Source organism: Humulus lupulus, chromosome X (assembly GCF_963169125.1).
Source record: "Humulus lupulus chromosome X, drHumLupu1.1, whole genome shotgun sequence".
NCBI lineage: Eukaryota > Viridiplantae > Streptophyta > Magnoliopsida > Rosales > Cannabaceae > Humulus > Humulus lupulus.
Genome location: NC_084802.1, coordinates 242,857,588 through 242,929,676, shown reverse-complemented (window position 1 = coordinate 242,929,676; position 72,089 = coordinate 242,857,588). Strand labels below are relative to the sequence as shown.

Below are 72,089 nucleotides of genomic sequence, written 5' to 3'. Positions count from 1 at the left end.
ATTGGAAGAAGTCTGGTTAGATAATGGGGAGCTGGGAAAAATCGTGCTAGTAAGTGCCTAATTGTCAGATGAACAAAAAAGGGTATTAGTAGAATTCCTTAGACAGAACAACTCAACTTTTTCTTGGTCACCACAAGACATGCATGGGATTGATCCAATGACTATGACTTGTCAACTAAACATTGACAAAGGATCCCCTACAGTAAAAGAAAAGAAAAGACAATTCTCTTATGAAATTAACAAAGTAATCAATAAAGAAGTCGATAGATTATTACATATCGAGGCAATAGAGGAATATTTGTATCCTTCGTGGACCTCTAACCCGATGGTAGTGCCAAAGAAAAATGGAAATAAAAGGTTATGTATCAATTTCACTATTTTGAACAAAGTTTTTCCAATGGACAGCTTCCTATTGCCTAGGATTAATCAAATGGTGGATGCAACGACGGGTTTTGAATGGATGAGCTTTCTAGATGCTTATTCATGTTACAATCAAATTCCCATGGCAAAAGAAGATAGGATTCATACATCATTCAAAACTAAGTGAGGCATTTATTGTTATAAGGTCATGTCATTCTGATTAAGGAATGCTTGAGCCACATACCAATGACTTGTTAATAAAAATTTTGCAGAGCAGCTAGGGTGAATAATAGAAGTATATATCGACGATATAGTGGTTAAGTCAAAATGTGAGAAAACTACCTTGATCATTTATGAGAATGCTTTGATGTGCTGAACAAATACGGTACGAACTTGAATCTGAAGAAATGCACATTTGGGGTTGTGTCTGGGCATTTCTAGGACATATTGTAATCAAATGAGGCATCGAGGCTAATCTGACTCAAGTGGCAATGTTGTCTGAAATAGCAGAGTTGCGCACTCTGAAACATCTGCAGAAAATAACAAGGAAGATCCCAGCTCTTGGCATGTTTATTTCACGCATGTCGGATAAGTGCAAGCCTTTCTTTCATTGTATTAAGAAAATTTCTCAGGCGTTATGGGGGGATGAGCAACATGTATGTAATGCCCTACTAATCCAAAACCAATACACAGTGTGTTTAAAATAGTGCTTAACTCGTTAAGGAAGTCATTTGGACTCAAAAGTGTAATTAAGTTGAAATATGGTTCGAGTACTAAAATTTTCGTCAATGGAATTTCAGCTTCTCATTTAAAATATTTGAATATACACAAGGGATCCCAAATATTTTAAACAAAAATACAGTTATATCAAAAGTTACATAAATAGCTAACCAAGCGACAAAGCTGAACTAACATCCTAAGTTCCTCAAAATATATCTCAACCATGGTAGCTGAGGAGGTTAAGTATGTACACACCGCCCCTAGAGCTATCTAACTCATGGCTGGTCTAGTTTCCCCTTGCCCTTACCTGCACCACAAAGTATCCGTGAGCCGAGGCCCAACAAGAAAACCCAACCAGATATAACAAGTATTCAAATAAGCATTAACATCAAATACATAATTCACCAATCATAAACAAATTCAAGTTTACTTTTCAACAAGTATAACGACCTATGCCACATATCTGATCAATCACAAACAGCTACACACAGTTATAATCAACAAATGCAACCAATGCAGTCATAGAGTAAAAAATTCAGTTCTAAATAGATTCAAGGCATGGTTATAACCGTGTTCAATAGTCAAGGGTCGGTGCCCTACTCTCGGTGCATGTGCCAGTTTTCTTACTTCGAGTCCTATGTAGATAACGGAATGACCCCAAGTGCGATCCCTTCTCCGAGCCTTGCGGAAACCCTAGTCACAAAATAAGTGGTACACTTATGAGGAACTAAATCTAATAATGGCTCAAAGACTAAGCCCTAGCTCTCAAAAGCTCTAATTCCACCACTCCAGGCAGTGGAATTGTAACGCCCTGGACACAAAGACCATTACATTGTGTATTTTAAATAGTGTTGGAATTGCTAATCAAGTTATTTGGATATAAACGTGTAACTAAGGGTAATTAACGGATTAGGGTTTAAAAAAATTTATCATAGGAATAGTTATTTTCATTTAAAAGTTTGAGTCTGTACATGAGATCCCAAAATAAATATTTACAAGGCATTTACAACTCCTAAAATTAATTACAATATAAGCCGGCCTAAACGGCAAAAATAAGGCTTGACTCTAGTTCCTCATGAATCCTCGGCTATGGCGGTTGAGCAGCTGCAAATGTACATGCCGCCTCTAAAGCTCTCCAACTCATGGCTGGTCTAGCTTCCCCTTTCCCTTACTTGCACCACATAGCACCCGTGAGCCAAGGCTCGGCAAGAAAACTTAAATCAACAAATTCAATAAACAACAGAATATAAACAACAAGCTTAGCAGCAATAATGTAACGACCCCAAATTCAGTATTAAGGCATAAGGGCCTGGAGTAGTGTGCCTGGAGGGCATGATGGGATTTGGTGTGTGTTTTATTGAGTTTTATGCATGATTATCATTTAAGGCATGTTATATGACTAATTGATTATTTGAGATGCATGACTATGTGAGTTAGTATGCATGTAGACCTGATTGTCTTAGAATGAGCATGATTGTAATCTGGCCATGTTAGGGCATAACTGTGATAATTGTACTATGTGAATTGTGCCATGTGAGGTGGTGTTTTATCAGGATGCACGCATCGAGACGGTCCTAGTGAGCCATTTAGTCTAAAAGTCACAACGGGATGTTGTACCCGGCTCGGGAGGAGCCTAGGGGCACTTCGGGAATCTTATAAGATGAGTTGAGAATGAGTGGTTAGTTACTGGTAATTGGGTAACCTGGGTAACCGTTTGTAACTGCTGTAGGTAACAAGTTTTAAGATAGAAAGTGGTAGAATTGAAATGAAAGTGTAAAGACTTAAGTGCCCTTGAAGGTTTAGCTAAGAAGGATTATTAGGAAGGGGTAAATTGGTCTTTTGGCAAGGCAAATAGGCAAGTTTCAGCTGGGTATATGGGGTATACGGTTTGGGCATTGGATCATTTAGTGTTTTGATAAAATTAGAAGAGAAGGAAAAGAAGAGGAGAGAAAGGCTAGGGCAAGCAAAAAGAAGAAGAAGAGAAGGAGAAGTGGGAGCCTAGGAGGAAATCAAGGAAGCTTTGTGTGGATTCTCCATTTTGAGGTAAGGGTTTTATACATATTTAAAGTTTGGGTTGTTTTGATTTGAGGAAATTAAATGCCTAAGCTAAGCATTGTTGAGTTTTGGGTTAGTTGCTAAAATTTAAGATCAAAGGTGTGGATCTTGGGTGTGTTGATGTTTTGATCTTGTTTCTAGTGTCTATAGGTTGTTAGATTGTTCATATGAGGGTTGGAATTGAGTTTTGGGGTTGAGATATGTGTTTGGGTTGGTTTGGAGGTATTTTGGATGAAGGAATTGAAGGTGAAAAACCCAGAAATTCTGGGTTCGCGATGGGGCGCCGCGGCCCTGTTCTAGGGCGCCGCGGCGCGAGGCTGTGTTCAGGCGAGGGTGGTTCTCTGACTCGCTGGGCGCCGCGGCGCTATAGGGCAGCGCCGCGGCGCTAGGCCATTTTCAGGACACCAAAATTTCCATTTTTGAGCTTTTGCTCTAGGGGTTCGGGGGATGTTTCCAATGACTTATTATAGGATTTTGGGAGTCCCGAGAGTGCGGGATTGGTCCCGGGAAGTGGTCTTGGGTTTGGTTAGTATTAAAAGTGTTTTATGTGTGTTGTGACTAGGATTTCGGAGGGGCTCGTGCTAGAGGACCGTGCTCGTGACCGTGGTGCATCGGATAGCACGGAATACAGGTAAGATAACCGTGACACCCGAGAATAGGGCATGGCCCCCACTGTGTGAATGCAGGGCATGGCCCGAGATTGTATTATGTGCAAATGTTTAATCTTAAATGAATCATGATGTGTGTGAATGATTATTTCGAATGTGCTATATGTGTGATTATAATGTAATGAACGGCATGGGCCGAGAGCGGCATAGGCCGGGTACGGCCGTGGGGCCGGAAGTAACACTCAAGCACATGGGATGCTTATAGTCAGGGTGGGACCCAAGGGATACATGAGTTATCCTCGCGGTGAGAACCGAAACCCCAGGCTTTGGTAAGGCCTCTGGGGCGGCATGGCCGTACTTGTTTAATATGATGGTTTTTCCTATTTATCAGTGATTCATGCCAGCTATATTATTTGCATATGTTATGTGTTATTTGGGTTTTCTTGCTGGGCTTCGGCTCACGGGTGCTCCGTGTGGCAGGTAAAAGCAAGGAGTCAGTCAACCGGCCATGAGTATGGAGAGCGTGGGGGCGGCGCGTACATGTTCGGCCTGCCCGACTGCTTTGGTTGGGGGCATTTTGTATATGGCTGTATTTAACCATTCTTTTGATAGCTGATCAAGTGTAAATCTATTTTTGAGTTGTAAATATTTTGTAAACCTTATTTTGGAATCCCAGATGTTTTATAATTAACGTTTTTAATGAAACTAAACATTTTCAAAGAGTACAGCCTTAAACTCTGGTTTATTCACACTTTTGGTTTTAGAAACCACTTAGAGTCAATTGGATGCACAATTTCTGTTTTAAACTCACTTAGTAACGGCTCTAAGGTAGTAGGGCGTTACAAATAACCCTGCTCAAACAAACACATAGCTCAACTTAAACAATCAACGAATTAGAGAAGTGCAGACAACACTTCTAATTATTTAGGTGGTGTTTGGGCTACCCAAGTGCATATTGCACTCCCAGGTTGCCCTAGCCAAATGGCATGTGTTCCGCACGCTTATTGTTGTCCCTGGCACCCTTAGGCCGAGCTTTCAAATTATATATAATCAAACATAGAGATTAGATAACACACAATCATATGCAGTATATACAAGTATGCCTAACCAGATAATCACAAGTACAGTCATAATCATATTCATTAACAGGGGCCGAGCCCCGATTACAACCAAGGTGCAATTTTCAAACCTTGAGTCTTGAGTAGGTAATGTACGGTGATCCCGAGCGTGATCCCTACTCTCGAGCCCTAGCGATATAACCTAGTCACAACGCAATAACAGTAATCATCAAGATCTAAACTAATTAAAAGCTTCAAAATTACTTACTAGCCTCTGAGACCTCGAAATCTATTAAATCGGGTAGTAGATACCTTCCCGAGCCTTTAGGTTTGAGTTCCTGAGCTTAAAAACCCTAATTGGCCAAAAACCCTCCATTTGTGCCACGGCGCCCCTCAAAAGCGTCATAGCCACTCTATAAGTCAGAGAGCCTCCCAAGTCAATTCCCTGGACACGCGTCACAGCACAGACCACCCAGCACCGCAGTGCTAAGGCGGTTCAAAGAACCACCCTTAGAACCTAAGTTCATGCGGGTCGCGAGCCTCCAAGAACAGCGCTGCGGCATGACCCCATGAACCCAGTAATTCTGGGTTTTTCTTGTGTTTTCCCTGAGCCAAACCCCTAAAATCAGCCCCCAAACATGAACCAAAGCCAAAATTGAATCCCAATACCTCAATACTACACCTAAGGCAACACAACCACACCAACAACTAAACCAAAACTCAAGCGCACACAAAGAAAACAAATCAGAACCTAATCAAAACAGAATTTAAATCATACCTCAACTGAGAATTCACTCGTTGAGTGAGCTTTTCTTTTTTTTTACTTCTGTTTTTCCTTCTATAGAATCCTAGTGGCTAAGTTCAAACCATGCCCTTGATAAAAGACCAAAATACCCTTATCTACCAAGCCTCACCTCAAAGCCCCCAAAGGCAAAATTGTCATTAGCCACATTTCTCGCTAATCCTCAAATAGCACTATAAATCCCTGAATGATCCCGGCATACCCAAAAGATCACCAAAAAACTACCCATCACCCGATAAATCCCGACTACGCACTAAATTTCTAAAATAACCCTAGGCTCACCCTGAGCCGGGTATTTGACCCAGTTGTGACTTTTCTACTAACTCGCTCACTAGGAACGCCTCGAGCCGAATATCAAAAATATAGCCACATAATAATGTGGTCTCAATCACATAACACATATAATTACATTTATACCCTCGACGGGTCAAAATTACAAATATGCTCTTATTAACAAAAATGGACCCATATGCATATTTAATACACATAAACATGCATAAGTATTCATATTACCATATAATTCATATATGTCACATAATCACACATATATTCAATTAATTGCATATAAGCCACCTATAAATCCAATTATGCCCTCCTAGCACACTAATCAAGGCACTAAGCTTTATTAGCAAATTTAGGACGTTACAGGAATCATCCCCCAAACCTCCTTAGCCTAACTCCCGAAACTCTAAAAAATACCCTTAAAAGACATTAGCGTCGCGGCACCCCCCCCCCCCCCCCCCCGCCTCTTAAGGGTCGCGACTCCAACAGCTCGAGCTTGAAACCCAAAATTTCCTCTGCGTTTTCTCAAGCTAAAATCACAAAATCACACCCCCAAACATAACCTAAAACCAGAATTGTGTCTAGAACCCTCTTCCACACAGCCTAAGCATCACAATAACCCCAGAAATTATTCCATACCCTCACCAAAACTCATAATCAGAACTAAAGTTTTGAACCTAGAAAAACACTTAAACCATGGCAAAAATCCATTGAAACCAGAGCAAGGAACCTTACCTAACTGTGAATCACGACCTTCAGCTGCCTCTAATCTGCTCCTAGCTTGATTCCCCAATTCACAACCCCAAATTTCCAATCTTCCTCCTCAAAATTCCAAAGTTTCCCAAAGCCTTAGAGAGAGAGAGAGAGATGAGGAATGGACTGAGTGTTTTTCCCCTTCTGTTTCCCTTAGTTCCTAGGGTCTTCCATCTAACTAAACCCAGCCAAAACTTAGAAAAGGACCAAAATGCCCCTAGTCTCATCCTTAGCCCTTTAATGCCTCCAAGGGCAAACCTGTCATTTGCCACATTCCCGCTAATTCCTCGAGTAGTCCTATAAATTCTCAATTAATCCTAGCATACCCAAATAATCGCTAAATAACTACCCGTTACCCGATCAACCTCGATTACACACTACGTTCCCAAAATACCCCTAGGCTCACCTCGAGCCGGGTATTTGACCCTGTTGTGACTAATCCGCTAATCCGCTCACTAGGACCGCCTCGAGCTCAATATCGCAAATATACCCACATAATAATGTGGTCTCAGTCATAACATACACATAATTACATTTATGCCCTTTACAGGCCAAAATTACAAATACGCCCTTATTAACAAGAACGGGCCCGCATGCATATTTATTCATATTATAATATAACTCAAGTAATCAACTAATGATACACATATATCATAATTAATTCACCTAATGATGCAATTAAATAATCTATTGCCCTCCTGGCACACTAATCAAGGCACTAAGCCTTATTAGCAAATTTGGGACATTACAACTATCCCCTCCTTATAGAAATTTCATCCTTGAAATTTACCTAAATAGTTTGGGATTTCGATCCCGCACATCTAACTCAAACTCCCAAGTTTCCTCCTCTACTTTGTTGTTTCTCCACAGCACTTTCACTAAGGCAATGGTCTTGTTTCGTATGACTTTGTCCTTTCTGTCTAGGTTCTGGTCTGGCTGCTCCTCATAAAACAAATCCTGATCCAAATCCAGGTTTTCATAACTCAACACATGTGCAGGAGTTGATACATATTTCCAGAGCATAGACATATGAAACACATTATGAACCCCTGATAAAGCTAGAGATATAGCTAATATGTACACCACCTCTCCAACTCGTTCCAGAATCTCAAAAGGGCCAACAAACCTAGGAATTAATTTTCCTTTCACTCCAAATCATCTCACTCCTCTCAAAGGAGAAATACTGAGAAACACGTAATCACCTACTTGAAACTATACACTTCTACGTTCCAAGTTTGAGTAACTCTTCCATCTACTCTGGGAGGCGAGCATTCAAGCTCTAATCTTCTCAATTGCCTCATTAGTCCTCTGAACTGCCTCAGAACCTAAATACTTTCCCTCGCCCATCTCATCCCAATGAATGGGCGATCTACATTTCCTCCCATACAACATTTCATATGGAGCCACTCTGATAGTTGTCTGATAACCGTTATTATAAGAAAACTCAATCAAAGGGAGATACTTACTTCAGGATCCCCCAAAATCCAACTCACATGCCCGCTACATATCTTCTAGTATTTGGATCGTCCTCTCAAACTGTCCATCCGTCTGAGGATGATAGGATGTACTGAATCTCAACTATGTGCCCACAACCTTATGCAGGCTTTCCCAAAACTTAGAGGTGAATGTGGGGTCCCTGTTTGACACTATCAATTTCGGAGCCCCATGGAAACACACAATCTCCATCACCTACAATTCAGCATATTGTTCCACCGTATAATTTGTTCTAACGGGCAGAAAGTGCACTGATTTGGTATACCTATCCACAATCACCAATACAGAATCATGTTGCCCCACTGTTCTCGGCAATCAAACCACGAAGTCCATGGTAATATATTCCCACTTCCACTCTGGAATCCCTAAAGGCTACAATAACCCTACTGGCCTTTGGTGTTCAACCTTCACCTACTGACAGGTTAAACACTTGGCCACATAATCCACCCGTCCTTATTCATTCTTGGCCACCAATACAGATCCTTTAGATCTTGGTACATCTTCGTCATAAATGGATGTAGAGAATAAGGAGTGGTATGAGACTCATCCAAAATCTCTTGCCTGATACCAGCATCCACCATAACCCAAATCTGATTTTTATATCTCAACAAATTTGCCTCTGAAAATGTAAAGTCTCTAGCCAATCCAGCTGAGACATTCGCCCTGTGTTTCTTCAATTGAGGATCCTCCTTCTGCACTTCTCTGATTCTCTCAAGAAGTGTGGATTGAAGGGTAATGTTGGCTAGCTAACCAACTACCAGTCCAATCCCCACTCTCGTCATTTCTTCAGCTAACTTCTCTTATATCTATCTTGAATTGAACAACTGCCCTGGAGCCCTCCGACTCAATGCGTCGGCCACCACATTGGCCTTTTTAAGATGGTACAAAATCTCACAATCGTAGTCCTTTACCAACTCCAGCCAACACCTTTGGCACATATTCAAATCCTTTTGAGTGAAGAAATACTTCAAACTTTTATAGTCAATGTATATTTCGCACTTTTCTCCATACAGGTAGTGCTTCCATACCTTCAGTGTGAATACCATAGCTGCCAATGCCAGATCATGAGTGGGATACCTCTTTTCATACTCCTTCAGCTGTCTAGATGCATAGGCAATCACATTTCCAGCTTGCATCAATACACAGCCCAAACCCTGCCTCGAATCATTGTAGTAGACCACAAACTTTTCCTTATCTGATGGAAGACTCAGTACCGATGAGCCATCAGTCGCCACTTCAACTCATTAAAACTGTTCTCACATCTATCTGTCCAGACATACTTTGTCTTCTCACATGTCAGCTCAGTCAATGGTGTTGCTATTCTAGAGAATCCCTCAACGAATCGCCTATAGTACCCTACTAACCCTAGGAAGCTTCTAACCTCTAGTACATTGCTCGATCTCGACCAATCTCTCACTACCTCTATCTTGGTTGGGTCAACCAGAACCATCTCCTTACTCACAATATGGCCCAGAAATGTTACTTGGGGTAGCCAGAATTCACATTTACTGATTTAGCGCATAGCCTGCTCCCTCAGCCATTGTAGTACCAAACGAAGATGTTGCTCATGTTCTGCTTTTGATTGGGAGTACACCAGTATATCATCAATGAATACAATTACAAACTTATCCAAATAATCCCCGAATACCTTACTCATCAAATCCATGAAGGTTGTTGGGGCATTGGTTAATCCAAAAGACATGACCAAGAATTCATTATGTCCATACCTCGTACGGAGCGCGGTCTTTGGTATATCATTTTCCTTAATCCTTAGTTGATGGTAGCCAGACCGAAGGTCAATCTTAGAAAATAACGTCCTCACTTGTAACTGATCGAACAAATCGTCAATCCTGGGCAATGCATAATTATTCTTAATAGTCAACTTATTTAGCTCTCAGTAATCGATGCACATTCTTAAGGACCCATCCTTCTTCACAAAAATCACTGGAGCACCCCACGGTGAAAAGCTGGGTCTAATGAATCCTAGATCCAGTCATTCCTACAACTGATTCTTTAGTTCCTTTAACTCTATTGGAGCCATTCTATAAGGTGCCCTCGATATTGGTTCTACTTCTGGTTCCATTTCTATGACAAATTCAATCTCTCGGCGTGGTGGCAATCCTAGCAGGTCTTCTGGAAACACATCAGGAAACTCACACACTAACCCGGTCTCACCGGGTCCAACTGAAACAACCTTAGAGGTATTTACTATGTTTGTTAGGAATCCTATGCAACCTTCTTGCAACAGGTCTCTAGTTCTCAATGCAGAGATCATAGGTACTCGTGGTCCACTCACCGTTCCCATAAACACAAAGGGTTCCTCTCCTTCCGACTCAAAAGTTACCATACTTTGCCAACCAATCCATCCCCAAGATCATATCAAAATCATCCATCATTGGTTCAATCAGATCCACAGACAACTCCCTACTGTCTATCTCCACTGGTAACGCTCTAACCCCCCTTCTAGAGACTACCAGTTCCCCAATTGGCAACAATGTTCTAAATCCCCTAGCATATAGATCACAAGGTCTACACAGATGGTCTATGACTCTAGCATATACAAATGAATGAATAGCTCATGAATCAGTCAATGCAGTAAACGAAGAGCCATCACTAGAAATCTGACATGTCACGACCGAGGGACTAGCCTCAGCTTCGGTCTGGGTCAAGGTAAACACTCTGGCTGGAGTGAGGTTGTCGCTCCTCTTTGCTTCCTCTTTCTTGACTTGTGGACAGTCTTTTCTCAAATGATTGACACCCACACAGACGAAATATGCTCTGACTCTGCACTCCCCCAGATGGCGTCGCCTACACAGTGCACACTATGGGAAGCTTCTCCAGTTCTCGCCCCCGCCCTGACGGCCACCAAAGGCACCCCGTGCCCTCCTATTTGGACCAGGAGGAACAAAAGAATCTGGGGGCTTTCTTTTTTGCTCACTGGGCCACTACCTTGGCCAGAACCAATGAAGGGAGGCACCACCCTCCGAGCATCATGCCTTGCGGCACCTTCCTTCCATATCTGGTCTTCAGCACCCTCAACAGTAAGGGCTTTTTCAACTACTTGAGCATAGGTAGTAGTCCTTGGATCCAATGTTATCTTGACATCCCAGGGTATCATTACATTCAACCCCCGTACAAAGCAATCTCTCCTTTCCATATTAGTAGGCACTAAATCTGGTGCGAACTTTGCTAACCGGTCAAACTTCAGAGCATACTCTTTTACAGTCATTTTGTTCTTATTTAAATTAGTTAATTCATCCGCCTTTGCAGCTTGAACTGCAATATTGTAGTACTTCTTATTAAAAGCGTCCATGAACTCATCCCAAGTCATAGTGGCCACATCTCTCCTCTGAGACACAACTTCCTACCAGATGCAAGCATCATCCCTTAACATATAGCTAGCACAAGCCACCCTCTCGTTCCTTCCACCCTCATAAAATCCAATATAAACGAAATCATGTTCATTTATTGCTCTACCCGCAGTGGGTCTGGTCCGCCCTCAAAGGTGGGGGGTTGCTGCTTTCTGAACCTCTAATACTGAGGCTCCCATCTATTCTCCATTACAGGCTGGGCTAGCACTAATGCCACAACCTGTGGAGCCTGTAATCCAACATCCCAAGGAAAGGCCTGCTGTCTCAACTCTCGGAGTTCATCTTCAGTTCTCTGAAGTCTGGCTTGCATTTCTGCAAATATTTGTTGCCAGTTTTGTGGGGCAGGTGGAGGGTCCTGACCCTGGTTGTTATCTTCGGCCATATTTTTGTGGAATCGGTTTGATTACACAGCCATAACTTCAATATGCATGCAATCAATGGCGTCGCACATTAGGCACGATAACAACATTCAAAGAAACCACCCCTAGTTCAACCAATCAAACATAAATAACAAACCAACATGATGCACACACAACCTAATAATATAACAATCAAAGGGGCCATGCCCTAGCATTATATATGCTCATCATGCTTTATAAATATCAACAGGCAGATAGGCAACTCAGATAAGCAATTAGACAAGTATTTCACTTAATACCAACCAACTCTGAGTCAAGCTTGTCTTTAGCAACGAGTGTACATGTTCGGTCGATCTCCAGGAACCATAAACCTTGGCACGCTCTGATACCAAGTTGTAACGCCCTACTGCCCTAGATTCTTTACCATGTGATTTAAAATGTGTATTTGACTCGCTAATCGTGGTATTAGACCCAAAAGTGTGATTAAATTAAAGTAAAGACTCATTTAACAAAATTTCCATAAAAGGGTTTAATCATTCATTAAAGTTATAGAAAAAGTTACATGGGATCCCAAAATGTTGTTATAAAACTACCCCAGCCGTGGAGGCCAGGTAGGCCTTTCCCTTGCCCTTACCTACACCATAGAGCACCTGTGAGCCAAGGCCCAGCAAGAAAACTTCACCAACATAGCATATAACAATTCATTTCAATAAGTGCAAAACTAAACAATCATAGTAGACAATTCACAAGCATTCATTACAATTCACAACAGCGGCCTAAGTCTATCAAGGTGCGTTACTAGGCATCAGGTTTACGGTCCTAACCGAGCGGGTAAGTGCAGCACTTAAGATGTCCATGCCATGGTGGCCTGCATTTAGCATGCTTATTGTCGATCTCAGCCCTTGCAGATCCTAGCCCTTCCGCTCAGTCACAACATATATATATAACACAATAGTTGCAGACATTTACACATAACACTAAGCACAATACAAGAACAGATAATCAGGCCATGCCCTGCTCTACGAGCGCAAACATTTTTCTTACCGTGAGTCCTAAGCTAACAGTATAAGACAATCCCGAGCACGATCCCTAATCTCAAGCCTTATCAGTAAAACCTAGTCACAACGTAATAATACATAACCATTAAAGCCTAAACCAATTAAAAGCTTCGGAATAATATGCTAGCCTCCGAGAACTCGAATTCTACTAAATCGGGTAATATAATCCCTCCAGAGCCCTTAAGTTTGAGTTCCTGAGCTTAAAAACTTGTTTTGGCTATTTTTGTTAATTAGAGTCACGGCTCACCCCATAGGGTCGCAGGGCGCTACAAGTCAGAGAGCTCAAGGCTCTCTATTGGGAGACACGAACCATGGCGCGCCCCAACCCGCGCCACAGCGCTTACACAATTTCAGAGAATCGCCAAGGCCTTTTCACGCTCACGGACCGCGACGCTTGAAGAACAATGTCGCAGCTCAAGCTCGAAACCCAGAATTTTCCTTGCATTTTCTCGAGCAAAAATCACCAAATCACACCCCAAACATAACCTAAAACCATAATTGAGTCTACAACCCTCTTCCACACAGCCTAAGCATCACAATATCGCCATAAATTATTCCATACCCTCACCAAAACTCAGAATCATAACTACAATTTTGAACCTAGAAAAACACTTAAACCATGGCAGAAATCAATTCAAACCAGAGCAAGGAACCATACCTCACTGTGAATCACGACCTTCAACTACCTCTAATCTGCTCCTAGCTTGATTCCCCAATTCACAACCCCAAATTTCCAATCTTCCTCCTCAAATTCCAATGATTCCCAAAGCCTTAGAGAGAGAGAGATAAACGAGAGAGAAAGTATGAGGAATGGACTGAGTGTTTTCCCCTTCTGTTTCCCTTAGTTCCTAGGGTCTTCCATCTAACTAAACCCAGCCAAAACTTAGAAAAGGACCAAAATGCCCCTAGTCTCATCCTTAGCCCTTTAATGCCTCCAAGGGCAAACCTGTCATTTGCCACATTCCCGCTAATTCCTCGAGTAGTCCTATAAATTCTCAATTAATCCTAGCATACCCAAATAATCGCTAAATAACTACCCGTTACCCGATCAACTTCGATTACACACTACGTTCCCAAAATACCCCTAGGCTCACCTCGTGCCAGGTATTTGACCCTGTTGTGACTAATCCGCTAATCCGCTCACTAGGACCGCCTCGAGCTCAATATCGCAAATATACCCACATAATAATGTGGTCTCAGTCATAACATACACATAATTACATTTATGCCATTTACATGCCAAAATTACAAATACGGCCTTATTAACAAGAACGGGCCCGCATGCATATTTATTCATATGATAATATAACTCAAGTAATCAACTAATGATACACATATATCATAATTAATTCACCTAATGATGCAATTAAATAATCTATTGCCCTCCTGGCACACTAATCAAGGCACTAAGCCTTATTAGCAAATTTGGGACGTTACACTACACCTTTCCTAGCCTCAAGCCTTCAACTTCCCAAATCAAACTCCTCAAAAATGCTTCAAACCCCAACTAAGCCTCAAGGGAGAGAAAGGAACGAGAGAGAGGGGAGAGAGAGACTGGGTGAGATTTTCTTTTTTTTCTTCTGTTTTTCCTTCTATAGAATCCTAGTGGCTAAGTTCAAACCATGCCCTTGATAAAAGACCAAAATACCCTTATCTACCAAGCCTAACCTCAAAGCCCCCAAAGGAAAAATTGTCATTAGCCAAATTTCTAGCTAATCCTCAAATAGCACTATAAATCCCTGAATGATCCCGGCATACCCAAAAGATCACCAAAAAACTACCCATCACCCGATAAATCTCGACTACGCACTAAATTTCTAAAATACCCCTAGGCTCACCCCGAGCCGGGTATTTGACCCAGTTGTGACTTTTCTACTAACTCGCTCACTAGAAACGCCTCGAGCCGAATATCAAAAATATATCCACATAATTATGTGGTCTCAATCACATAACACATATAATTACATTTATACCCTCAACGGGTCAAAATTACAAATATGCTCTTATTAACAAAAACGGACCCACATGCATATTTAATACACATAAATATTCATATTACCATATAATTCATATATGTCACATAATCACACATATATTCAATTAATTGCACATAAGCCACCTATAAATCCAATTATGCCCTCCTAGCACACTAATCAAGGCACTAAGCATTATTAGCAAATTTAGGACATTACAGGAATCGTCCCCCAAGCCTCCTTAGCCTAACTCCCGAAACTCTAAAAAATATCCTTAAAAGACATTAGTGTCGCGGCACCCCCCCCCCTCTTAAGGGTTGCGACTCCACTGAATTCTGCAAGGCCTCCCTCAAATATTTGGACATTAGCGTCGTGGCGCCACAGCAGTCCGAATGCAAACCCACTCTCGAAGAAATGCATACGCATCGCGGCACCACTGCAACAAACCCAGAATCTGCATTTTTCTCCTGCACTTTTAGTCCCAAAACTCGACCCAAAAAAAAGTTCCAACATAACTTATGACCAATACCAACCTCAAACAACTCGAATAAGCCAAAAACAAGAATATGACACCCCAAAAACACATCAAATTATCAAACTGAACCTTTGAGTCTTAAACTCAAACTTTTTACTCCTAATTCTGAAAATCCCAACTAAAATCTATAAAACCAACAGTTTGCAAACCTCCAAACAGGTTATAAATGATTCCCAATCATCAAAACATCCAACTAAACCTTCCAAAACCACCCAAACTCAAAATTCAAAGTCGAAACCTTGAAAACTCAAGAACACTCAAAAGAACATGAAAACTTAAGAAAATAAGAAATTAACTCACTAAATTTTGAAATTCCTAGGTTGATGATGGTGCCACTTGCTGCAATCTCCACTCTCCAAGCTTGGAATTCCACCAATTACCTTTAGAAAAAATGTGGACGACAAAGAGAACTTGGTTGTACTTGAGGTGAGGAAGCTATCACCAAAGAGGAGAATGCTTAGAACATACAAAAAGAGACGTGTGGATGCTCAATATTCCACGCCCTTAAAAGGCTCAAAGTGTATGGTCAGGTCCCATAAACATCCAAAAATATGGCTGAGTTGGGGTGACCCCGAGCCACTGTTGCCTCTCATGCGGCAGCCCAGATGGCCTCGCGCCCCTAAGCGCCTCGCGAGGCCCTTCCCCATCGTGTGTCAGCATCAGGCGAGGCCCAGCGCCTCGCGAGGCCACCTCTGCCTCGCGCGCCCAGCATCAGGCGAGACCACCTCCGCTTCGCACGCGCCCAGCATCAAGCGAGGCCACCTCCGCCTCGTGCATGCCAGCACCAGGCGAGGCCCAGCATCTCACGCGCGCCCAGCATCAGACGAGGCCACCTCCGCCTCGCGCATGCCAGCAACGGACAAGGCCCAGCGTCTCGCGCGCGCCCAGCATCAGGCGAGGCCACCTCCACCTCGCGCATGCCAGGACCGGGCGAGGCCCTCCGCCTCGCGCATGCCAGCACCAGGCGAGGCCCAGCGTCTCGCGCGCGCCTAGCATCAGGCGAGGCCACCTCCACCTCGCGCATGCTAGCATCAGGCGAGGCCCAGCGTCTCACGCGCGCCCAGCATCAGGCGAGGCCACCTCGGCCTCGCACATGCCAGCACCAGGCGAGGCCCAGCTTCTCGCGCGGGCCCAGCATCAAGCGAGGCCGCCTCCGCCTCGTGCATGTTAGCATCAGGCGAGGCCCCACGTCACGCGAGGCCACTTCCGCCTCGCGCGTCCCATGCACCTAAGCGCCTCTAGAGCTACGCCTCCAAGGGCCTCACGAGACATGGCCATGTCTCGCCTCACCACGGCCGTGCCATGGGGGCCTCGCGAGAGAGCATCCCACACCCTTCATCCCAAGATGGCATCTCCCATGGAGACCTATGGAAACCCCACCATCTAGAAGGGAAGGTCCAAGTATGATTCTGAAGGGTCATGATGGTACAATCTCGTACGGGGTATGGGTTGTAATGTCTCGTACGTCTGACCATGACACTCATGCTAATCAGGTAGTGGGAGCACCAGAAGAAAGGACGTGGCCTGCATACTCCCAATCAGATGTCAGAGTCGACACCACTACCACCTGCACCACTCCTCTGACATTGGTACAGACAAGTGGTGGAGACATCCTCCTGGTACCTGTCCCTGTACTGGTTGTAAGACCACAACCTCTGAAACCACTCACCAGACAGTGTACCTATGTACTGCTTGGTCCTCTAGACCACCTTGTATCAGGGGCCATTAGAGCCTGCTATAAAATACACCCCAATTCCACATGGAAAGGGGTTGGAAAATTTACTGTAGCAAGAGCACCATATTGAATACAAACTGATTTCTCCATTGTTCTTGTTCTTCTGCAATTGTTCTTAGAGTTTATACTTAAATTTCTAAGGCATTTTCTATTGATAATCTTGATCTTGTAATTCTTTCCAACGTAACTTAGTTGACGAGTTCTCACCGTCAACAGTTTGGCACCGTCTGTGGGAACTTAAGTTCCAAGCTACTGTTCTACCATTACTTCCAGTGAGAAGAAATGCCAAGACGTTTGAAGCGACTCAGGGAGCCACGAGAGGTGGAGGTCCACCTTAACGGAGTCCAGCTAAAGGCCTCCATGAAGGATCCCCCTCCACCCAGAGATGTGGAGCCTCCAAGGGACCCGGAGGTTCCCGAGGGTGATAAAGAGGCCTCATCACCGGCCGTCCCGCCCGGAGGGAGTCCTCCAAGGGCACCACCAGGGAATGCCAATGAATTCCCGCTCCCTAAACCGCCACAAGTACCGAACTCCGGCCGGCAAGACCCGGGCCCGTCGACGCGTAGACATGATAAGCATCCCTGGGTCCATTCCGTGAGCTCGAGCTCGAAATCTTGATTCTATGAAGAAGAGATATGTGAGCTCCACCGTAAGAACCAACGGTTGGAGACCACCCTGGAGAACATGCAAGAGGTACTGAATGGCCTATTGCAGGGTAAGTCGAGCGTGACTTTGCCCAAGAGGAAAGAGAAAGGTCAGGAGGGGTGGAGACCACTGTACCAGTCGATGATGGGAGGACCCGACACTCCATCAGCAACACCCCCTGAGCGAAGCAACACAAATATCCTGAACCACAGAAGCAGGCCCAGAAACCAGAGCCAAGGACTGACGCTGCCCCTCGCAACGAGGACGAAGTCACCTCTAAAAGAGCACCCACGGATTTATGGGAGGAGCTCAATAAAAAGAGGGTAGGTAAAGGGACCACGCCCCCTATGGCCCCTCGAGAGGGCAAGGGAAAGGCGGATCTTAACCCGTCCGCTTTGAGGGACTCTCTAAGCAAAAGGAGGTAGGACCTGGACACATAAATGAGGAGCCTGCGAAGCAAGATCGTCACCGCCTCTGGCGGTCAGGTTTTTGAGGAGGAGTTCGACCATGATTCATCCTACGTTAGGGAGATCCAAGCCATCAGGCTCCCTGCCAACTTTAAAGAGCCCTACATGACCCCCTACGAAGGAAGCACAGATACAAAATACCATCTAGATACATTTAACGACTTGATGAAGCTGAGGGGGATTGGCAGCAGGGCGAGATGTCATTGCTTCGTCGTCACCTTAAAAGGACCTGCGTACAAGTGGTTCAAAAGACTTAGACCGAGGTCCATCAGGTCCTGGCAGCAGCTTTCTGATGAGTTCCTCCAGCAGCACCACGTCGTGCGCGACTACACGATGCTAGGCACCAGCCTCGCAAATGTGAAGTAGGGAGAAAACGAGAGCCTGAAGAGCTATATTCATAGGTTCAATATGGAGGCAGCCAAAGTAGGGAGCCTGACTCGCCGAGAGCTGAAAATTGCCATCACAGCAGGAGTACGCCCAGGAAGCAAGTTATGGGATAACATGCTCAAGAGGGAGGTCACAGACTTGGATGATTTCTACGAGCGGGCACAAAAATACATTCGTGTGGAGGATGGTCACGAGAACCTCAAAGCCAGAGAAGGCCCATCGCCCCCGAAACCTTCAGCTCGAGAAGACCCGAGCGGTGCAAAGAAAAAGGGGGTTTATGAAGGAACAAGGAACGATCGCCCCCGGAAGCATCAACGCTCTGAGGAGCGCCTACCGGGCCCCTACACCTTTTACACTGACCTCACACATGCGAGGGAGAATATTTTCGTTGCGAACGAAAACCAGGTCCCTTTCAAAAGGCCCCCGCCAATGAAAAAAGACCGGTCCAAAAGAGACCCCAACAGGTATTGCCAGTATCACAAGGATGTCGGCCACACCACCGCGGAATGCAACCATTTGAAGGTGGAAATCGAGGAGCTCATTCGCAGGGGACATTTGGGTAGGTACGTGCGCAAGGAGAGCCAGAAGCCAGAAGAAGGAGCGTCCCCGCTACGGGCGCAGGAGGTGGCCCCAGAAATACAGGGAGAGGTCAGGACCATATTTGGAGGACCGGGATTCGGAGGCGATTCAAGGAAGGGGCGAGACAAGTACGCCAAGGAGGCCAAACAAAGTCCACCACCTTGCGTTTTGAGTCTGGAGCAACACCCCCTGAAGAGCTTCAAGGGCGAGAATGACTCGATAACTTTCACTGAAGAAGATGCGCAGGGGGTGCATTTCCCTCATAATGACCCCCTGGTGCTAACTGCCCAGCTTGCTAACATGAGGGTACATCGGGTCTTGGTGGATAACGGGAGCTTTGTGGATGTCTTGTATCGACCAGCACTGGAAAAGATGGGATTGAGCCTCCGTCACCTAAAGCCTTGCACTACGTCTTTGTATGGGTTTACGAGAGATTCGATGCAGCCCCTGGGGGCAATCGAATTAGCCCTCACCATGGGGGATCGACCCAGGCAAACCACCGTAATGGTTAACTTTGTCGGGGTGGATTGCGCCTCAGCCTTCAATGCGATATTAGGGAGACCCTCTCTGAGAGAATTAAAGGCGATAACTTATGTGTATCACCTGGCTATGAAATTCCCAACCCCCGAGGGAGTAGCGTGCATGAAAGGGGAGCAGAAGGAAGCAAGGGAATGCTATAACATGTCCCTCCGCACAGCCACCAAACCATCTGTACCGATGGCAATGGTTGTGTACGAAGGTGCGACCCATACAAATTAGACCCACACAAGTTGGACCCACGAGTTACGGATCATCTCGAGAAGTGTTACCAGCGAGGCTTCGGCACTCAGTGCAGAAAGAACCTGTGTTTAGTTTGTTCCTTGTTGTTTTAGCATAATTAAGTATGAATCAAAGAGGCTGCCTAGGTAACCACCTAGTTAGATGTAAGCCTTTTATTTACAAGATTGGTTGTAAACCGCATGCTATGAATGAAATTGTTTGCAACTTCATGTGTTACTTTTCTTCGCTACGCGGGCATCAGCCAAAGTGCCTGCCGAAATAAATTTCACCAAACACTTGGGGGACAGGATAGGAGGCAAAAACATGCAGCTAGCAAGGGGAACCTAAAAAGGGCTCCTAAAAAGGACCCTCTAACGAAGGATCCTAGAGAGGACCCCTTGCCCTCCTAAAAAGGAGGCTCCTAAAAAGGACCCTCTAACAGGGGATCTTAAAAAGGGCCCTCAATTAGGAAGACCCTAAAAACGACCCCCTATCAAGAGGATCCTAAAAAGGGCCCTCCATCAGGAGGAAGTGGCCCGTGAAGATAAAGCAAGCAACAAGCAGGAGAATCCAAAGAAGGACCCCTTGCACCAGGATCCTAAAAAGAATCCTATGCACCAGGAGGATCCTAAAAAGGGCCCTCCATCAGGAGGACCCAAAAGGGACCATGACCCTGAAAAGGACCCTTTAATGGGAGGTCCTAGAAGGACCCCTTATATCGGGGCCTTAGGCGAAGTCCTTAAATACAGAGAACAGAGAGAGGACCTTACAAGGCATCCCTTGGATTCACAAGGATTAGCTACCCTTGTGAACATCAAGGAGGCCAAAAGGTCTTACGAAAGAAAAATATATAGTGACAACACTAATAAGTCTAGAGCGGCCACCAAGCCGTCTAGCCAAAAAGGGTCCTAAAAGAGACCCTTGCAAAAATAGTACTATGAATAACGACGAGAGGGACGCTTCTCGTAAAAAATAATAAGCGCGCACAAGAATATATAAAAGGATAGCTAGGACCCAAGGGGTCAAAATATCCTTATAAGAATAATCAAGAGGCACCAAAAGAGGTCCCAGTGAACCCTTTCACATGGGCTCCCAAGGACCTCCAACCTGGTAAATAAAAGAGGGGAACCAACCAAACCCCATCATACAGGCTCCAAAGGGCCTCAAATGCAGTAGAATAAGAGATAAATAGCAACACATGTATATATACCTTGAAAAAGAAAGTTTTGAAGATAGTACAAGAGTTACAAAAGAAAAGAGAGCGTACACCCATGGTGGGCTGGCTGACAAAAGTTATGAAATAACTACTTCAGGGCCTCCTACCGTGGGCGCTCCACATGGCCGCTCGAGCGACGGTGTGCTCACCAAAAGAAGAGAAATCGAAATGGGGATCCTGCCTCCACACACTGTAAAGGGCACGGTCTATGGACATGTGCTCAATGGCAGTCTTCTCCGCCTCCAAGGAAGCATTTCTCTCCTGCAACATGGCAACATTGGCCCTAGCAGTCTGGAGTTCGGCCCCGATAGCCTCGACTTCAGCCTCCAACTAAGTAACTCTCTGCTGCGACGCGGCCGCGATGGCCTTGGCCCCCTGGAGTTCGCTCTCCAAGCTAGTAACTTGGCCCTGTAGCTCCTTGGCCTTGGCAACCACTTTCTTCCTCTTTAGTAATGAGTTGGCAAGTTTGGTCCGAACCCTCGAAAACTTAGCCTTGGTTTCATTAAGCTCTCTCTCAAGCTTCTGAGCCCGTGCTGCACGACGGTCCCTCTCGGTGCACGACAAAGAAAGATTGACAGCCGAGTCGGCAAACTGCAGAGCCACAGTATAGGCCTGCACAAGAAAGTTAACAACAACAACAATAAGTGACAAAAACAAAAAATATATGCATAAACACCTATACATAATAAGGCCGACGCGAGGTGCAGGAGCTCACCCAAGTCATGGTGCGCCTTAGGTTTTCCCCAAGGTCCGACTGAGTCACATTCCCAAGACCATTCCAATCAGATACGGGGTGGCTCGAGGCAAGTTGAATGTATCGCTACCCCTAAGACGTCGCCATCCGCGTCACCCAGGGCTCCCCATCCGCACTAGGGACACCTGGCTGGATGAGGACAGATAACCCGCTCACCGAAACGAGAGGGGGCGCGATGAAAGTAGAAAACTGAGGCTTTGGTAGATCAGAGGGAGGCTCCGGAAGGTCGGCGTAATAAGTCCCTGATGGTCCAGGGTCGAGAGGAGCCTGAGTGAAAGCGTCTGTAACACCCCAAGTTTCTAAGAAGGTTTAAGACCTTGTTTAAGCATGCCTGGAGGGCGAGAAGTAAATTGATATGATATTTCATGAATTTTATTGAATATGTGATTAGAATGCATGATTAGGTTGTATACAGATGCATGTGAGCCCCGTTTGTATGTTAGGGGTAAACTGGTAATTTTAGCCCGTTGAGGGCATAAATGTGATAATTGTATTATGTGATTTGTGCCGTGTGAGTGTGATGTTTTTATTGTGATGCACACGTCGAGACGGTCCTAGCGAGCTACTTAGTCTAAAAGTCACAACGGGATTTTGTACCCGGCTCGGGAGGGGCCTAGGGGTACTTTAGGAATTTTGTAAGTTGAATTGAAAGCTAATGGTTATAGTTTTGGTGATTGAGTAACCTGTGTAACCGTTTGTAACTGCTTTGAGTAACAAGTTTTAGATAGAAAGTGATAGAATTGAAATAGAAGTGTAAGGACAAGAGTGCCCTTGAAGGTTTAGTTAGGAAGGGTTATTAGGAAGGGGTAAAATGGTCTTTTGGCAAGGGATTTAGACAATTTTCAGCTGGGTTTTGGGGTACATGGTTTGGGCATTGGGTCATTTGATGTTTTGATAAAAAAATTGAAGAGAAGAAAAACTAGAGGAAAGAGAAAGCTAGGGCAAGAAGAAGAAGTGAAGAAGGGGGCTGAAGTGGGAGCTTAGGAGGAGATCAAGGAAGCTTATAGGTTGTATTCTCCACTTGAGGTAAGGATTTTATGCAAATTTAAGGTTTGTTTCTATTTTGGTTTAAGAAATTGAATCATGGTTTAAGTTTTGAGCTATGGGTTTAAATTTTCTAAAGTTGAAATCAAAGGTGTGGATTTTTGGGTGTGGATGTGTTTTATATCTGGATACTAGTATCTATAGGTTGTTAGATGGTTCATTTGAGGTTTCAATTTGGTTTTGGAGTTGAGATATGTGTTTGGGCTGGTTTAGAGGTGTTTTGGATGAGGGAATTGAAGGAGAAAAACCCAGAAAATCTGGGTTCGCGATGGAGCGCCGCGGCCCTGTTCTTGGGCGCCGCGGCGCGAGGATGTTTCCAGTCAGGGGAAGCTCTCTAACTTGCTGGGCGCCGCGACCCTCTTGGGTAGCGCCGCGGTGCTAGGCCATTTTCAGGACTTGAAATTTTGCAATTTTGAGCTTGTGCTCCGGGGGTTCCGGGAATGTTTCCAATGATTTGTTTTAGGAATTTGAGAGTCCCCAGAGTGTGGAATTGGTCCCGGGAAGTGGTTTTGGGTTTTGTTAGTATTAAAAGTGTTTTATGTGTGTTGTGACTAGGTTTTCGGAAAGGCTCGTGCTAGAGGACCGTGCTTGTGACCTTGGTGCATCAGGAAAGCTCGGGATACAGGTAAGAAAACCGTAACACCCGAGATCAGGGCATGGGCCCACAGTGTTATTGCAGGGCATGGCCCTAGATTGTATTACGTGCAAATGTATAACCTTAAATGAATTATTATGTGTTTGAGTGATTATTTCGAAATGTACTATATGTGTGATTATAATGAAATGAACGGCTAAGGCCGAGAGCGGCGAGGGCCGGGTACGGCCTTGGGGCCGGAAGTAACACTTAGCACATGGAGTGCTTATAGCCAGGGTGGGACCCATTGGATACATGAGTTATCCTTACGGCATGGACCGAGACCCCAGGCTTTGGTAAGGCCTCTGGGGCGGCATGGCCGTGTTTGTTCAGTCTGATGGTTTTCCTATTTATCAGTGGATTATATGTCATCTATATCTTATGCATATGTTATGTACTATTTGGGTTTTCTTGCTGGGCTTCGGCTCACGCGTGCTCTGTGTGGCAGGTAAAAGCAAGGAGTCAGTCAACTGGCCATGAGTATGGAGAGCGTGGGGGCGGCACGTACATGTTCGGCCTGCCCGACTGCTTTGGTTGGGGGCATTTTGTATATGGCTGTATTAACTCATTCTTTTGATAGTTAACCTGGTGTAAATCTATTTTTGAGTTGTAAATATTTTGTAAACCTTATTTTTGGGATCCCAGATGTTTGATACTTAACGTTTTCAATGAAACTAAACACTTGCAAAGAGTACTACCTTAAATTCTGGTTTAGTCACACATTTGGTTTTAGAAACCACGTAGAGTCAGTCAAAAGCACGATTTCTGTTTTAAACTCACTAAGTAACGGCTCTAAGGTAGTAGGGCGTTACAGCGTCGTAGCCCTCGGGGTCAGGGCAAACATAACACCCCAGAACGGCCTGCTGGTCTTGAGAATGAGGGGATATGTCCGGATCATAGGAGGCACATGGAGGGCATCCCCCAGGAGATGGAGGCAACTGGTGAGATCCCCTGCGATCAAGGGGGGCTTCCTCCGGCTCCTCCTCATCCTCATCCTCATCGGGGCAAGGCTCGACCAAGGTCCCCTTCGTCTTCGAGGACCCAGAGATGGTCCACAACAACTTGGGGTCCGAGACAGGGGACAATTTATGGCGGTTCAGATTCTTCACGGTGAATAGGCACACCGCCTTTTTCATAGCGGGGTCAGCGCTGAGGAACGTTCTCATGTCCCTCGCCTCCAACCCAACAACTGAGGGTACGGCAAATTGCTCTGCATAATACACGCCATGGTCGATATGAACGTAATTCATGAAACAATAAGTTGTAAGAAAGTAAAAGAGAGAAAGTGATGCTCAAGGTACTTACTGAGAGTGGCCCGGAAGTCCTCGCGGACCAAGAGGGGGCCTTCCACGAAGAAAAATTCCTGCATCCAGGACCCCGGATTGGATACCGAACCCTCTATCAAAGAGGCCTCGTTGTTGGCTTTTTGTAAATAATAAAAGCCCTTGGACTTGGGAAGGGGCATGAGGTTGTAGAGGAAATGCACCTCTGTCGCCGTAGGAGCGCCTTTAAACAGCTTCATAAATGCAATGAAAAGGTAGTTTAAAGTCAGCCAGCCATTGGGAGCTAGCTGAAGCGGGGCAAAGACGAAGTAGTTAAGGACCGCCACGAAGAACGGGTGTAACGGGATGGTGCCACCCGCCTTCAGGATGTGCTCGCTGAGGGCCGCGAAGCCGGGCCTAGGACTGTCGGCCCGGCATGTCTCCTGAGGAACATATAACGTGTACTCCAGAGGGACGTGATAGTTATCCACGATGTCCCTCAGTTTGTTTTGGGACACACACGACACCAGTTCGGTCGCCAGTAACGGAGCATCGTCCAGTTCATTGGAAGTCACCTGTCGTCGTGCCCTCGACATATCTGCAAAATCAAAAGAAAAATATGAGGAAGAGACAGAACACTTGACCCTCCATTTCTTCTTCCTAGCAAGAGTCTTCCATCGAGGGAGCGACTACGGAAGCGCTGATCTAGGAAAAACCGAGACTAGGGCTGAGGAGAAGCGGAGGTAGCCCCATGACAGTCATCAGGCGAGGATGGGTTGGAAGGCTCGGGCGGAAGGTGTCCCTCCATAAACTCTGACTCCCTCTGCAACTCTAAGAGGGTCACCCTAAGGCTCGCTATATGGTCACTAAGGTCTAGGGGAAAAGGTGCTCTGTCTCCTCTCAGCACCGAGTCAATTTCGCTCTCCACCACCCAAATTTTACGCCTAAGTTCATCCATGTACTCAAGATGGCGGATACGGGCCTGCCTTAAGGAGTCATAGTCCCGGTAGGGGTTTTCCTCAGGGGACTCTGAATCTGAGGACAGGTCAATAAATTCAACCCCTGGAGGTATGTCGGACGGGCCATCACTGGCCATGAAACCTCGTCCCAAAAGCAAAAAGGGATTCACGTATAAGCGAGGGGATGGCTACAAAACACAAAGGAATAGGCTTAATACCTCTAGATGCAAACGCCCTAAATGACCTACTACAGAGTATAAAAAAGAGGGGCATGCAACTGGGCAAACTCACTGCGAGCTCAGGCCATGGTACCCCATCCCAAGTAACGCTAATTTGGATCCAATGAAAACCAGGGAAAAAGAGAATATACCTCAAGATGTAGAAATTAGAGGCTGTCGAGACCAAAAAAGGAGGTCGAGGGCCAAAAGCACCAAATGGTCGAAAATACACGTCTGCAAAAATAGACAAAAATGATGTGTTAGCCTCCAAATAGACATGCCAAGAAATTGGCTCATATAAATAAAAAAAAAATGGGATGAAAAAATAAAATGAGGGAAACTATGGAAAAAGTGTGGGAATGGGGGATTGAACCCCTTACCTCTTGGAAGGGGGAGGATTCTTAAAACCACTAAGCCAAAGAAGTGAGGTGAAAATAATGAGCCATGCATGAAGGCCTAATTATAAGAATCAAGGAGAATAGTCTACAAGAGCACCTAAAGGTCCTCTCCTAGACTGGGGGGCAAGTGTGGATGCTCAATATTCCATGCCCTTAAAAGGCTCAAAGTGTATGCTTAGGTCCCATAAACATCCAAAAATATGGCTGAATTGGGGTGACCCCGAGCCACCGTTGCCTCTCATGCGGCAGCCCAGATGGCCTCGCGCCCCTAAGCGCCTCGCGAGGCCCTTCCCCATCGCGTGTCAGCATCAGGCGAGGCCCAGAGCCCGCGAGGCCACCTCCGCCTCGCGCGCCCTACATCAGGCGAGGCCACCTCCGCCTCGCGCACACCCAGCATCAGGTAAGGCCACCTCCGCCTCGCGCATGCCAGCACCAAGCGAGGCCCAGCGTCTCGCGCGCGCCCAACATCAGGCGAGGCCACCTCCGCCTCGCGCATGCCAGCACCGGGCGAGGCCCAGCGTCTCGTGCGCGCCCAGCATCAGGCGAGGCCACCTCCGCCTCGCGCATGCCAGCACTGGGCGAGGCCCTCCGCCTCGCGCATGCCAGCACCAGGCGAGGCCCAGCGTCTCGTGCGCGCCCAGAATTAGGCGAGGCCACCTCCGCCTCACGCATGCTAGCACCAAGCGAGGCCCAGCGTCTCGCGCGCGCCCAGCATCAGGCGAGGCCACCTCCGCCTCGCGCATGCCAACACCAGGCCAGGCCCAGCTTTTCGCGCGCGCCCAGCATCAAGCAAGGCCACCTCCGCCTCGCGCATGCCAGCATCTCGCGAGGCCACTTCCGCCTCGCGCGTCAAGCACTCGCCTCGCGTCTCATGCACCTAAGCGCCTCCGGAGCTACGCCTCCAAGGGCCTCACGAGACATGGCCATGTCTCGCCTTGCCACGGCCGTGCCATGGGGGCCTCACGAGAGAGCATCCCACACCCTTCATCCCGAGATGGCATCTCCTATGGAGACCTATGGAAACCCCACCGTCTAGAAGGGAAGGTCCAAGTATGATTCTGAAGGATCATGATGGTACAATCTCGTACGGGGTACGGGTTGTAAGGTCCCGTACGTCTGACCATGACACTCATGCTAATCAGGTAGTGGGAGCACCAGAAGAAAGGACGTGGCCTGCATACTCCCAATCAGATGTCAGAGTCGACACCACTACCACCTACACCACTCCTCTGACATTGGTACGGACAAGTGGTGGAGACATCCTCCGGGTACCTATCCCTGTACTGGTTGTAAGACCACAACCTCTGAAACCACTCACCAAACAGTGTACCTATGTACTGCTTGGTCCTCTGGACCACCTTGTATTAGGGGCCATTAGAGCCTGCTATAAAATACACCCCAATTCCACATGGAAAGGGGTTGGAAAATTTACTGTAGCAAGAGCACCATATTGAATACAAACTGATTTCTCCATTGTTCTTGTTCTTCTGCAATTGTTCTTAGAGTTTATACTTAAATTTCTAAGGCATTTTCTATTGATAATCTTGATCTTGTAATTCTTTCCAACGTAACTTAGTTGACGAGTTCTCACCGTCAACAAGAAGCCACTAGAATTTAGCCCGTTTTTCTCTAATTATAAGGTCAAATGACCAATTTGCCCTCATATCTACACTTGTCTCCAAATTAACTCCAAGGGCAGTTTGGTCCTTCAACTCAATACTCTAATTACACCTCAAATTTCATAATTAATCCACCATCCCCTCAAACACGAATATTTCACCAATTTATTTCGCCACCATTAAATCCCAAAACATTAAAATTACCAAAATACCCCTTGGCTCACCTGAGCCGGGTATAAATCCCTCTTGTGACTTTTTCGCTAAATTTCTCAAAAGGATCCACTCGTGTCGAATATCACAAATATATCCACATAATAATGTGGTATCAAGCACATAGCATATAAAATTACAATTATACCCTCAACGGGCCAAAATTATGAAAATGCCTCTTTTTAACAAAAGCGAGTCTTTAAGCACATTTAATACACATAGACATGCATAACCAATCATATAATAATATAACTCACATAATAACATATCTATTCAATTAAAATCACGTAACTCACAATAATTCTTCTCATGCCCTCCCAGCACACTAACCAAAGTATTAAACCTTATTAGGAGTTTTGAGACGTTACAAAGTAGCTATTGAAAAGATTAAGAGATATCTTAGATCGCCACCAATGCTTAGTGCTCTAACTGTCGGCGAAGAGCTCTATGTGTACTTGGTAGTTTCCAAGGTATTCGTGAGCTTGGTGCTGTTCAGGGAGGTTGAAGGAAAGCAAAAGCCAATCTTTTACACTAGTAAAATGTTGCTAGATGCATTAACATGATATATCATGATGGAAAATTTTCTCCTTGCTGTGACGATTGCAAAGAAAAGGCTGAGACAATATTTCAAAACCCATGTGGTCACGGTGTTAACTGAATATCCCCTCAAACACATTCTATCGAAGTCTGATTTATCAGGATGGATGTCAAAATGGGCAATAGAGTTGTCAATTTATGATGTGCATTTTGCATATATAAAATCTAAGAAAGGTCAAGTTCTAGTAGATTTTTTGGTTGAGATAAATTCCTTTGAAAAAGAGAAGGAAAACTAAACAGGGTTGTTAGAAGAAGATTGGGAATGGACATTGAGCTCAGATGGATCAGACAATGCCCACTGAGCAGGGATTTGAATTGTCCTTCAAGCTCTTTCAAGGTTGCACATAGAGGAAGCTCTTCAGGTAAGTGAGAAAGTCACTAACAATGAAGCAGAATATGACACTCTTATTTACGACCTCGAAATGGCCAAGAGGTAGGGGATACGAAGGTTACAAATCCGAGCAGATTCCATTCTAGGGAATGAGCAGGTTAATGGGAATTTCAACACAAAGAAGTCATGCATGAAAAGTTACTTAGACATCATCATAGCTTTGCACAAAGATTTTGCAGTGTTTGAGCTAAAACAAATTCTATGTGAAATGAATCAAATGGCTGATGAGCTAGCGAAGTAGGCTTCATATGGAAAATGCACACGAAAATCTTCTGTTGAAATGTAGAAACGAGCACTGAGTGTTGGTTGGATCCTATAATGAAATTCCTAAAAGATGGGCAACTGCCAGACAATAAAGATGAGGCGAGGAGCATAAGGACAAAGGCAGCATGGTATGCCATCATAAATGGACAACTCTACAGGTGTTCTTTCCATGGCCCCTAATTGAGATGTTTGAGGCCAAAGCAGGCAAAAAAAATTATTGAGGAGATTCATGATAGGATGTGTGGTAATCATTCAAGGGAGGAGGAGCCTGGCTCATAAAGCTTTGACAGTTGGTACTATTGTTCGTATATGATGAATGAGACTTGATGTTATGCTCGGTTATGTGATAAATTCCAAAGGTATGCACTCATAGTACACTAGCTGGCACAAACATTGTACTCAGTAATTACACCATGGTCATTTTCTAAGTGGGGAATGGATGTGGTTGGAAAACTGGCCAAGGCGCATGGTGGTAAACGATATGTGCTCCTCGCCACGGATTACTACACAAAGTGGGTTGTAGGGGAGGCATACAATACAGTTGGCATAGCAAACACAATCAATTTTCTGTGGAAGCACATCAAATGTCAGTTTGGGATTCCAAAGGAGAGAATTGTTGATAACAAGACCCCATTTAATAATACAAAAGTGAAAGAGCTCGGCCAGCAATTGAAAATTTATTTGGGATTATCATTCGTTAGTTATCCTCAGGGCAATGGACTTGATGAGGCAACCAACAAAGTCATATTTGCCAACATGAAGAAAGATTTGGAAGATAAAAAAGGAGCTTGGTTAAATGATCTGCCAAAAGTTTTGTGAGCATATAGAGCTACGCGTAGATTTCCACCGGAGAATCCCCATATGCGATGGTGTATGGTAATGAAGTTGTGATCCCGACTGAAATAAGGTTACCAACTCTTTGTACAGAGATATCTCTAGATGAATCCCTGAATAACATTTAGCTCACACACATTCTGGATCTTGTGGAAGAGATCGGGCAAATAGCGCATATCAGGAATGCTGAGTATAAAAGTTTAGCAGAGCAGCACTATCAAAAGAAAGTCAACACTTGTGAATTTAAAGAAGAAGAGTGGGTGCTCAGACGGATTTCAAGGAATCTGAATGTGGGAATTATAATCCATAGAAAACATATTTTTAACAACTTGACAGTTAAAGTTGTTATGTTTGACTTTATTTTCGGTTAGATTAGTTTATGTGCACCAAGGTTATTTTAGTCTTTTCTTTAGCTGTAATAATTCTATTTAAAGCCTTGTAATCTCTTATATTGAGTGACAGAAAATTCACAATGAATTTGAGAGTGAGAGAAGTGTTTAGAGAGAAGAAAAGAGTGTAAGAGAGTTGGGAAATCTGAATCCAAGATCAATGTTCTTGGAAGAAAACTCAAGCTGAGTTTTGAGGAGGTATTTCACCTAGGTTCTTGGTGGTGCACTAAACTAATCTTCAGCATTGTAATCTATTGATTAATAGAGAATACAACTTAGGGGAGTAACAGGAAGTAGGTCCTTGTTTGGCCGAACCTGTATAAAAATTATGTGTTCTTTATTTCTTCAGTTTTATCCTTTTAATTTCTGGTTTATTTCTTGAATTGGTTTGATAAAATTAACTTGTTTACTTTGTATATGTGTTGAGTTCTATGTTGTAAAGATATAAAACAGTGGTATCAAGAGCCAGGTTTTTTCAAAGAAAATAGCTCAGCTGTGAAGATTCAAGAATTGCATAAAGATGGCTTCATCATCAACAAGATTCGATCTGGAGAAATTTGATGGATCAGGGGACTTTAGTCTGTGGAAAGAAAAGATGATGGCCATATTGATCTACCAAAAACTCGATTCAGCATTGGAAGAGGTCACTGAGAAATCTGAGAAAGAAACTGATGCAATAAAGAAGAAGGAGACTGACACTGTGATGAAACAAGCTCGATCAGCAATCATCATGAATTTGGCAGACAATGTATTGAGGCAGGTCATAGGAGAGAAGACAGCTCTAGGAATCTGGAACAAACTCGATCAACTGTACATGGCCAAATCTACTGCAACCAAAATTTTCTTGAAAGGGAAGTTTTATGGTTTTAAAATGAATGCAATTGTTTCATTAGAACAGAACTTAGATGATTTAAATAGAATTGTTTTATCTCTTACTAACATGGGTGAAATCATAAAGGAAGAAGATCAAGTTGTGATTGTCTTGAATGGATTACCTGACCAATTTAAAGAAATGAGAACTATTATAATGTATAGCAGGGATACTTTGACTTTGGAAGATGTTATGAGCACACTCAGATCAAGAGATGCTGAGCTAAACTGGCAAAAGGCAGCAAAACAGGAGTCAAGATCAGATGAGGCTTTAATGGCTCGAGGAAGACATCTAAGAAGGAGCAACTCAAAGTACAGAGGGAACTCAAGGTCGAAATCAAGACCAAGAGAAACCAGGAAATGCCATCACTGTGGCAAAGTAGGCCACCTGATCAAGAATTGCTGGGAATTAAGAAACAAAAAGAAGAAGAACAAGGAAGAAGAAGACAAGAACAATGAATCGAATGCAGTTGTAGATGACACCTATAGTTCAGATGGAGATGTTTTTACAGTGATCAAAGCACATGAAAGAGAAGTAGACTCAAGCAATGGAGATGCATGCACAAGTTCAATTATGAGAGATCAAGAAGAGTGGATCCTTGATAGTGGTTGTACTTACCACATGAGTCCAAACAGAAATTGGTTCATGGAATACTCAGAAATGGATGGAGGAAATGTCATGATGGGGAATGATCACAAGTGTCAAGTTGTTGGCATGGGAACCATTGCCATCAGGAATTCTGATGGTACAGTAAAAACTTTAACGAAAGTTAGGCACATTCCAGATTTAAAAAGAAATCTAATTTCCTTGGGAACTTTAGATGATGAGGGATGTGAGTACAAGACTAGTAAAGGTACTATGAGGATTACTAGAGGATCTCTACTAATAATGAAAGGAGTTAAGAAGTATGGCTTGTATTTCTTGGATGGAAAGACCATACCTCCTGCACAGGCAACGACTGTTAGCAAATGTAATTCAGATTCTAAACTATGGCATGCTAGAATGGGCCATATAAGTGAACAAGGTTTAGTGGAATTATCTAAACAAGGTTTGTTGCTGAATTATAACCATGCTAATCTACCTTTTTGTGAGATTTGTATACAAGGCAAACAACATAGGATCAAGTTCTCTCACAGTGGCTATAGAGCAAAGCAGACTTTGGAATACATCCATGCTGATTTATGGGATGCAAGTATGATTAAAACTCCAGGAGGTAACCTGTATTTTCTGTCTATTGTCGATGATTTTAGTAGAAAAGTTTGGGTATTTCTGTTGAAACATAAAAGTGAATGCTTGGAGAAATTTAAAAATTGGAAAGTATATGTTGAAACTCAAACAGATTCTAAAATCAAAACACTTAGAACTGATAATGGACTTGAATTCATAAATGATGAATTTAATGAATTGTGTGTGAAAAATGGTATGCAAAGACATAGGACTGTGATTAAAACCCCTCAGCAAAATGGTATTGCAGAGAGAATGAATAGAACCCTTCTAAATAAAGTTAGATGTCTTTTGATTGAATCTGGCTTACCAAAGAAATACTGGGGAGAAGCCTTGTATACTGCATGTTATCTAATAAACAGGAGCCCGAGCAGAGCAATCAATCTCAAGACATCTGAGGAATTATGGAATGGAAAGCCTCCATCACTGGTACATCTCAGAACCTTCGGTTGTGCAGCATATGCACATAATGTTAAAGACAAACTAAGTAAGAGATCTGTTAAATGTATTTTAATGGGATATCAAGTTGGTGTCAAGGGTTATAGATTATTGTCTACTGAAACTAACAAAATTATAATTAGTAGAGATGTAATTTTTAATGAACTTGATTTTCCATTTAAAAGGAATGAGAAAGGTATTGTCTCTGATGTTTCAAGTAACATATTACCAAGAAAAACTGGAGTTCAAATTGAGGTGGAACTAGCACATACTGAGTTGGATGAACAAGACCACTTTGAACCTGAAATTGAAACTGAAGCACAAGAAGAAGACCTAAGTGACTACCAACTTGCTAGAGACAGGTCCAGAAGAGATATTAAAGCACCTGTGAGATTTAGTGAAGCTGATATCATTGCCTATGCATTGTCTATTGTTGAGGGATCAATAGAAAAATAGCCAAGAAACTACTTTGAAGCAGTTAACAGCAAAGATTCTCATAAATGCAAGCAAGCCATGATGGAGGAACTGAATTCACTAAAGGAGAATAATACCTGGGAGCTAGTACTTAAGCCTGAAAGACAGAAAATCATAGGCTGTAAGTGGATTTTTAGAATTAAAGATGGATTTACTGAGCAAGAGCCAAAGAAATTCAAAGCCAGACTTGTGGCAAAGGGGTCACGCAAGTTGAAGGAGTAGACTACTCTGAGATATTCTCACCAGTAGTGAAGATGAAAACTATCAGAATGATGCTAGCTTTAGCTACTCAATTAGACTGGGAAATTGAACAGATGGATGTAAAAACAACTTTTTTGAATGGTCAATTAGAGGAAACTATCTATATGACTCAACCTAAAGGATTCAAGGTGGAATCAAAGAGAGGTGAACTGGTGTGTCTTCTTAAAAGGTCGTTATATGGACTTAAGCAGTCCCCTAGACAATGGTACAAGAAATTCAACTAAGTGGTGACAAAAGTTGGCTATACAAGGTCAAAGTATGACACTTGTCTGTATTTTTCAAACCTGGATTCAAATTCAGCAACCTTTCTACTTATTTATGTGGATGACATGCTCATAATGAGCAGAGACATGCATCAAATAACTCGATTGAAGAATGTCCTAAAGGGTGAATTTGAAATGAAAGATCCTGGGGCTGCTAGGAAGATTTTGGGAATCGACATTATCAGAAACAGGAAAGAAAAGAGACTCATGCTTTCCCATCATGACTTTCCGCTAGCCTGCTCACTGGGATCGCCTCGAGTCACAAATCACAGATACATCCACATCACAATGTGGTCTCAACAATCATCACATATCAATACAGTTATGCCCAACATGGCCAAAATTACAATTATGCCCTTCTAACACGATCCGGGCCTACATGCATACTAATATACATAGTCATGCATCTCAGATAATCAAATAGTCATATAACATGCTTTAAATCATAACCATGCATTTAACTCATAAAATCACACATAAATCCCAACATGCCCTCCTGGCACACTAATCAAGGCCCTTAAGCCTTATTAGCGAATTTGGGTCGTTACAAATGATACAAACAGGTTAGGTTTAAAAGATTTTGGTTGTAAACGAAATAATTTTCATTAAAATAAGTGTTTGGTACATGGGATCCCAAATCAGGGTTTAAATAACGTAACTACAGAATTTCCAAACTTTATAAACAATCAATCCACTCTAATGGCAAAATACATGTTTTAGGTTCTCGTTCCTGTACAATCCTTCGACCGTGGAGGCCGAGCAACTGACAATGTACACCTCGCCCCCAAAGCTCTCCAACCCATGGCCAACTCGTCTTACCCTAGCCCTTACCTACACCACGTAGCACCCGTGAGCCAAGGCCCAGCAAGAAAACATAACATTTAAAATTCAATCAATTATTAATAACCAACTATTTCACAAGACATAACGAGGTACTCAACAATACACAAAATTCATCTATTCAATGATAACAGTTAATAAACTAACAATATGTCATTCAAATAACCGGCATAACATTTTCATCAGAATAATAACAATCAAATCACATGATAATTAGGGCCGAAAACTTAGGCCGCACCCCCTGTTTATCCCACTGACTCTGGCCCGCTTAAACCGAGCTCTGTGCATATTAAGCTACCGTCGGCTACAGTGGCCGAGCCGCGCCCTGTGCGCAAGTGTAAACTTTGGCGCTCTTAGGTCGCTCGTTTACTATTTACATGGCATGATACCATCCATTCACAATTCACATGGCATAATACCATCCTGTTAAAGAGCATACAAGACAGGGAACCCTTAGTCCCAATATAAATCCACAACCGGGTGCAGTTTTCTTACCTTTAATCTCCAAGCGCTTTAACTAGTAAAGACGACCCCTGAGCACGATCCTGCCCCAAGCTTAAGCATAAACCTAGTCACAACAATAATAAAGGTTCCATAAATAGTTGTAAAAGGCTTCCGGATAAGGTTCTAATCTCCGGAATATCGAATTCCACCAACACGGTAGTGGAATCGATCCCGAGCACCCTAGGTTAAATTCTCATGTTTAAAAAAAAACCAAAGGACACAAATTTCCTTAAGGGTCGCGGCTCAAGCCTCCTCATGCCGCGGCATGGCCTCAAACAGAGCCCAACCTTGCCCAGAAATAGACACGGGCCGCGGCCCTACATCCCCCATGCCGCGGCCCGCCCTCCTTCTCCAACACCATCAGCTTCGAAGGGTCGCGGCTCACCAAGAACTATGTCGTGGCCCAACCCCTTCGAACCCAAAAAAACCACCATTTTCAACTCTCAAACCTCACTCAAAACCTCTCATAATCATCCCAATAACATAATCCAATTACCCCAACATTCTAAGATGATTTCAACCACATAACCCAACAGAAACCTAGTCTAGAACTCATCAAAACCACATATCCATCTTTGAAACCCAACAACTCAAGAACTCCAAAACCAGTTAGAAAAACCCAGAATTCAAATACTATATCACAAATTAGAGCTTACTTCATTGAAGAATCCATCCTCCAAACACTCACTGAGCTATCTCCCAAGCTTTCTACCCAAATTCAACCTTTAATGCAAAAACCCATTAACACTTAAAACTCAGCTATATACACAGAATTTGACCACCAGAAACAAAACTCAAAACATACCTTAACTCTTGATTAGAACCTTTAGCTAGCCCTGAGCTAATCCCCATAGTCTCAGCTCAATTTCTTTGAATTTCCAGCCAATCTCCTCTTACTTCTGTGGTCCCTTTGAGAGAGAAAGAGAGAGAGAAGAAGAAGGTCGGTTCTAACCTTTGTTCCACCAAGTTCTACACTTTACTTAATCTATCATTAACTAGTTAAATCAATCCCAAGGCTCGGGGTACCGAAACGTCCCCGGGGGCAAAATGGTAAAACTCCCCAGTATTTCCACCTAAGCTTCCTAACCTCAAATATATCTCCAATTATTTATTTTCATAACCCGATAACCCAGATAACCACCTAATATCCCAAATACCCCTTGACTCACCTCGAGTCGAGTATCAGGTCCCGTTGTGACTTTCCCGCTACCTGCTCCCTAGGATCGCCTCGTGCCAAAAGTTGCACACACACATAAGCACACACACATATATATATCCACATAATAATGTGGTCTCAACAATTTATCACACACAATCACGTTTATGCCCTAACAGGCAAAAATTACAATTATGCCCTTACCATCCAAACAGGGCCCGCATGCTTATCCAGTACCCATAAACATGCTTTCTTACCATTAATTCTCATAACTTCCAATTATACCCTCCCGGCACACTAATCAAGGTCCTTAAACCTTATTAGTAATTTTGGGTCGTTACATACGTACCCGACAAGTAGTGGAGGTACGACACAGTATCAAGGCAGGAGTACTTTTGTAGACCCCTGACATATACTAAATTCGACCACCACTCCTCCAACACCACTACCACCTGCAGCCTGAATATGCAGCTCCATGTCTCTTCGGGACCACAATGTACCAAGAGCCATTAGAGCTCACCTATAAATAAGGCCTCACTTCATCATTGAAAGTGGTTGGAAAATTCATTGTATACTCAAGATATTAAGCAATATATGAATGTTTACTCCATTGCTGATCTGCACTTATTTTTCCTCAACTCTATTCGAAGTTCTTACTTATTTATCTTCTTACTAAGCTTTGAGTTTTCCATCCTAACATGGTTCATGAGTTCTCACTGTCAACAGTTTGTATTTCATATGGGCTAGTATAAATACCCATGTGTTATCCAAAAAGCAGGTGTGGATGACGTGGCAAACATTTTTAACACGTGGCTGACACCTGGCAGAGGTTCTGTTCGACCATCGACCAGGGAGATTCCCTTGACACAGCATTTGGGTTTTATATACAACCATCTTGGTCGTGTACTCCGTATATTTTGAGATAATCTTGTACAATTGTAATCATATTCGAGATTATCTCCCATGATACCTGATTATCCGATTAGTTAGGAAAAAATATCTGTAACTAATTCATGTAACCCACCCTCCTTGAGCCTATAAATAGAGAGAAATAGCTCAAGGGAGGGACTTTTTGGCTGATTTTGGTTTATGCTTTAGAAGATAATTTTGGCTATTATCTTTCGATTGTATTACTCACCCTATAAGGCTTGTGAAACTCGAAGAACCCTAGTTCTTTGATCACTCCTTTGAGAATCAAGATCAATAATAGCTTAAGTGGACTTAGGTCATTACCAATTCGTGGGGCTGAACCACTATAATTTGTTGTGTCGTTTATTTTTCTTTCCATTAGATTTATTTCAATACTTTCTATCACATCAAGCATTTGACTCCGTGTCAGTTGACCAAAACGAGGGTCAACATTCTGGTGCTTTCATTGAGAGCTTGAGACGAGGTGGTTGAAGTACTAATGGCAAAGACATCCAGGAAGACTGGGCAGGCTGCTGACGCTGCACCATCTCAACCTCCTCCTCCGAACATGGCTGAGGATGAGCCACACTTGGAGTTTGATGAGGAGGAACTGGACTCCAAAACGCTGAGAACTACTCTGGGAGTATTGCAAGAGGAATTGGCCAATCTGAGGGCCAGTCAAGAAAGTGTTGCGGACACCATGGCGCGACAGCAGCAAGAAATAGAGTGCCAACGCCAAGAGCTGAGTGAAAGACAGGCAGAGATGGACCGTCGTCAGAGGGATACCATGGCAGCCCTCAAAGCAGCCCTCCAATTGGCTAGGAATCAGGCTGCGCCTGTCTCCCAGCCTGACCAACCCCCAAATGGGCCACCTCAAAGAGGTCCCAATCCTAGCCCTCCACTCTAGCCAACAAGCCCTCAAAGGCCGGAGCAGCCACCAATGCCTCAGGATGATGTCCCACCTAGGGACCCTAAGACACAGCCTCCATCCCAGGCTGGTCGAGGCAATCCCCCACATCCAAGGCAGAATAAGGCTGGGCACCAGCACCGCAGCCCTAGACGCCCGGGGGGTGAAGAGCCGCACCCACCAAGCAGGGGGCAGCGTCCTTCTGGCAATAGAAGGAACTCAGAGACAGGCTCTGCGGTCAGGGGCCCCCCACAGCATGATAATGCACGGGGACCTACCGACCAACGCAGGCCTCCCCCTAATGCTCGGGAAGTTCCAGCCCAAGGAGGCAACCGAGGAAACAGTCGGTCCCACCATAGCCAATCGAGGTTCAGAGATGGCCACGGCTACAATGAGGCCGACTCAGGCAGAGGGAACGCTAGTCGGAGGAACGAGGAAAGAGGTGGAGGCAGAAGCCCCCCACCTAGAGAAAATCAACATGCAGGACATAATGCTGGGGGGCAGCCCAGACAAAACAACGTCTTTAGCCGGCTCGGAGCCAACGAGCAGCGGCGAAGAGATGACGATCTAAGGGATGTACTCAATGACCACTGAGAGCGGCACGACGAGTACATTCCCCCGGCACCCGAAGCCCCGGCAATTCCTGAGGCCGTTCAGGCCCAAATAGATGCCCTGAACCAAGCAATGCAACAGTTGGTCAGGGGAAGAACGTCTCATATCGAGTACGACAGGAGAAGGGGCACTCCTTTCATACAAAGGATCGCAATGGCTGAAACCCCCAGTAAGTTTAAAATGCTCACACTTCCGAACTTTGACGGGTATGGTGACCCGAATTCTCATGTCAACAAATTTGAGATACAAATGGACGTTCAGAAGGTATCCGAAGACGCTCGATGCAGGATCTTCCCTGCAACACTTTCTGATGCTGCACAGGAGTGGTTCTTTAAGTTCCCTCCTGCAAGTATTGTATCTTGGGAGATGTTCGTAAAGGAGTTTTACGGACAATTCTACGCGGGTCGTGTGCACCCAACTGAGGCAAACCAGTTGGTCGAGATACGCCAGCAAGAAGGAGAACCACTGAAAGATTATGTCCAGCGTTTCATGCGAGCAGCAGCTGGGGCCAAAACAGTGGGAGACGAAGGCAAAATGATGGCCCTAATTGCAGGAGTTAGGCGCCGTATGCCTCTTTGGAGTAGCCTCAGGAAGCATGGGGTTAAAACTACCCAAGAACTTTTGGATCGAGCTGATCGATACATCAAGCTCGAGGATGCAATTACCCACGAGGGAAAGACCCCAAATAAAGATAAGGGAACTGAAGACCCTGCCAAAGTCGTCAATGGGTCAAAGCCCAATGGCAAATGCAAAGGCAATGGGAATGGCAAAGGCAAGAATGGGGGGAAGAGGCCCCATAACGAACCCTCTACCTCCGAGAGTAAGCGCACTAAGGGCAATCGTTATGAACCAAGGTTCACCAACTACACCGCCCTTGTCAAGTCTCAAGCAGAGGTGTATCAGGCCACAAGTTCCAGTGTGCCCTACAAAAAACCCGCTCCCATTCGAAAGGATATTTCAAAAAGGGATACAACCAAGTTCTGTCATTTTCACAACGATTACGGACACGATACGAACGAGTGTAACCAGCTGAAGGATGAAATCGAGTTCCTTATTAGACAAGGACACTTGAGGAGTTATGTGCGGGCCGCGGGAACTTCCCAACGAGAGGCTCCATGTGGCAACGAGCAGGCCCCTACATGCCAATGCTCGCCACCTTTACAGCCTGATCCCGTGGCTGGCACCTTACTCACCATCTGCAGAGGCCCGCACCTTGTGGGAAACAAAGGAAAGGAAAGGGAACGATACGCTCGGACCCTACATCACGACCAGGACATCGAGATGATGACTGTGGAGGATCGGGCATCAAAGAAGGCTTAAACAGAGGACGGTGCAATAACTTTCTCTGATTATGATGCCCAGCATGTCTGGTTCCCACATTTCGATCCGCTGGTCATGGATGTTCAGATAGCCAACATGATGGTGAAAAGAGTACGGGCGATACAGGAAGTTCAGTTAACATCTTGTATAAATCTTCGCTGGAACGGATGAAGTTGTCCGTCAAGGACTTGGAGCCCTGCAACCAAACAATTTATGGTTTCTCTGGTGAGGGACTCGCTCCAACAGGGTCAATTAGGCTTCCAGTAACAGCAAGTACTGCACCCGCCACCAGGACACTACTCATTACTTTTATAGTAGTTGATTGTCCTTCGACCTACAATGCTGTAATTGGAAGGCCAATACTGGTCGACCTTCGGGCCATCACCTCTATATGGCACCTGGCCATGAAATTCCCAATAGATGTGGGGATAGGATGTGTATTGGGAAACCAGAGGAAAGCTAGGGAATGCTACAATGCCTTAATTACCAAGCCCAAGAAGTAGGTGCCAAGGAGTGTTCCTCCAAAAGAGCTGCAAATGGCTATTGATGTACAAGCCCAATCAGGTGATGAAGTCACCAAATAGGGTGCTGCCCAAAGTGAGGATAGAGATTTAGATCCTCGCTTTGGGGATGTTGAGGACGATATAGGACCTGTCGAGGACCTTGAAGAGGTCCAACTCGATGAAGAACATCCGACCAGAGATGTGAAGGTTGAAAAAACTTAGAAACAACAACCAAATATGCACTGGTGGAATTTTTTAGGAAGAACCAGGAAGTTTTTGCCTGGTCACATAAAGACATGGTTGGGATAGATCCTGCAGTCATCAGCCATGTCCTGAACGTTGACAAAAGCTTTCCACCCGTGCAACAGAAAAGGCGCCTGCTTGATAAAGACAGATCAAAAGCCTTAAAGGAAGAAGTTGAAAGATTGAAGGAGAATAGGTTCATCAGGGTGGCATTTTATCCATCATGGGTCTCTAATCCAGTACTGGTTCCCAAGCCGAATGGAAAATGGCGGACTTGTGTGGATTTCACAGACCTTAAAATAGCCTATCCTAAAGATTGCTTCCCACTCCCAAGGATCGACCAGCTAGTCGATGCAACTGCAGGCCATGAGATCCTCTCCTTCATGGATGCATACTCAGGGTACAATCAGATTAGCATGCATCCCCCTGACGAGGATCACACTAGCTTTCGGACCGATACAGGGCTATACTGTTACAAAGTAATGCCCTTCGGATTGAAAAACGATGGTGCGACTTACCAGCAACTAGTTAACCACATGTTTAAGGAGTTGATCGAGGTCAACATGGAGGTGTACATTGATGACATGCTGGTGAAGTCAAAAAAGGCAGAAGGACATGTGAAGGATTTACAAGAGTGTTTCAATGTTCTGAACAAATATCAAATGAAGCTAAATCCTCTCAAATGTTCCTTCGGAGTAGGATCAGGGAAGTTCTTGGGGTTCATTGTCAATTCAAGAGGAATCGAGGCTAATCCCGAAAAGATCAAGGCCCTGATCGATATGAAATCGCCAGTAAAGATCAAAGATGTGCAAAGTTTGACTGCAAGGATTGTCGCGCTCAGTAGATTTATTTCAAAATCGACAAATAAGTGCATCCCTTTCTTTAATCTACTTAGGGGCAACAAGAAGTTCGAGTGGACTGAAGACTACGAACAAGCTTTCCAAGCCTTAAAAGCCCACATGGCACAGCCTCCCGTCTTATCAAAGCCTGTAGATGGGGAAACTTTATTCATATAATTGACGATCACCAAATATGCTACTAGTGCGGTGTTAGTGAAAGAAGAAGAAGGCGTACAAAAGGCAGTGTATTATGTGAACAAGAGGTTAATCGGAGCTGAATTGAGATATCCTCCCATTGAAAGATTAGCCTATTGCCTAATTTTATCCTCAAGGAAGTTACGTCCTTACTTCCAAGCCCATCCAATCACAGTCTTGACTGACCAGCCCCTTCGGCAAGTTTTGCAAAAGCCAGAGGCTACTGGTCGTTTGTTGAAATGGGCAGTCGAACTCGGGCAGTTCGATATAACATACTCACCGCGAGCAGCAATAAAAGGACTAGTCTTGGCTGATTTCATTGCCAAATTCACTGAACTCCCAGACAGCAAGCAGGGTGAAAAGGCTAGTGCGCCTGAGCCTCAAGTTGAAGCTCCTTCATGGAAACTATTCACAGACGGATCATCCAACGAATCTCACGCAGGAGTAATATTGATAACGCCAGAAGGGCATCGATTTCACTGCGCAATTAGGTTTGATTTCACCGCTTTGAACAACGAAGCTGAGTATGAAGCCCTACTCGTTGGGTTAAGTTTAGCCAAAGACATGAATATAAAAGTGCTGGATATCTACAGTGATTCACAGCTGGTAGTGAATCAGGTCTTAGGGGAGTACCAAGCACGAGGCCTAAAAATGGTAGCTTATCTTAACAAAACAAAAGATCTGTTGGCACAATTTGAAAAATATACCCTCCAGCAAATACCTCGAGATCAGAATTCAAACGCAGATGCCTTAGCCAAACTCGCGAGTGCAAAAGATGCTGACACTTTAAATATAGTGCCAGTTGAGCGGCTACGCGCACTAAGCATACGAGCAGAAGAAACCAATATGGAGGTCCAGTTAGCATATACATGGATTGCACCATACTTGGGGTATCTCACGAGCGGTATCCTACCAGTAGATAGAAACAAAGCCAAGACCCATCAGAGACAAGCTGCTAGGTATATCCTGGTCGATGGTATTCTATACCGAAGAGGATACTCAATGCCATTGCTCAGGTGTGTTACACCAAAAAAGGCTAAAGAGCTGATGAAGGAAGTACATGAAGGCTTCTGTGGAGACCACGCTGGGGGGCAGAGCTTATCAAAGAAGATTCTAAGGCAAGGTTATTTCTGGCCGACAATGAACGAAGACTCGATGGATTTTGTGCGAAAATGTGATAAGTGTCAGAGGTTTTCCAAGATCCCATGGGCAGCTCCTAATGAATTAAAGCAAATGCAGAGTCCATGGCACTTCGCAGTATGGGGTATAGATTTAATCGGGTCCTTGCCGACAGGAAAAGGTGGGGTGAAATACGCAGTGGTGGCTGTCAACTACTTCACCAAATGGGTCGAGGCTGAGCCACTCGCAACCATAATGACAAAGAAAGTACTTGATTTTGTCATCAAAAACATTGTTTGTCAATATGGATTGCCAAGAAAGATTGTCTCGGACAATGGCACCCAGTTTGATAGTGACGTGTTCACAGGCTTCTACAAAAGACATGGCATCATCAAGAGCTTTTCTTCAGTTGCTCATCCGCAAGAAAATGGGCAAGTCGAAGCAGTAAATAAGACATTGAAAGATACCCTAAAGAAAAGGCTCGAGGAAGGTAAAGGAGCATGGCCAGAGCAGCTGCCTGAAGTCCTCTGGTCGTATAAAACTTCTCACCGAACAGCAAAAAGTCGCTCGATATTTTAACTCCAAAGTAAAAGAAAGAAAGTTCAACGTCGGAGACTTAGTACTTCGAAGAGTTTTCTTAAACACCCGCAACCAAGCTGCTGGAGTACTCGGACCAAACTGGGAAGGGCCTTACCAGATTGAAGAAGTCCTTCATCCAGGCACTTACAAACTTGCACGCTTAAATGGAGATCTTGTTCCACGTTATTGGAATGGAGAACACCTGCGCAAGTATTATCAGTGAACAGTCCTTCTTAAAGGACTGGCTTGTATTAATTTTACTTTTTACAAGTTTTGAAAAAGGGTTAGTCATGTTATATGGCTAATCGCTTATAAGTGTAAGATCTTTCAAAGATCACTCGTAAAGACATGTTTAGTCCATTTAAATACGAGAATTATAAGGGACTGTGCGCAGCCGGTCATTCTTGCCAAACTTTGTAATTTTTTACAAGTATTTGTTCATTACGTGTGTTGTTTTGCTGTATTATAAGTTTTACATTTTATATCGAGCAGTAATGTTCGTACAGGTTGTGGTCAAGGCAAGTGACCAAGGACCTAAAGCTCCTCGATCACTTGGGGGGCATATAAGGTACATAGAAAGCAAAGCATACCAAGAGGTATGTAAAACACATGAGCAAAATAAGTGAAAGCATGCTACGGTACTTAGAGTATTTTTCAAAATTTATATTTTGTTAAATCAAGCCAAAGTACTATGCTAAGTTCGGTCATGCGAACAGATGTTATAATAAAGCAAAAATATTATAATATCAAAGGAATCCTTTTACATCGCGAGCAGTACTGCTCGGATGTAAATGTTAAGTTAAAAGGAAAAGCTGCCCATGCAGCAATAAGAAAATAAATATTGTCTTAACATCATGACCTGTGGGTCATGTAAGGAAAAGAAAATAAAATAAGTAAAAAAAAAGCTAAGGAGCAGCGGGAGGATCTTGGGGAGCATTTTGGTTAACTGTGTCTTCTGCAGCTTCCCCTCCATCCATCCCCGTGGCCAGCGAAATCTCGGGGGAGGCAGGAACTCTGGCCCTTTCTTCGGCAGCCAGTCGAGCAGCACAGCACGCCAACTCAGCTTTCCTGGCATCCTCTGGAAGGTAGCCAAAATTGGCACTTTGATTATGCTTCTAGAAGTCGTAGAAACATCGAAGTGTCGCATTCTTGTACCTTTCCAGGTCCTTGGCGTTCGTGAGCTTGAGTTGCTCCACTTGGCTCTTGAGGATGACAATGCTCCTGTCCTTCACAAGATTTTCCTCCTGGAGCTTTTTGACTTCATGCCAGTGGATTCGACTGGCCTCTTGGTATTCCTCTCTCTGTTTTCTAGCACTTTCCAAAGAGGCTTGTTTCTCCACCAAATCCGCAACCAAAGAATCCTTCTGCTGAGTCACCACCTCCATCTCTCCCGCGTGCCTTGCCTCTGCAGCTCGAAGCTCCTCCATTAGCTTCGACTCCCTAGCACGGGACTGCTCGATGCTTGTACCCGCGCGGGCACGAGCAGCCATCATGGTTAGCATTGCCTGCAATCAAAGAATAAGAGTTAGACTGACTTCAAAAAGGAAAATCAGGACCATGAGCACAGAAGAGAAGGAAGATTACTTACACTGGCCACTTCATTGAGGGATCTATTGAGGATCTGGTCGACCCCCATTGATACTACTTCAGCCATGGCCTCTTTGCAGCGGTCATGCTTAAGAATGTGAGCAAGGCGATCCTTGGCCGACCTTAGGGAGCGGCCCGATAGTTTAGCCCCAGGAGGAACACCTTCAGCTTGTTGAGTCTGTTCGGTAGGGGCCGGAGGTGAAGGATTCGTGGCAGCAGGAGTAGGTGGAGGTAGAATTTCCTGCTCGTGAGGAGCAGGAGGCTGGACAGATGTTTGACCAGAGGGCCCATCCGTCGAAGGATCGGTGGCTCGGTTCCTCTTAGCCGAAGGCATCTGACTGGGCTCCCCGTCATGTTTCCTAGTCGATTTCTTCTTTCGAACCAAGGGAACTTCTTCTTCCTCCTGAGTGCTATAGATATCAAAAATGTTTGCAGAAGCCATTTCTGCAAAAGAGGTAATAATGCGGACGGTAAGCCAAAAATAGATGACAAGTTATGTTGCATCAGAAAAGAAATAAAGAAAATTACAAAGTCAAATACCCGAGTTATTACTATTGGTCGCTATAATATTGACTCTACTAGTCATACACTCACTCTCTGGCATGAAGAAGTCTGGCCCTAGGTTTGGAGCATATGTAAAATTGTCGTCCCCGTCGAACAAATGACAGGGAATTGGCAAGTTATCTAAGAGTGAAATAACTATACCATTTTTGTCAAAGGACTCGTCTAAGTCTATGACAGGCTCGGCTGCCTTTTGTTTTCCCTTTCCTTGGGGGGCAGAAGACCTTTCTGCTGGGGGATTGCCAACGGGTTCCCTGATTGTAACCTTAGTCGGTCTCCGTTGAGGAGGAGACGCTGGTGGTTGCTGCTCGGGATTTTCCTCGGCAGTGGCACTTCCTGCCGCAGGTTCCCTCACATCCTGGTGAGGGGCCAGGAGGTCAACTAGCCTCAAGTTGGCCTCGGTGACCAGAGATTTGACACTCTTCTCAACGTCCGTCATGCTGGCCAACCTGGCAGACCTCAACACCATGTCTGGTGTTGGGTCTGGTCGCAACCATGGGCCTGAAAAACACAAGAAGTTTCAGAAACATGCAAGGAAAATTGCTAAGTAAAAACAACGACCAGTGGAAAAATATTTTTACCTCCTCGAGTGAAGGCCAGGTTATTCGCGACCATGTCAGGCGTGAGGAAATACTCCTGACTGTATTTCCCCATGTTTGAAATGTGGGTTGTGTCACTCAGGAAGGTTCGGTTGGTCTCCTGGTGACAAAAGTGAAAGAACCCCGTACCAGATTGTTGGGGGTTGGACTTAAGGTCAAAAAGGTAATTGACCTCGTGGGGGGTAGGCTCTGGCCATTTCTTGTGGTTATAAAGGATATAGAGTGCAGCAAGCATTCTATATCCATTTAGTGTAATTTGAAAGGGGGCGACTCCAAAATAGTTTGCCACCCCCTGGAAGAATGGATGGAGAGGAAGGGTAGCCTCAGCCTCTATGTGATATCTCGACCAGGCGCTGTAAACGCCACCAGGAAAATTCGCCCGCTCATCCGTAGTAGGAATTTTGAGGGTTACCCCAGAAAGGCCGTACTTTTTGAAGTAGTTGGCTAGCATCCTAGGGGTTACATGGCTGAGTGGGGAAAGATACCACTCGACATCAGGAAGAACTGGATACCGAGGACGGGCCCTAACTTGGATGTGAGGGTCAAGAACAATATTTTCTCGACCACTGGTCGAAGGAACCCCAGCCTGCGAGTCAAGCTGGGCTGGAGGATTTGAAGGGTTTTCAGGATTTTTCTTCTTTTGGGCAGTGGACTTAACACAACCCATTCTAACTGGAGTTGGTTGAGGTCTGGGAGGAGAAATTCTGGAGAAACGAATCTCGTGGATGCACTGGGCTGGATGTTCTTCACCCTCGAGTAGCTGCGCAAGTAGGTCGTCGTCTATCGGCCTCTCACCTCCCCACAAATCTAGCATTAAAAGCTGTGAACAGAAAAAGGGGGAGGTGAGGATGAAGAGCCTAAAAAGTTGGTTAGAATAACGCTACTCATGTATAAAAGTCTAACTTTTATACAGCAGCATTCTAACGAAAACTAAATTTTTCATACGAACAGTTTGAAAAACAGATCAAAAAGTGAAAGTAAAAAGTTTTTTCTGAAAAAGCTTTTGCAACTTCAGTAAGGGCGAGAAAAACTCAGTTTTTCAACTAGCCTAAAAATCGAATTTTTACTTCGATTTTACATCATAAACTTATGATCTCGACTATCAAACTGATTCATAACCCCTAAAAGGCAAATATACACTACCATATCTAGCATCACTTGACAAATGCCCTATTTTCATGCATCTCTACCCAAGAACACGGAGCAGTATCAGAACCTAAAAAACTAGCTTAAATTGGCATGCACAGCAAAGTAAAGGGTGCAAAAGTTCTGAAGCTTACCTATACGATTTCGAGTTTAGGTGTGCGAATAGTAGATTCCTGGAACGACGAAGGATGGTCTTCAAAGAAATTCTGGGTTCTGACTTGGGGGTTCTTGGAAGAGTTCTTGACAGAAAAATAGCTTGTAAAAAGTGAAAAGGAAATTCTGGAAGCTATATATATTGTCTGAGATATGGAAAAAAAGAGGTAATCATAAGTTCCCCTTTTTCGAGGCATGGGGAAGAGTGATAGCCATCAAAGCGTTGCTTGGGAACCAAAAAGGTATGATTGGACGTGGGTAGGTCACCTTTTCCAAGGAGGCACGAACTACTCTGACAGATTTGGTGGGGTAATCGAAGGGTCATTTTCCTAAAAGTTTATTTATTGCTGGTCGTAATAAATAAACTTGGGGGCAAATGTTATCCAAAAAGCAGGTGTGGATGACGTGGCAAACATTTTTAACACGTGGCTGACATCTGGCGAAGGTTCTGTTCGACCATCGACCAGGGAGATTCCCCTGACACAGCATTTGGGTTTTATATACCACCAGCTTGGTCGTGTACTCCGTATATTTTGAGATAATCTTGTACAATTGTAATCATATCCAAGATTATCTCCCATGATACCTGATTATCCGATTAGTTAGGAAAAAATATCTGTAACTAATTCATGTAACCCTCCTTGAGCCTATAAATAGAGAGAAATCGCTTAAGGGAGGGACTTTTTGGCTGATTTTGGTTTAAGCTTTAGAAGAGAATTTTGGCTATTATCTTTCGGTTGTATTACTCATCCCTCTAAGGCTTGTGAAACTCGAAGAACCCTAGTTCTTTGATCACTCCTTTGAGAATCAAGATCAATAATAGCTTAAGTGGACGTAGGTCATTACCAATTCGTGGGGTCGAACCACTATAATTTGTTGTGTCATTTATTTTTCTTTCCATTAGATTTATTTCAATACTTTCTATCACATCAAGCATTTGACTCCGTGTCAATTGACCAAAACGAGGGTCAACACCATGTCTTTGAGCCTTAAAAGGCATCGAGAATGTAAAATAAATAAGACAATGGGTCTTATATATATATATAAAAAAAGTTTGTAGCCTTGTGATTGAGAGTTTTATATAATATTCTCTATTAAAATAGAGTCTTATGTCGTGTCTCCAATTTTGTGTGAATTTCTTCTTTGAGATATAAAATTTAGGATTATATATTCTAAATTTTCTCCAACAATTAGTATCAGAGCTACGGTGTAAGATTTGTTAAAACAAGCTTGTTCCATATAATCGAAGTCTAGTCGACATAATGGGTGATCTTCAAGTAGCTGGAGGAATAAAAAAAGCTTAACAATACAAACTACACCACGTGGGTAACATGTAAGGAATTTTACCTACAAGGTCAGGACCTTTGGGAGGTTGTCAGTGGTAGTGAAGTGACACAAGCAACCGCAGAAGATGTCAACGACGTCTTGTGAAAGTGGAAAATTAAAGCAGACAAAGCAATGTTTGCTTTAAAGACCATAATTGAAGAAGAAATGTTGGAGCACATACGCGATGCTAAAACACCAAAGGAAGCATGGGACACCTTTGTTACACTCTTTTCAAAGAAGAGTGATACTCAACTACAAATTCTCGAAAATGAGTTGATATTGATGGTGCAACGTGACATGACTATTGCCCAATATTTTCACAAGGTGAAATCGATATGCCATGAAATTTCTATTTTAGATCCAACTGCGTCTATCAGGGATGCCAGGATAAAGAGATTAATTATCCATGGTTTAAAACCCGAATACCGAGATTTGTTGCCGCTATACAGGGATGGCCGACACAACCATCACTTGTTGAGTTTGAAAATTTGCTTGCTGGTCAAGAAGCTATGGCCAAGCAAATGGGAGGAGTCTTGTTGAAAAGTGAAGAGGAAGCGCTCTACACCAACAAAATCAATGGTTAGCAGTACAATAATGGTGGATCTAAAAAGGATGGTGAAAAGAAGCATCACCAAGGAAAGGAAGATTCTCATCGATCGGGAACTTCAAAGAATCGCGGTAATATTAAAAAGTTTGATGGTAAGTGTTACAACTGTGGGAAAATTGGCCACATGGAAAAAGATTGTTGGTCGAAGAAAAATCATGTTGAAAGTAATAATGTTACTTCTACTTCTAAGGATAGCAAAGATGGTTGGGATGCGGAAGCACGTTTCGCTATGAAGGAAGAAGAGTTGACTCTCGTGGCAACAACATCAGAAAAGATCGATTACAAGACCGATTGGATTGTAGATTCAGGCTGCTCAAATCATATGACGAGAGATAAACAGATGTTGCAAAATTTATCTCAATATAAAGGAGGTCGTGTGGTGGTGACCGCTGATAACTCAAGATTGTCGATAGCCCATATCGGTAGGACTACAGTTACACCCCGATATAATTCTAACAAGGTACCACTTCAAGATGTTTAGTATGTCCCAGGAATGAAGAAAATTTGTTATCTGTAGCTCAATTAACATTGTTAGGCCATTATGTTATGTTTGGTCCCCGAGATGTGAAGGTGTATTGTGACATCAAAATCTCAGAAAAACCAACAATGGAAGGCCGACGAGTGGAGTCAGTCTACGTGTTGTCAGCAGAGTCTGCATACGTTGACAAGACGAGGAAAAATGAGACAACAGATCTATGGCACATGCGGTTAGGTCACGTTAGTTATTCCAAGATAAAAGTGATGCCAAATAAGTTGATGTTGAAAGGGCTACCACAACTTGACGTGCAAACAGACACAATATGTACAGGATGCCAGTATGGTAAAGCACACCAACTACCATACATTGAATCAAAATTTAAAGCAACAGAACCATTAGAATTAGTTCATTTTGATGTGTTTGGACTAGTTAAGCAACCGTCGATTGGTGGTATGTGATACATGGTGAATTTCATTGATGACTCTCAAGATATGTGTGGATTTTCTTTATGAAAGAAGAATCTAAAACATTCTCAAAGTTTAAAGAGTTCAAAGAGATAGTTGAAGGAGAAATTGGAAAGAAGATTTGTTGCTTGCACACAGATAATGGAGGAGAATATAGTTCAAATGAGTTCTCTTAATACTTGAAGGAATCCCACATACGTCATCAATACACTTGTGCAAATACACCACAACAAAATGGTGTAGCTGAAATGAAGAATAGACATCTTGCAGAAATTTTTCGTAGTGTGCTACATGCAAAGAATGTACCGGGAGCGTTTTGGGCTGAAACAATGAGGACTGCAGCCGTTGTGATCAAAAAACTTCCTCAACAGAGGTTAGAATTTGTTTCACCCTTTGAGAAACTGTGGAATATGAAACTTACAGTTAGTTACTTTTGAGTATTTTGTTGTGTTTGTTATGTATTTGTTCCTGATCATTTACGAAACAAGTTGACAAGAAAACTATTAGATGTATCTTTGTGGGATATGCTAACCAAAGGTTATGGTTGAAATGTTGTGATCCAACAAGTTATAGATGCTACACTTCATGAAATGTGGAGTTTGATGAAGCATCTTCTTGGTGGTCCTCAGAGAAGAAGGTGTTACCTAACTCAAGAGATTTTGAAGATAAGTTAGAGCAAAAGATGAGGGAGCATATTGCTCAACTTCAACCAGGTTCAGATGAATCAGAACATTCAAATGGAAGTGATGTCGAACAAACAGTGACTCAGAATCCTTGGCAAACTAGTGTATATCAACAACAAAGAGGAGAAGGCGAACTTAGTGAAATTGAAGAATCATCTCCGCAATCTCAACTTCGAAGGTCAACAAGAACGCGAAGGCCAAATCCCAAATATGCCAATGCAGCTATAGTAGAAGAAATAAGTATCACAGAACCTGAGACATTTGAGGAAGCTCACAAAGTTTTGAGTTCATGACAGCAATGAAAGAAGAGATTGGAGCACTTGAGCAAAATCAGACTTGGGATCTGACGCCAAAACCAAGAGATGTGAAACCCATATAAGCGTCATCCAAATGGCTCAATCGAAAGATATAAGGCACAGTTGGTAGCTCGTGGTTTTTCTCAACAATTTGGACTAGACTATGATGAAACATTTAGTCCAGTAGCAAAACTTACAACTATGCGAGTCTTACTTGCACTTGCAGCCAACAAAGACTGGAATCTATGGTAAATGGATGTGAAGAATGATTTTCTTCATGGAGAGCTTGACCATGAGATCTACATGATTCAACCAATGGGTTTTCAGAGTCAAGATCATCCTGGATATGTGTGTAAGTTGCGAAAATCACTCTATGGACTGAAACAAGCACCCAGAGCATGGTATGGTAAAATTGCTGAATTCCTAACACAAAGTGGTTATTCAGTAACACCTGCAGATTCTAGTTTCTTTGTGAAATTCGTTGGAGGAAAATTATCAATCGTGCTAGTGTATGTGGATGATTTAATCCTAACTGGTGATGATGAGGTAGAAATTTTCCAAACAAAGGAGAATTTATCAGTACGTTTCCAGATGAATGAACTTGGTCAACTCAAGCACTTTCTTGGCTTAGAGATTGATCGTTCGGGAGAAGGAATATTTCTCTGTCAACAAAAATATTCCAAAGATTTGCTGAAAAGGTTTGGAATGCTCGAATGCAAGCCAATTTCAACACAAATGGAGCCAAATTCCAAAATGTGTGCACTTGAAGGAAAAGATTTGGAAAATCCAAAAATGTACCGACAATCTACTTAACCTTGACTCGTCCAGATATTTCTTATGCAGTAGCCTTATTTGGAAGCAGTTCGATGAATACTGAGATATGTGAAGAGCACAATTGACTATGGTCTTTTGTACGAGAAAGGTAAAGACTGCAAGTTAGTTGGTAATTGTGATGTTGACTATGCAGGAGATCATGACACCAGGAGATCAACAACTGGATACGTGTTCAAGCTTGGTTGTGGAATGATTTCTTGGTGTAGCAAGAGACTGCCGACGGTGTCATTATCAACCACTGAGGCTGAATATCGAGCAGCAACAATAGCAGCTCAAGAAAGTACATGGTTGTTGCAACTATTGAATGATCTACATCAAGTAGTAGATTATGCAGTTCCATTGTACTGTGACAATCAATCGGCAATTTGTTAGGTAGAGAATCCAGTCTTTCATGCAAGAACTAAGCATGTTGAAGTGCATTACCACTTTATCAAAGAAAGGGTTTTGCAAGAGGAGATTGAAATGAGACAGATTAACACAAATGATCAAGTTGTTGATTCGTTCACGAAGAGTTTAACTACTAGGAAGATTGAAAAGTTTCGTAATCAACTTGCCATTACTAAGAAGATGAGAGCTAACATTGAGGGGAGTGTTAAGAATCAATGATAGCTCTTAAAAGTAAATTTAATTTAAGTATATCTAAGATAAGCATATAAAATGTGTGGATATTATTAATTAGCCTAATTAAAATAAGTGGTTTATATTTCATATGGGCTAGTATAAGTACTCATGTCTTTGACCCTTAAAGGCATCGAGAATGTAAAATAAATAAGACAAAAGGTGTTATATATATATATATAAAGTTTGTATCCTTGTGATTGAGAGATTTATATAATATTCTTTATTAAAATAGATTCTTGTGTCATGTCTCCAATTTTGTGTGAATTTCTTCTTTGAGATATAAAATTTAGGATTATATATTCTAAATTTTCTCCAACAGACTTTTCTAGTATTTGGCATACTCGTAAACGCCAATCTCTGCATTTTGAGTCTCACAAAACGCTTCTTGAAAACTGAGTTTACTCTTTTTACTCTCGTCATCACGGCTAATGAGGATTCCCATATATAAAGCAATGCCAACTTCATTCATCCTGGAAAGTGCTTTTTTCGCTTTGTGGCGATCATTGATGCACGCTTTGGTCAATTCAAAGAGTAAATCATCAATTTTCTACAACAAAGATAATGTTATAATTTGTGGGGGCACCAGCGTGAAAGAAGGGAATCACACAACACAGTGTTAACAATATCTAGATCTTGTGATCTTGTTCACCTGTTTCAAAACAGCGTTCTCTCCATCAACAATTGATAGACTAGTCTTCATTTCCCCAAGAGTGGACTCCAATTTATAAATCAAAGAAACTTGTTCATTTCATGTTGCCTCAAGATCAAATTTTGAAGCAGCCAGCGCTTGTTGGATATTATCTAGCTCAGCTTCTTTCTCTTTTAATCGTTGCTCAAAAGACGATATGACATTATTTTTCTCCTCTAAAGTTTTATCAACTGCAGTTTTCTCATCCTCAAGCTTCAAAATTATTTCATTCTTTGCATCAAGGCTTTGATCCAATTCTTTTACCTGATTTTTTGCTAAATTTAGATATCCATGAAGATCAACCATGGCTTTTCGTCGATTCTCGTCACCTGCATTGTGAATTTTCTCAATCTCACTGAGCTCCTTTTTTGCTATTTCCAATGATTGTTGGAAGCTGAAAAACCTCTCCATCAATGTCTTCTGTATGGATTGGCAAAGACTCTCCATTTGCTGGTATGTAGTAGTGAAACGCGTTGCTAAATTTCAATTGAGGAAATTAAGATGTGTGTATAAAAAGAAAGAATAGTTTAATTTGTGATCACACGATGTTCAGAGCATAGCTTATTCGCTAAAGGAATATTACACACGTTATCAAAAAGAATAGACTTACTAGTCATCTGATCTTCCATGAATTTATGCACAAACTCTTCACTTAGAAAATTAGCACTACGCGACATTTCAGTTGGGAATTGCGCACAAGCATAATTCAACACTACTAAAAGATCAAACGACACACCTATTCGAGGGTCAGTGATGGGATAACCTCCAATTGGAATAGGCAGTGTTAGGATTGATGCCCTAAAAGCATGATATTTTATTGGTTTTAAATAAAAGTACAATTTTATTATATTTTAATGTTATAATTATTGTTTGAATTAATTATATAATAATATCAAGAAAATTCTCTGTTCATTTATAAGAATATGATCTTGTATTTCTACGAGAGAATTAAGATCATATATAATGAATAAAATAATCAATTACATATTAAAGTATGGAATATTTAATGAATGGTTACTAGTACAGTTTGCTAAGCATACGAGATGCGAGTAATCTAGATTCGGATTACTGATGTGGATAGACATCTTAGTAAAGGTGCTCTATATAATTGAGATTATATATGACAGGACACGTGAGAATGAATTATCTTTATAAACTTGTCGTTTGACATAAAGATTTAATTCTTATCATAATAGATGATCATTTGTTGATCAGTCTAAATCCTGAGTATTCATGAACTCCTGTTTATGTTTATTGGATCTTTTGATTCACTCGTTAAGGTCGCTTAGAATAATGAGGCTAATGAGTTTTGTTTTGGAGATTCAATATCATGAATGACTGGGAACATGAATTACAATAATGGAATCCATACTTTCCTAATGGGTCAAATATTGGTTCTTTTAAGGGTTAATTCTGGAACTAAATAGTTATTAATCTCAAATCTATAATTAGAATATAGATTGATTAATCGCTAGTGAATTAATGGCACTTAAGGATCAAGAGGTAATTAGAAGGGTAAAACGGAAATTTTGACCAGCTTTAATTAACGAACCAATAATGGAGGACAAAACTACATATATTGATTATATCAATAGACTACAAGAGAAAACTCTGTAAATATAATTCTATAAATACTTAGAGTGCAATTCCACATTTATAGTGGAGTAATCATGGAATTAATAAATAAGATTACTATTGTTGACGCGGTTCTTCGCCAACAGGTAATTAAGAAATGAAGAGAAAGGGATTAGTGCTAAGTGTGAACCGAAACAGATATAAGATCTTAGAAAAGGAAAGAGGTGACACAAGACACATTTTTGAGTGGTTCAAAGGTTAAAATCCTTCTACTCCACTAGTCATTATTATTGCTCTATACTGGATATTTGATTACAGGGCCTTTCTTTTACAATAGAGAATCCAACCCTTATTAAGTCCCAGGGTCTCCATATTTATAGGAGAAGGCACCTGGGAGTTGGTAAGAAGGTCATCCCGTGACCCTCTTATCTATCACATCAACTCTGTGACATTCATGATTAATTCCTAAACCTGACACATTAGTATGGTCAAATTGATAGGTAAGGAGATAATGGGCCGCACGACCCAACCCAGTCGTGGGTGTCTGAATACGCACGTTCCTGCTGCGTGTCCGAGAAGTCAGGGGCATATCAGACACGTGATGTCTGATATATGCACGTTTACCTTGCGTGTGTTGACTTTACAAAGGGTCACAGCCTTCATACCCAGCTCGTACCGCGAGCTGGATACTTAACTCGACCATAGGCCTTCAGAATCCGGGGTCAAGTCTTGTGCAATCTTGGCGAACCCTTGAGTTTCCTCGAGCTAAGTAGGTACGACCTAATGACAGAAGCTCCGGTCTGCGGTGACGTCCACGAGATAACTATGATTAGGCCGCAGCTCGGCCCGCTAATCAGCCCGTGGGAAAAACAGGGCGTACAACTATATTAAAGAGTTTAATTAATAATCTAGTTTATTGGAGCTTCGTATTATAGGTCCATGGCCCCCAGATCACCTCTGTCCTACACTGTCAAGGATAAGGATGTCAAAATAAAGATTTGTAAAGAGAAAGGACTAAATGGCAAAGGAATTAATTTTCTGGGGCAAGGAAATAATTATGTGATAATTATGGGTAATTGATTGATTGTGAATTAATTCATTATTTAACTATATAGTTTTTATTTTGAAAAACTATAGGTTAAAATTAATATTAATCTTGTTTGGAATAATATGAAGAGAGAGAATAATAAATATCTTATTTACAATATGATATTTATTTATTTAATTTAAAATTGATATTTTAAGATAAAGTTAATTTTGAATTAACTGATATTTATGTTGGGATAAATATATTGTCCTTAAGATTGATTAAACAAACAAATGAGAAAGCCAGGGTTAACCCTGATTAGGTTGGGCGACACACACTGTGCAACACAATGTGTGGCGTCTAACTCAGGGATTTTTATCCCTGGGATTTGAATTTTGAATTTCAAATAATTTTGTTTAATTATTTATTTAATTATTCTTTTTAAATATGATTTAAATAAATAATTGTTTACCCAAAAATGGCTCCTGATGACGTGGCAAGAATTTATTGCACGTGGCACCGTTAAAGTGAAGGGATGTCGTTCGCCTATCGAGCAGATGTTTATTGCTTCATCAGATCTCGTGTTTAGATCTGACTAGTCTGGTCGCATGCTTCAATTTATTTCCTTTAAGATACGCAATCTTGTAATAACTACATTTATTATATTTTCTCTTTATTGCCTTGATACGCTGATATTAAGGATAATTAAGGCACATTGGCCCATGTAACCTCCTTGAGCCGATAAATATGAATGAGAGGGCTCAAGGAAGGGACTTTTGAACCTTGAACTTGAATACTCATAGAAGAGAGCATAGTGTGATTATCCACCAAAAGTTGTAATTCTCCTAAGGCTTGTGAAACTCAAGAACCCTAGTTCTTTGATCACGGTATTGGGATTCAACATCAATAAGAACACTAAGTGGACGTAGGTTATTACCACACAGTTGGGGACGAACCACTATAAACTACATGTGTCACTTTCTTCACATTTGATTCCCTTCTTAATTTCCTTTTTATTCTTTGTTGTTATTTTGACTCCGTGTCATTGGTCAAATCAAGGGTCAATAATAATTAAATGTAAATATATGATCAGTTTTAATTTGAATTATATTTTTAATAAAATAAAGATTATTTAATTATACTAAATATCTTTAAATAAGTCTGATAGTACGTTACTTTTAGAATATGCTTTATTATTATTTTTTAGAATAAAAATATAGACTATCTCTCTAAAGCGGTAGTTTTCTCAAAACCTGAAAACTATTCTAAACATTCTCTCTGTCAAACCTCTCTAGATCTCATGTGTTGAGTAAATCTAGAGAGTCACATAAATCAACATTTTGAATCCTGCGTGCCCACACACGTCCTTGTGTGTTTAAGGATTGGTCTGGAAGATCAAGGTGTGAGCTTTCAGATTGCTGGATTGGAAGATCGTTGATTTTATACAAAAAGATTCGAGGACACTTGATAGGCCGCAAGAGGTAATCCCTGATCTGTTTTGTATGTGATTTAATATTTATATATGTATATGATCCTGGCTGGTATTAATATTTATTAAATGGGTCTATATCTTCCACTGCGTACCTTTGATTTGATCATTTAATACCAACACACAGTTGGGGTGGCAACACTCCTCCTAACACCTTCACTACCAATATTTTCAACTGATGAATGTAATTCATCTGATGCAAGTGGGGGCAGCAAGTGAAGGTTTGAGTTACTGGGAGAAGTGAGTTGTGCATCACAGTTTTTCTCAATGTTGGGAACAATCACACTTGAAGTTGTTACAGGAGCTAAAGGCTGAATAGTTGGAGTCTCATAGGAGCTCGTTGTAGCAACTTCTATTTTACAATGTTTGGTGAGGTAGCAGATGTTGAGGTTTTGGATTTTTGGGAATCAGGGAAATCTTACGGCTAGTGCAAGTCGTAGATATTCTTAAAAAGAGGATCGGAAGGACTGGCGCTAGAGCCTGCTGGAAGAAACATTGGTGTATCCATCTAAGCAACAGTGAGGTGTTGCTCTAACACGATGGGAGAAGATTTTTGAGACAGGGCCACGGTGATGGGAAAATCTGAGCTCACACGAGTAGTCTCTTTTGTAGAGGTAGCGGCTCCTGTTGTTGGGAGATTCATTATGGTGGAATTCATAGTAGGGGCAAAATCCAAGACAAAACAAGAAATAAATGGCAAGGTAGGAGCAGCTGAACAAGTTTTTGTAGAATCCTTCGAGCGTGATTCGGTGACACTCTTGATACAAGCTAAGAGCCCGGGAAAAGTAGCAACTCTTATTTTCATCTCTTTTGATTGAACTGTAGAACTTGGTAATGAAGATTTGGCTGGGGCAAGTGATACGGAAAGAATGGTGATGTTAGAAGAAGATGGAAGATAAGTTGGGAGCAGAGCAAGCTCTTTAATTCACCCGTTTTTGACAGCAGAATGAGCTCTACAATGACATCTATGTTAACTATCGAAACAAGCTATGCAGCTACATCCAATTTAGTTATTAGCTCGAGCTCTGCAACAATGCCAGTTTCGGTAAGTGGAATGAGCTCAACATTAGCACCCAACTTAATTTGTTTGGTTGGTCAAGCAAAGTCTCTCGCAGCAGCACTCTTTGCAACTTTAGAAACTATAGTAGAATATTTCCAGACTTCTTTCTTTTTCATGCTAAGTTCAGAGAGGAATCCAAAACGAACTTTGTGGGACCTTGGTCACTGTAGGCAGGAGATTAAACCTCAACAATGGGGGCAAGGGCAGTAGACGTGGCTTCAGATGAAAATGGAATAAAATTCGAATTAGCCACATCAGTATTCTCAGTAGAGTGACAGGAGTTGAAGAAGAGCCTTCTTCAACTTCACTTGAATATTTGGGACTTTGTTTTGAAGAATAAGAAGAAGAACGTGGAAGGGCTTTCCTTTCCATAACTATTGAGATATTCCTTGACCCACTAATGAGCAATTGAAAAATATCTGCAGCGAGTGGCGTATGATGTGTGGCAGTAAATTAAAAAGTACTCATGCTCTTTATTTGCATCCTCATAAACTAAATAACTTGTTGCAAACCTATCAATTGAATGAGGAAAGCAAAGAATAGTCGTATAGTCCAACATGTTGACACTGTAAATCTTGTTGATATTGATGGCACTATCTTGAGACTTGTGAATGATGTCGTAAGAAAGGAATTTTTCCTCACGCTTGCGGTCCCACGAGCAAGAGGTGGGCCATTCCATTTCTGCTCAAAATTAGTTGAAGAATATTTAGCCAAGCATGAAAAAAATATATGCTCATTAAATGAAAAAGATGCATGAAAAATAGGACAATGCAGGGAAAAAAAGGAAAACCTTTAGCGAAAATCCTTTGCAAAGGGTACCAATTGCCCCTGATAATGAAAGGGAATTCTTCACAGCCATTGTTAGTAGAAGGAAAACCAGAAAAGAAGTAACGATTCTTTTTAGGTGAAAGATAAAAAAGAGGGAAGGGGCGTTCCAGATTGGCTGGCAGAGTAGTCTTTGTATAGCAGCAGAATATCTCATGCATAGTTACGTGCAATTGGTGAAGCATGGCATGCATTGCAGTAGCTCATATTGATTGAACATCATTTAGGACCAGTTGAATTAAATGGAATTTGGTGAGATGCAGAAAGTGAATGAGTAGTGGTGCAAAGGGGAATCAAAGCAGCTTCAGATGTTTAGCTCTGATGACTATTTCCCCAGGCTTAAGAATGTCTTCCGTACGCCATCGGTCTAGTTCGTCAAAACTGAAAGGGAAAATCAAAACATCTGAAGGAATATGATGTTTACTTTGAATCTCTTCAAAGGAATTCATGTATCTAGTTTCGAAAGGTGTTGGTGTTTTGGCCTTTGCCTGTTTAGCATATCACTTCACACCCATGATGGGTTTTTTGGAAGAAGAGAAAAAGGAGAAGGTTAGGGTTTCCGAAGATTGAATGAATTGGGGAAATGATTTTTCAAAATCACCGAATCTTTTTAAAGTTGAAGAAATCGATGAAGATTCATTTGAATAAAAGGATTGATTTCTCGCTTGATCAATTTGGTCAAGATTGAAATGACGGTTAATAAATGTAGAATGCTCAGTAGAATAAAAATCGAGGCATGGATTAGTGTGAGCATAAATAATAAAAACTTTTCACCTTCAGACAAAATGCTCTGAGCAAAATGTCTAAAGATGAAGGGAAATTGTAGGGGAAAATATTTTCCTAATGATGTGGCAAGTAGAAGAAGTGAAACGCATCGTTTCAATACAAGTAAAAAACAAGGCTCACATATTTCAATGAATGAGTGAATAGCTCATAGCTCTCAATGAACGAATGAAGAGCTCATAGCTCTCAATGAACGAATGAATAAAGAGCTCAGAACTCTGATCGAATAAAGAGCTCAGCACTCATGATTAATGAAGAGTTTAAAGCTCTGCGCGAATAAATGAGCTTTAAGTTATGTGCAGCGATAGAGAACAGAAAAGGGTGCGGAGGCAGAGCAACTGCTCTACACTCGTACTTTGAAGATTGATTCAAAATAAGGAAAAGAACTGGGAAAAAAGGAATTGGAAAGATTGACACGTACACCAATCAAAGTGAATCTTTCCAATTCCCTTGACTCATTAATTTTCCTATAAATAGTAGACAAGGAACTCGTTTTGGGGACCTTGGATTAATTGTTATTTGCTTGATCGTGGATTGAAGAGAAAGAATCATAGACTGAATTAATCATCGGAGTATATTTTTGCAGGTACTCCCCATTTGGTTCATTCTTTCAATTCAGTATAAGAACACATTTTTACTATTGGTTTAGCCAATAGAATATGTAAAGGTCCATGGTACTACATCAAATGATAGCATAAAGACAAAGATTTTTCCAATTTGGGAAAGCTATTGTTTTGGGAAGATTTTGACCCGAACATTCACGTTCAAAGAATAATTAATAAACAACAATATATGCTAGATCAATAAGTAAAGACTTATTAAACATTTTGTACTTTTTTTACTTATATCATTAGAAATTTAATAGAATAATGGGAAATTACCAATCCTATGTTTAACAACCCTACTAAATTTATTTTAAATAAACAAAAATGATCTTATTGACTCGATTTTCAGCCAACTAATTAATTAGAGTATTGAGAATTTTTGTGCATAAAACCTAGAAAGAATGTGTAAGAAATAAATTCATAAAGTAAAAAAGACAGAGATTATAGTGGTTTGGCCGCTAACGACCTACGTCCACTTAGCCAATTTATTAATTGGTGTATCTATTACAAAGAGTAAATGCTCCTAGGTATAATTGCAAGTCCAACAATTAATGGCTTCGAATTGCAGTATTTATAGAGGCAAAATGGTGGTTGAGCTCGATAGGACAACTCTCTACTCATCATAGCTTAATTCCTATGGGAGTCTATCACTAACATTGGCAGTGACCAAATCCGGCAATGTCCATTGCACACGCATCCCATATGTGAGATGGAATTGCTGATGGAGTGAAGTCCTTGAACATTGGCGACCTTGAGGTCGCGTAATAGTCACCTCGCTGAAGATGCTATTGGCAAGGTCTTTGTTGGCGACCTATGGAGAATCAGGTTGTTCGGACCCTCTTGATTATCTTAGTTGGTGCACCCGATTTACATCGGTTGACATGTTATCCTATCCAAAATTAGGTATAAAGAGGACAAACATCTTTTTATAGGCAAATGGAAGTCGCTTCTAGTCGTTGAATTAGGTGACGCTTCCAATGTAGTCTCTATCATTGATCAAACTGTAGGGTGGAGACTACTCGTAGAGATTTGTAACCCTTTATCGATATGATGAAGGGAGGCACTACACTTCAGCAAAGTGACAAGATTGGATTGCGTGTGACATATTTTCTCAGGGATCGTGCATGAAAGACACCTCTCAAACAGGTCATTGGCACACCCCTAGTTCCTTTGCTCAATTATCTATTTTAGCTATGACACCTAGCGCTTAAAGGGATAGAAGGTTTCATCCTGAAGTTGGGGCTTGCCATGGATTCCTCGGGTTGTACAAGGATACAAGCTTGAGGACCCTGAACAATCTTTGGAAGGGAACTCTTTCCTACTTAGGGAGTGTCGGTAGAGATGGGCCCAGACCTAGACCAACATCGTGCAACCCTCTTTATTGGTTTGGATTGGATCAAGCCCAAGCCTAACATCCCAAGCCTAATTATTGGGCTTGGGGAAATATCCCCAAGATATACAAAAGGAGAAACTATTTACAAAAATACCATCGTGAAATTAAGTATTACGTAACTAACAGTTGGAAAATATAATTACTAACCTTTACAAAAACACAATTTTTCAATTAATATTTACAAGACTCAATTAAAAATATATAGATTTTGAAACTAATAGAAACACAAACTAATAAGTGAATCAACGAGACTTTAATGATGATTCTAGTAACATATGAACTCTATCAATTGCTGGATTGCAATCTCCTCAACATCATAAACTACTGTGTTTGATTTCTTCTGGAGAAATCCATATCATCAGCAGGGACAAGAAAAAACTCAGTTAAAGACGATGAGCTTCATGCACAACAAAGACATCAATTAGTGTCTTAAGACATTATGGTTGAATGCAAAGATGAGTTCACAATAGTGGCTAGCATGTCGATGGAGATAGTTTGACAGTGGGTATGTCATTCACGACCGAGACAGAGAGAAACTAATAGGGAAAAAGAGATATTTGGAAGAGAAAGAAAGAGAGTAGGATTATATCCTTCAATTCTCTCTTTACTTTAAAAAAAAAATAAAAATGGTATTACTTAAATATAACATCGTATATGTCAAAGTAACAATATAAAACAAATTTTGTTGAGATTTTAGATTTATGACGCGCTTACTAAACTATAATCGTAATCAAAATAAATTAATGGGAGGAATGAATGAGAATAAAATATTGAAGAATCAGAATTATTATTTTATTATGTTTTTTAATAAAGTTATAAATATTGAGCAATAACCTAGATGTACAAAATACTCAAAAATATTCAAACCCAAGTTTGCTCTTGAACCCAGTCGGTTATTGCTGAACATCGGTGAGGTTCTTCTACAGTGGTGCTGATGGACTCAAAACGAGTATGTTTTAAAAATTTATAACTCGCTAGCGCACGAATCGTATATGAAATATAGTGTTCATATAAGCACGAGATCGAACCCAAAGGAGTTATCTAAAATAAAAACGAAAACTATTTTAAACCAAAATTAATAAATTCTAACCTAGCCCCGAAGATTAATGAAATTTTTGTATAATGAAAATAAAATAAAAGATGTTGACCCTGATTTTGGGCAACTGACAAGGAGTCAAAATACGCTTGACGTGGATTGAATGCGTTGAAAAGAACGTGATGACGAAAATAATAAGAACACGATATTTTATAGTGGTTCGGCCCTAGAATCTGGTAATAACCTACGTCCACTTAGATTGTTATTGATGTGAGAGTCAAAGGAATGATCAAAGAACTAGGGTTCAATGAGTTTCACTACCCTCTGAAGAACAATACAATATCTCAGATAGAATTACTCTAGTCTCAAATAATTCGAAAGCCAAAAAGTCCCTTCCTTGAGCTATTTTTCTCTATTTATAGGCTCAAGGGGGATTACATGAATTTGTTACAGATATTCTCTCCTAAATAATTGGATACTCAGGAGATTGTGGGAGTCAATTTCGGGATTTACAAAGATCTTTATGGAAACATCATGTTGCATGCGGAACCATCGACCAGACTGGTCGTAGGTAAGACTAGGCTGCCTACTGCTTATAATGTGCCTTATGGTCGATATCCTAGCAGAGTTCCTCCAAGTGTCAGCCACGTGTCCAGGAATCACTTGCCACATCATCTATGCCAGTTTTTTGGATAACATTTGCCCCCCAAGTTTATTTATTACGAGCAGTAAATAAACTTTTGAGGAAACGACCCTTCGATGACCCCGCCATACGTGTCAGAACCCTTCGTGTGTTCTTGGAAAAAGCAACCTACTCTTGTCTAATCATGACTTTTCGCTTCCCCAGTAATAATTCGACGGCTATCCCGCTTCCCCATACTTCGAAAAAGGGGAAACTGATGATTAATCCCTTTTAATGCCACAGACAAACTTATATATAACATCTCCGAAGTTCCCTTTTTCTTTTTACACACGCCATTACTCTTTCAAGAAACCCTAAAACCAGAGCTTCCATTTTCTTCTGGAGACCGTCCCTTTGCATTGTCAAAACTCAGTCCGAGAGTTCCCTGATCTCCGAAAACTCTTTCCAATCTTCTCGACCTTCTTTCTGGTAAGTCTTTGAATCTTTATGTTTCGTATTCTTGTAATGCATGTTTCTGTATGTTTGACTGTTGAGTTTATCTACTTTTGGGTTGAGATGCTTTGTCAGTAGAATGTCTTGTGGGTGAAAAAAGTTACGAGTTAGTTTGATAGTTGAGATCATACTTTTTAGGACGTAAAACCGAAGTAAAGATTCGATTTTTAGGCCAGCCGGAGAAATAGGTTTTTCCTGCCCTAAGGGGAGTTGAAAAAGCTTTTATGAAAAACTTTTTGCTTTCACCCTTTGATCTGTTTCTCAAACTGTTCGTGTGGAAAATTTTAGATTTTTGTTAGAATGCTGCTGTATAAAAGCTTAACTTTTATACTCGACCAGCGTTATTCTAAAAAGCCTTAAAAATTCTCTATCCTCACCTCCCCATTCTTCTGTTTGCAGACTTTAATGCCAGATTTGTGGGGAGGTGAACGGCCCATCGACGACGACCTTCTTGCCCACCTGCTCGAAGGCGAAGAACAACCGACCGACAGAATTCACGAGATCCCTTTCTCACGATCTTCTCCTAGACCTCGCCCATCTCCTCCTCAAATGGCCCATTCTAAATCCTTAGGCAAGAAAAGACCTGACTCCGAAGATAGCCCAAACTCTCCTGCCCAGCCTGATTCACAGGCTAGGGTTCCTTCGACCAGTGGTCGAGAAAATCCCGCTCCTGACCCTAATATCCAAACTAGAGCCCGTCCTCGTCATCAGAATCCGCCTGATGTCGAGTGGTATCTCTCCCCGACCAGCCAAGTCACTCCTCGGATTCTTGCCAACTACCTTAGGAAGTATCCTCTCACAGGGGTCAATCTCAAGATTCCTGCTGCAGACCAAAGGGCTAACCTTCCCGGAGGCGTATACAGTGCTTGGTCTATGTATCATATAGAGGCGGGGGCTACCCTCCCTCTACATCCTTTTTATCAGGGGGTGGCCGACTATTTTGGTGTCGCCCCCTTCCAAATTACTCTGAATGGATATAGAATGCTGGCCGCACTCTATATCCTGTATAAACTTAAAAAATGGCCAGAACCTACCCCCCATGAGGTCAATTATCTCTTCGACCTCAAGTCCAACCCTTAACAGTATGGGACGGGCTTCTTCCACCTTTGTCACCAGGAGACAAACAGGACGTTCCTGAGTGACACCACGCACATATCCAACGTGGGGCAGTACAGCAAGGAGAACTTCCTTACGCCGGACATGACCAGCAACAACCTGGCCTTCGCCCGAGGAGGTAAGTGCTGTTTTTACTGGTCGGTACTTTTCATCAGCGAATTTTCCTTCATTTTTCTTAAAGTACACTTTATCTTTCAGGCCCATGGTTACGTCCGACCCCAACACCTGACATAGTGTTGAGGTTCACCACATTGGCCAGGATGACAGACGCAGAAAAAAGCGTCAAGTCCCTGGTTACTGATGAAAATTTGAGGCTATCTGGCCTCCTGGCTCCTCGCGATGAAACAAGAGGACCCATGGTAGCCGATGCCACTGCCGAGGGGGTTCCCGAGCAGTAACCCCCTGCGTCCCCTCCGCGAAGGAGGCCGACGGGGGTTACAATTAGGGAACCCACTGGCAATCCTTCCGCAGAAAGGCCTTCTACACCCCAAGGCAAGGGGAAACAAAAGGCAACAGAATCTGTTGTGAACTTGGGGGAATCCTCCGATGAAAACGGTACAGTTATTTTGCTTTTAAATAGCTTGCCAATTCCCTGTCTCTTGTTTGGCGGGGAGGGAAACTTTACGTATACTCCAAATCTAGGGCCAGACTTCTTCGTGCCAGATAGTGAGTGTGTGACTAATAGAGTCAATAGTATAGCGACCAGTAGTTGTAGCTCGGGTATTAAACTTTGTGACCTCTTTCCTGTTTTACCAAGAGTTCTTATCTGCCTTTATCTTAACATTTGCATATGTTTACTTGTGTGCAGATATGGCCACTCCCAACGTCTTCGATTTATATCAGACCGAGGAGGAAGTAGAAGTTCCTCTGGTTCGGTGAAAGACGTCCAGGAGGCATAACGGCGAATCGAGCCAAGGACCTCCTGCCAAGAAGAGTCGAACAGAAGATCCTCCCAAGGATGCGCCAACTAGGCAAACTTCTGCCCAGCCTTCGGTTCCTGTCGAGAAGGAAACCCCGCCTGCTACGACGAACCCTCCACCTGCAGCCGCCAAAGAACAAACCCAGCGGGACGAAGCTCTTGGGGCCAAACTCTCGAACCGCGCCTTGCGAGCAGCCAAGGACCGCCTTGCACACATCGTGAAGTACGATCGTTGTAAGGATGCGATGGCTGAGGCAGAGAAAATGGGGGTCGACCAAATTTTGAACAGGGCCCTAAACGAAATGGCCAGCGTAAGTGTTTCTTATCTTTTTAGCCTTAGTCTTTTATTCTTTGCAACAGATTCTAACTTTATCCTTTGTCCACAAGCCTTGCTGACCGCAACTGCTGCTCGTACCCGTGCCCAGGCTACCATCGACCAGGCTCGGGCAAAGGCCATCGAGAGGTACTAGGCGAAAGCTGCGGAGGAGCTTCAGGCTGCAGAAGCCAGGCATGCTGGGGAGTTGGAGGCGGTCACCCAGCAGAAGGACGCTGCGATGGAAAAACTGTCGGAGGTCGAAGCTTCTAAGGCAGCTTTGAGGAAGCAGAGGGAGGAGTACCAGGAGGCCAGCCGAGTCCAATATCGCGAATGCAAGAGACACAAAGAGGAGAATCTTGCCAAGGACAAGGTCGTGGCTGATCTTGAGAGCCAAATAGAGCAGCTGAAGCTTGACAACACTAAGAATCTGGAAAGGTATAAGAATGCGACGCTTCGGTGTTTCTATAACTTCTGGAAACACAACCAGGGTGCCAACTTCGACTACCTTTCAGAGGATATCAGGAATGCTGAACTGGCCCGCTGCACTGCTCGATTGGCCGAAGAGGAGGAAAGAGCAAGGATCCCTACTTCCCCAAGCATCCAGCCGGCCGCTGGCGCAGAGGAAGGAGGAGTTGTTAAGGATGAGGCCAATCAGACTGCTGAGCAAGACCCTCCTACTCCCGCTGCTCCTTAAACTTATTTTCTTTTTATTTTTCTTTAATTACACGACCCACGGGTCGTGATGTAAAGACTATATTTTTTGGATTTGCTGCATGAGCAGCAAACTTTCCTTTTATTCGAACAATTACATCCAAGCAGTGATGCTTGCGGTGTAAAAGATTGCATTATAATGTTATAATATTTTCATTTACTATAACATCTGTCCGTATGACCGAACTTAGCATAGTACTTTGGTTTGATTTAACAAAATATGAATTTTGAAAAATACTCTAAGTACCTTAGCATGCTTTCACTTATTTTGTTCATGTGTTTACATACCTCATGGTACGCTTTGCTATCGATGTGCCTTATATGGCCCCCAAGTGATCGAGGAGCTTTAGGTCCTGGGTCACTTGCCTTGACCACGACTTGTTCGAACATTTCTGCTCGGTAGGAAACGTAATACTTGTAATACATCAAAACAACACACGTAATGAACAAATACTTGTAAAAATAAATTTACAAAGGTTGGCAAGAATGACTGGCTGCGCACAATCCCTTATAATCTTATATTAAAAATGGACTAAACATGTCTTTACGAGTGATCCTAAAAAAAAGGATCTTACGTATATAAGCGATTAGCCATACAACGTGGCTAACCCCTTTTGCGAAACTTGTAAAAAGTAAAATTTAATACAAGCCAGTCCTTTAAAAAGGACTATTCACTGATAGTACTTGTGCAGGTGTTCTCCATTCCAATAACGTGGAACGAGATCTCCGTTTAGGCGTGCAAGTTTGTAAGTGCCCGGATGAAGGACTTCTTCAATCTGGTAAGGTCCTTCCCAATTGGGTCCGAGTACTCCAGCAGTGGGGTCGTGGGTATTTAAGAAAACTCATCGTAGCACCAAGTCACCGACGTTGAATTTTCTTTCTTTTACTTTTGAGTTAAAGCACCGGGCGACCTTTTGCTAGTACGCAGCAACTCGGAGTTGGGCTTTTTCTCGTAGCTCATCAATTGAGTCTAGGGACTCCATCATCAGTTGGCTATTCTGGTCCTGGTCGTATGTTATGCGTCGATGTGAGGGGGGATCTAACTCGACAGGTAACATAGCCTCATATCCATAGGCCAAGGAAAATGGGGTATGACCTGTCGCTGTTCGGTGAGACGTTCTATACGACCAGAGGACTTCAGGCAGTTGCTCTGGCCATGCTCCTTTAGCGTCTTCAAGCCTCTTCTTCAGGGTGTCCTTAAGGGTTTTATTTACGGCCTCGACCTGCCCGTTTGCTTGGGGATGCGCAACTGAAGAAAAGCTTTTAATAACTCCGTGCCTTTCGCAGAAGTCGGTGAATAAGTCACTGTCAAATTGGGTTCCGTTGTCTGAAACGATCTTTCGAGGCAAACCATACCGGCAAACAATGTTCTTGATGACAAAGTCAAGAACTTTCTTGGTTGTTATGGTAGCGAGTGGTTCAGCTTCGGCCCATTTGGTGAAGTAGTCGACTGCCACAACTGCGTACTTCACTCCACCTTTTCCCGTGGGCAGGGATCCAATCAAGTCTATCCCCCACACTACAAAAGGCCACGGACTCTGCATCTGTTTCAACTCGTTTGGAGCTGCTCGTGGAATTTTGGAGAACCTTTGACATTTATCGCATCTTCGTACAAACTCCATCGAATCTTTATTCATAGTCGGCCAGAAGTAGCCTTGCCTTAGAATTTTCTTTGCCAAACTCTGCCCCCCAGCGTGATCTCCACAGAAGCCTTCATGCACCTCTTTCATTAGTTCCTTAGCTTTTTCTGGTGTAACGCATCTGAGTAGTGGCATTGAATACCCTCACCGGTACATAACACCATCGACCAGTATGTATCTAGCGGCCTGCCTTTGTAGAGTTCTGGCTTTGTTTCTATCTGTTGGTAGCACACCGTTTGTCAGATACTCCAAGTAAGGTGCCATCCACATATCCTCCATTCGAATTTCCATACTGGCTTCAACCGCTTGTATGCTTGGCTCACTCAATCTTTCTACTGGCACAATGTTCAAAGTGTCAGCATCTTTCGCGCTCGCGAGTTTAGCTAAGGCATCTGCATTTGAATTCTGATCCCGCAGTATTTGCTGGAGGGTATACTTCGTGAGCTGGGCTAGCAGGTCTTTGGTTTTATTCAAGTAGGCCACCATTTTTAAGCCCCGCGCTTGATATTCCCCTAGAACTTGATTCACCACCAGCTGTGAATCGTTGTAAATATCAAGCGTCTTGATGCCCATGTCTTTGGCCATTCTTAGTCCAGCGAGGAAGGCTTTGTATTCGGCTTCATTATTTGACGCGGTGAAGTCGAACCTAATGGCGCAGTGAAATCGATGCCCTTCCGGCGTTATCAATATCACTCCTGCTCCTGCGTGGGATTCATTGGACGATCCATCCGTGAATAACTTCCACGAAGGAGCTTTCTCTTGAGGCCCAGGCGCACTAGGCTGTTCGCACTGTTCGCTGTCTGAGAGTTCGGTGAACTCTGCAATAAGATCAGCCAAGACTTGTCCTTTTACTGCTGCTCACGGTGAATATGTGATATTGAACTGTCCTAGTTCGACTGCCCATTTTAATAAGCGCCCAGCCGCCTCCGGTTTTTGGAGGACTTGCCGAAGGGGCTGGTCGGTTAAAACTGCGATGGGATGGGCTTGGAAGTAAGGGCGTAGCTTCCTTGAGGCTAGGATTAAGCAATAGGCTAACCTTTCAATGGGTGGATATCTTAGTTCTGCCCCAATCAGCCTCTTGCTAACATAGTAGACCGCTTTTTGTACGCCTTCCTCCTCTCGTACTAGTACCGCACTAGCAGCAACTTTAGTGATCGCCAGGTAAATGAACAAAGTTTCTCCTTCGATTGGCTTTGATAAAATGGGAGGCTGTGCCATATGCGCCTTCAAGGCCTGAAAAGCTTGTTCGCAGTCTCCTGTCCATTCAAACTTCTTATTGCCCCTAAGTAGATTGAAAAAAGGGACACATTTGTCCGTTGACTTCGAAATAAATCTACTCAGGGCTGCGATTCTCCCGGTTAGACTTTGTACATCTTTAATTCTCTCTGGCGATTTCATGTCGATCAGGGCTTTTATCTTGTCGGGGTTGGCCTCGATTCCTCTTGAGTTTACAATAAACCCCAAAAACTTCCCTGACCCAACTCCGAAGGAACATTTGAGAGGATTTAATTTCATCTGGTACTTGTTTAGTACATCAAAACATTCTTGTAAATCCTTCACATGTCCTTCTTCCTTTTTAGACTTTACCAGCATGTCATCCACGTATACCTCCATGTTTACTCCGATCAGCTCTTTAAACATGTGGTTGACTAGCCGCTGGTAAGTCGCACCTGCGTTTTTCAGTCCGAAGGGCATTACTTTATAACAGTATAGGACCGTATCGGTCCGAAAGCTGGTGTGATCCTCGTCAGGGGGATGCATGCTAATCTGATTGTAGCCCGAATATGCATCCATGAACGAGAGGATCTCATGTCCTGCAGTGGCATCGACCAGCTGGTCGATTCTTGGGAGTGGGAAGCAATCCTTTGGGCAGGCTTTATTGAGGTCTGTAAAATCCACGCAGGTTCGCCATTTGCCATTAGGCTTGGGAACCAGCACTGGATTGGAGACCCACGATGGATAAAATGCCACCCTGATGAACCCATTCTCCTATAATCTTTCGACTTCTTCTTTTAAGGCTCTCGATCGATCCTTATCGAGCAGCCTTCTTTTTTGTTGCACGGGTGGAAAAGTCTTGTTTATGTTTAGGACATGGCTGATAACTGCAGGGTCTATCCCAGCCATGTCTTTGTGCGACCAGGCAAAAACCTCCTGGTTTTTTCGCAAAAATTCCACCAGTGCATGCTTCATGGTTGGTTCTAAGTTTTTCCCGACCTTCACGACTCTGGTCAGGTCTTTTTCGTCGAGTTGGACCTCTTCCAGGTCCTCGACGGGTCCAACGTTCTCTTCAAAATCCTCAAAGCGAGGATCTAAATCTCTATCCTCACTTTGGGCAACACCCTATTTGGTGACCTCATCACCGGATTGGGC

The 72,089-nt window shown here is 42.8% G+C and overlaps 1 protein-coding gene across 1 annotated transcript; it reads right to left on the bottom strand.

The window, feature by feature from the left end:
* Nucleotides 1–44,951: 44,951 nt before the first annotated feature.
* On the bottom strand, nucleotides 44,952–46,075 carry LOC133806895 (uncharacterized). Its single transcript, XM_062244992.1, has 3 exons — nucleotides 45,692–46,075; nucleotides 45,243–45,551; nucleotides 44,952–45,161 (listed from the first exon to the last, which is right to left on the bottom strand). The coding sequence occupies exons 1-3, from the start codon at nucleotides 46,073–46,075 to the stop codon at nucleotides 44,952–44,954; spliced, it is 903 nt and encodes a 300-aa protein (XP_062100976.1).
* Between the last annotated feature and the right edge of the window lie 26,014 nt (nucleotides 46,076–72,089).

Bases quoted from the DNA above. Each gene is read 5' to 3' on its own strand.
- LOC133806895 (XM_062244992.1), bottom strand. From the start codon at position 46,075: ATGGCTTCTGCAAACATTTTTGATATCTATAGCACTCAGGAGGAAGAA. The intron at 45,552-45,691 runs GTAGTATCAATG...CTTTGATTGCAG, and splicing joins GCAAAGAGGCCATGGCTGAA to GCAATGCTAACCATGATGGC. The intron at 45,162-45,242 runs GTGGAGCAACTC...TACGACTTCTAG, and splicing joins TTGTCATCCTCAAGAGCCAA to AAGCATAATCAAAGTGCCAA.